At 38.3% G+C, this 53,572-nt stretch overlaps 3 protein-coding genes and 1 long non-coding RNA gene across 4 annotated transcripts; 1 reads left to right on the top strand and 3 right to left on the bottom strand.

Moving 5' to 3' along the window:
- Positions 1-12,738: 12,738 nt before the first annotated feature.
- Positions 12,739-14,894, bottom strand: LOC107042006. The gene is made up of 3 exons (XM_015262855.2): positions 14,804-14,894; positions 14,588-14,733; positions 12,739-13,485 (listed from the first exon to the last, which is right to left on the bottom strand). The coding sequence occupies exons 1-3, from the start codon at positions 14,856-14,858 to the stop codon at positions 13,138-13,140; spliced, it is 549 nt and encodes a 182-aa protein (XP_015118341.1). The 5' UTR covers positions 14,859-14,894; the 3' UTR covers positions 12,739-13,137.
- A 4,397-nt stretch (positions 14,895-19,291) lies between these two features.
- Positions 19,292-41,784, top strand: LOC114841416. The gene is made up of 9 exons (XM_029126396.1): positions 19,292-19,444; positions 20,280-20,399; positions 20,461-20,578; positions 26,787-27,057; positions 27,135-27,227; positions 40,809-40,899; positions 41,340-41,485; positions 41,583-41,676; positions 41,734-41,784. The coding sequence occupies exons 1-9, from the start codon at positions 19,292-19,294 to the stop codon at positions 41,782-41,784; spliced, it is 1,137 nt and encodes a 378-aa protein (XP_028982229.1).
- Positions 30,523-30,943, bottom strand: LOC107042022. The gene is made up of 2 exons (XR_001461121.1): positions 30,864-30,943; positions 30,523-30,777 (listed from the first exon to the last, which is right to left on the bottom strand). It is a non-coding gene; the product is annotated as an uncharacterized LOC107042022 (long non-coding RNA).
- On the bottom strand, positions 31,592-37,219 carry LOC107042021. Its single transcript, XM_015262887.2, has 8 exons — positions 37,103-37,219; positions 36,666-36,707; positions 36,407-36,591; positions 36,100-36,332; positions 35,249-35,424; positions 35,017-35,173; positions 34,678-34,811; positions 31,592-34,619 (listed from the first exon to the last, which is right to left on the bottom strand). The coding sequence occupies exons 4-8, from the start codon at positions 36,239-36,241 to the stop codon at positions 34,233-34,235; spliced, it is 996 nt and encodes a 331-aa protein (XP_015118373.1). The 5' UTR covers positions 36,242-36,332; positions 36,407-36,591; positions 36,666-36,707; positions 37,103-37,219; the 3' UTR covers positions 31,592-34,232.
- Positions 41,785-53,572: the final 11,788 nt, after the last annotated feature.

The following is a 53,572-nucleotide window of genomic DNA, read 5'->3' as shown; positions in this document are numbered from 1 at the left end:
GGTCTAGGGGCGGAATTACAGTTAGCTTCCCCTGATACACCTGAACACAATGGTGTCGCTAAGAGATTTAATCAATCTATCCAGAAAAAGGTGAGGTGTTATATGTTGTAACGTGTTATTTTCGTTACAATTCATTTCATGGTTTTGTAGACCTTCGCGTGGTTTTTGGGGTTTTAGATGGGTTGCCACCAGACTTGAAGTCAAACCTACCATTCAACGAGAGTCATTTTTTTTTAGAGTTAATTTTGTATGACTGATTATTTTGTTTGTATTTGAATTTTGTACGAAATCATACGCTCAACGATTGGAGGACTTGTTGGACTACGAGGGACATCGAGGGATGATTGGCATGAATGTCAATTCCCATTTGAATTCGATAGAACCTGGAGTATCTACCGAGTCACGTAAAGCTTCGAACGTTGACCGTGAGAGTATGGCGCTGAGGGGACCTTCGTTGCAGAACAGATGAACGAGTGGCGAGTCTACATTAGAGAGGGACTGCTACATCATCGAGGCCTGGACGTGCCGATGAAATACTATGATTTATTGATTCAAGATCACTTAAATGATTGGAGGTCGCCGGAAGGGCTTAAAGACTATTTATGATTTGATGACATTATTTGAATTGTAATTGGAATTATGGTCTAGTTGGAATAGTTAATTTATGCAACTAATTTGGTCATGCGCAGGCGTAAAGTTAGTACTGCGCAGGCGTGAGATTTCGGGTCGAATCATAATTGAGAGTAATGGTCGTATTGCGGGGGCCAATGAAATTAATTGCCGCGCAATTGATGATCGCGTCGACACCTGTCATTGTCGAGCGATCACTTCTGTTCTGGTGGTGACGGCGTGCACGTGTTTCGCACGCCTGTTGAAATTTTTTGTGTCCGACGCCATTTCATGAAGCCATGTTGGGCTTTGGCGTCCTTTGGGTATTTCTCCGGGTTTCCTTGGAATTTCTGGAAGTCACTGAGACGTTTTGAGACCTGCCATGCAGCCGGGAGTTCTTTGGGATTTTCGTCTGGACATCGGTGAGCGTGGTGATTAAACATTTTGGTATTTTGTGAGGGCAAAATCGAGTCAAGATGTTCGGCGTTTCGCACGCCTTTGAACGACTCTGTTTGATAGTGACGAGATTTTGTCCGCCCAGTGAACAGTTTTCCTCTGAATCTTTTAGTTATGTTGTTTTCGTTAAAAACTCTCATTCGTTAGAAATATTAATTCGTTCGGAATTTTAGAATTTTGATTTCATTTTTTTGTTTTGTTTTGGTTCAGAATTTTGTACGTTAGATTCATCCATTCGGTGAACCATTGAGGTTTCGTAACCCTGAAGATTTTGAAGTTGTTAATTTCGGTTACGATTGGACTCTCGTTGGATGGTATTTAACTTGGATAATTTCGAAGGACATTGAACGTGGGTTATTGTGTGTCTCGTGACCTTGCTTCGTTTCGCTGGCCGTTGTCTTGAGTTTTCGTATTTGTTTCGGGCAACCAGTTTACTTGTCACATAGACAAAATCTTGGGTTTCGATCGTTCAGTGTTGTTCAATCTACATGATTATTGTTGACGATATTTTGATTCTGATTTTATTTTTTTTCTCTCCTTGACTTTGGTTGTTCGTGACTATCTCTTTTGACTAAATTGACTACTACTCTCGTTTTCTATCAGAATCTTTTATCCCTTGGACAAATGTAGAATCAGTACTATTGGAGCCTCATGATCGTTGATCGATCGAAACAACCAAAGGGGGTTTTCCAGAGAAATTGAGTCATTTTATTTGTATCGAGTCAGCTAAGTCGTATTAAACATTGTGATTTTCCCCCGCAATCTTGAGTTAATTTTATTTATTTTAGTCAGGACCTAGTCATACTTTAACCTAAGCTTCACCAGTGACCTTCACGCCGTTCTTCGGTCGGAGCTAGCAGGAGACCGTTTCGAAGCTTGGGATTATTTCGGAAATTCTGTTTTTTTGGTTATTCGTTTCATTCCAGTGGTCGTTCTGGTAATAACGACCTGGCGCTCGACTTATTTGCTGTTTCAGGGTGGTCGTACGTCGAAGGGCTACGTAGTGGACTGAGGGTTCCGTGAACCTTAGGAAATTACGTCACAATGTTTGACTCGAGACTGCCAAAGGGCATGTGGGATCTGGGCTTAACTGTTGCAGTTTATGCTTACAATAGGACTCCACATAAATCAAACAATATGATAACTCCTTTAGAAAGATTCGCGCCCGATCACAGCTTTGATATTAATCAAATCAAAAGATTCGGTAGTTTAAGCTATGTAAAAATTGCCAGAAATGCTGGCCCAAAGTTTGGACCTCGAGGTGTCGGTATGGTCTTGGTGGGATATACTCCAACAGGCTATCAACTCTTAAAGCCAGAACTAGGAAAATATTATGAAAGTAGACATGTTAAATTCAATGAAAAATTAGTATATGGGGATAAATACAAGGGAAACGGTATCAAAGATTTCCCAGACTATGGAGAAATGGAGAATAATGATGAATGGTTTGTTGAGTTCGAAAAGAATCGAGGTGAGGCCGAGGATTCTTCAAAACCGGAGGGAGAGATAAAACGCAAAAGAGGTAGACCAAGGACAGAACTTTCAGAACAAAACATTACCAAGAAAGTGAAAAAAGTTGATATAAAAGATAAAACAATAAATGATAATAGCTTTTCAGAGTTGGAAATTGAGGAGAACGTGAAAGGAAATGTTTTCTTCACTAGTGTTATCAGTAATGTAGGCGAGATAGATTTAGCACAAAAGGAAGATGAAGTGTATCATGCACTTTTATCAAACATAAATGAAGATCCCTCAAATTATCGAGAAACTATAAATAATAAAAATAAAGATTCTTGGTTAAATGCGGTTGATGAAGAATTAAACTCGTTAGAAAAAAATCAAGTATGGAAGATTGTCAAAAGACCTCTAAGTATGATGAATGGAAAAAGATTAAATGTCATTGATTCAAAATGGGTTTTTAAGTGTAAAAATGAGGCAAATGGAAAAATAAGATTCAAAGCGAGACTAGTAATCAGAGGTTTCAAGGATAAGAACATTTATGAATTAAGGGAAACTTATGCTCCAGTAGCTCGTTTACCTCTAGTGAGAATAGTTATATCGATTATAAACAAATATAATCTAGAGGTGTGTCAGTTAGATGTTAAAACTGCTTTCCTCAATGGGGTAATAGATGAGGAAATTTACATGGAAATTCCAGAAGGAACTAATCATACTGACAGAGATAGGCAAGAAAATGTGTGCAAATTGGAGAAAGCACTTTATGGTCTTCGTATCAGTCCCAAACGGTGGAATGTAAAATTCACTGAAGTAGCTTTAAGTATGGGTCTGCAGAACTCGGATTTAGAACCTTGTTTATTCACTTGGCGAGATGAAGACAAGTTCTTGCTTCTGCTACTTTATGTAGATGATATGTTATTGGCGAGTAATGATAACGATAAATTGGCTGAAGTAAAGAGTAACTTATGTAGCGAATTTGAAATGACAGTCCTGGGAGAACCCAAGGAATTCTTGAGCATGACTATGAGGCGGGACAGAAAAAATCATACTATCAAATTAAATCAGGAAAATTATATTCAAAAGATATTAAGTAGGTTTGGCNATTTTATTTTTTTTCTCTCCTTGACTTTGGTTGTTCGTGACTATCTCTTTTGACTAAATTGACTACTNACGTACACCAATGAATACTTCTCAAGTAGCTAATAATGAGAGAAAATTAAGAGAAACAGAATATGATAATGGGACTTTGGAAAGGACAGAAACAAAAGCAAACATTCCTTATAGAGAGGCTGTAGGTAATCTTTTGTATTTGGCTGGTGCTACGAGACTAGACATTGCATATGCAGTCAATGTAATAAGCAGACATCAAGTAAATCCTAATGAAAGTGATTGAGAAATGGTAACAAGAATTTTTCGGTTTCTGAGAGGTACTACGGGCTTAGGTCTGAGATATTCAGGCGAGACCAATGACATTCAGGGTTATTCTGATGCGAGTTTTTCTGATTGTAAAGATTCAATCACAACTTGTGGATTTGTGATTAGACTGTTTGGTGATTCGATCATTTGGCGAACTCACAAACAAACTACAGTAGCACTTTCTACGTGTGAAGCTGAGTATGTTGCAATGAGCGAGGCGAGTCGAGAAATGATGTCGTTGCACAACTCTTTAAAATTGATACTGGTTGATCCCCCTGTTCCAATGATCTTAAGGTGTGATAATAAATCTGCTATTGTGAGTGCAGAAACAAATGGAGGAATGAAATTGAGACACATTGTAGAGAACAAATTACATTATGTAAAGGAATGTGTTAAAAGGAATTATATAAAAATCATTTGGATTGGTTCAAGGGATCAGCTAGCTGATGTTTTCACCAAACCATTGACGTTTGAAACACACAAGCGTTTGATGGCTCTAATAATGAAAGTAAATATTTAAATTATTTTCTTTCTGTTTGTCTAGGAAATAACTGAATTGGCGAGACTCTTCTTGGAGAGATAAAACTGGCGAGATGGAAAAACTAATGAGATTAAACTGACGAAATTACCTGGTGAGAATACTCAGGCGAGATAAAGTTACCAAATAAGAAACTTTGTGATAAACGAGAACAGATTATTAGGAGAGAAAAAGACTGGAGAGGAATCAAGGATACTGTCTATGGCGGGAGGGAGTGTTGAAAGTGGCGCCCTATGCCAGTCTCCTTTTACCGACAGTGTGGCTGACTGTGTCGCCACGGCGTCGTTGCGCCTCTCGTAGATATACTCGTACTATGCATCACTTGTGCCTCGACCGTTGTCGCATTACGTTGCTGAATAAAGCTTAATTACTTTTACGATAATAAAACTGTGTTTAATCGTTATTTCAATCCTAAATAACCCTTCAAGAACTTTTCATCAGACTTATTGCAGTTACATAAGAGCGGCCACCTTCCTGATGATAGATCGATATCATTTCAATTTTTTAGATGAATACAACCAGGGATCCCCATCAATATTAAATTTCTGTAATATTACACAGATTTGACCCTTACATTATTGAAGGTTTAAAATATGTTGATTCAATTTTTCCAATAATATAATATTAATAATCTGATTTTTTACAAATAATGAAATATTTAAAATTTATTAATATGCAACTGTAAATTTACTACTAAGTGAATAATTCAAATTTTTTGAAAGGGGATTTTCGATTACACAAGTCATCGTCAATCTTCCTACCTCAAATTTTCGATTGATAAAATAGTTAAAAANTTTTTACGATTGATGAAATATTTAAAATTTGTTAATATGCAACTGTAAATTTACTACTAAGTGAATAATTCAAATTTTTTGAAAGGGGATTTTCGATTACACAAGTCATCGTCAATCTTCCTACCTCAAATTTTCGATTGATAAAATAGTTAAAAATTTGAATATTTGAATTGAAGATCTTTACTCAAAAAATTACAAGGTTGATGTTTTTCAATTTAAGGGCTCCAAAAGTAATCGTAATGAAATATTACAAATTTGGCTATCCCTGAATACAACGGACGTAATATTGGGCGTCAGCGAGAATGAGGATTTGAATCTGGCCCCAAAATATAGCCAATAAATTATAATATATGTTACGTTTGAAGATTTCGTAATGGCTAATAAAGAGCCCTGAACAACAATCGATGCAAAACCTCGGGTCGCCAAGTTGATCCTCTCCTCCAGCTAACAAGTCGGGTTGAGCTCACGGGGAGTTCGCTCACGAATGGGATTTTACGGGAGAGTCTGTAAATTATCACTCCGATTAAAATGTTAAATTGGTAATTTAATGCAAACTCTTCGAAAGTTACACAACACGGAGTTAATTCGAGTTCAGTGTACACGTGATTAAAGATTAAAGATTTTAACTCGGACCAATTGTCCTGGTTGACTTCTAATCGTGCGAACTGCCTTGACTTTGGGGCTGCAAGTCGGTGCTAACCTAAAAACGCAAATTAAGCATTCTCACCGTTTTCGGAGACTAGGACTGCCATGTTGCTGTCTTTGACAGTCTTTTTACACAGTAACACAGTTTCTTCACGGAAACTGGACTCATGTGATATTGTGAGTCTGCTTAGCCAAGGCAGATCCCAGACTGAATAAATCCCTGAATGTGGATTTATTCAGATTTCAGCTGATATTAATGATGATTCTGATTTCAGCTGAAAAGTGTGTAATGATATTTTCTCGTTACGGGTTGAAATGCCCTTAAAAAGAGATGTGAAATTATTGAAGAGAGACAGTAAGCGACATTTAGAGGCGGCTGAAGAAGCCGGGACTAGATGAGAAGAATCACAGACCTATGATAGACCGAAGGCATAGCGGTTATGGATGAAACCGCGACCGTTGGAGGTCTGGAGGGCGTTACTAGACTATCGCTATATTAGAATTTGCCCAGCATGTGCTAGGGGAAAAGGGGCCGACGTACAGGCTGTCCAACTGGGCGATTCTATAGGCTATGTCAGAGTAGACTAGGAACCAACAGCTAGGTGAAAGGACTGGTACCTCCGTGATCCCGTCGAGTTAATTGGTGGGGATCGGTTAACGGAATGACGTGTCGTCGTCGAGAAATCCAGACTAAGAGGCAAGGCCTTAGTAAGATTCCGAGTTAGTCGAACGCGAGCGCTTGAACCGAGAGGCTGAAAAAATCTCTCGGTGTGCTGGATTGAGGAATGGTTGAAGAAGCCATGATAAGGAGTTTCGGACTCCACGTAGCCTCGGTGAATAACCGTTGGCGGCGAGCGTAGGGGGACGCTCCTGCATCCCCCGCTAGTAAAAAGGAGTTATTTCGGCACGCGAAGTGACGAGTTTGTTGTTTCCGGCGTTATCCGGCTCGGCGAAACAAATGACGAGCACATGGGCTCGTAGGTCTGGAGTAGAGATCGTCCTCCTGTCGATCCGACCATGTGCCGACATTCGAGTACCCGGAGACGGTGACGTACGATGACCGAAACGGCAACTGGTGGCCGAGAGTGTGGGTGGTGGTGAAGTGGGTAACAGTGTTCCACTTTGGTCGGATCAGCCTCTCGGCGTCCCAGGCTCTGAGAAGTCCTGGCTGATTCGCACTTGACTCTGAACACTCCCCCGAGTCGAAATACTCGGGAGGAGAATGAACGCAGGCAGAGTCGACAGACTCTCCAGAAAGTCATGAATTTAATTCACTATGGGAGGTTATAACGTAAGGTATAATACACCGCTTGCAAAGGCTCGTGAGGATGTGATGGTAATACTCCTGGTGGATCTCGCCCACTCCACCGTATCACGCTGATGTTAGCTAGGCAATTCATTGTCCAGCCAAAAAGTCTTCTGGGTAGACGAGTGTGCCTCGGAGGCCAGTGTTCGTTAAATCTCCCGTGAAGGTTTGGCTGGCGCCCAACAAATGAGCGATAGATAAGGCTTAAAAAGTAGTTTGGATTTTTCCTGGGTGAACAACCCTGGAAAATATCCTTATAAATGTCTTTTTTCTTCCCGCCTGAAAATTGCCTGTCACCAAAATACCAGCTCAATAACATTGCGAGATGTTCAATGCCATAGGCAACTACAAGTGGTCAACTCCAGTAAGGGGATGATATTGAAAGGTTACAATGCTGTCGCACGTAAATGTTCAAAATGGCAAACAATGCAGCGAAAATATAATTTAGTGCATGATCACAATGCCCAATCGGGCTCAGATCGCATGGATTGGTTTTTTTTTTGAGGTGTGCATGGCTTCCAATAATTTGAACAATGATTAGTTATTGTGAAATTACCGTATCTTATCATTCTCCAGGATATGCGTGATCTATTGGGAAAGACACCGTATATGGATCCATTGTCCACTGCGTCACCAGTGGGTAAATCCGAGGAACGAAACATGGAATATCAGACAGATGCTCAGAGGGATAAAAAAGGTAACTGACCGTCGTTCTTAATCTCCCCACTCGTACAATCCACTAAATAGTATTATATGTGCTAGTTCTGTCCTTCATTTCAGACTTGAAGAGGACGACTGTGACTCAATGTTTGACTGAGATGATGAATGAACAAACTAAGGCACGAGCCGCCCGAGATGAAAAAAGAAATGAATATCATAAACTAAAATTACAAAGGTTTGATCTGAAAAAGACTGATCTTTCAATTGAATCGAAGATGGCTGCATGATTAGAATAATTTTGAGATACTCAGTGTTCAAGTTAAAAAAGTGATATAACTGTATAAACCGACAGGTTTTGTGCTGAATAATAATAAAAAACAAAAAAAGTGATAACAGTATTACTTCTTTCGTCTTTATCAACTCTTTGAGCAGCTCAAAACGTTCATTTACCAAGTACTTTCTGACACCTTTTCCCATGTTCTTCTGCTGGACCATTAGTGTGACGATACCTTGAAAGTCTCCAAAACGTTTGATCAACGTACTCTAGAATCAAGGCTGTACAGTTGCTTATCGTGAGAACACCTACAAGAGCACGACGTGGGATAAAAAATAAGGTATAACTCGAAGGCATTTTTTCTCATCCACAATCGATCACACCACCAATGAAAAATATATTGTACAACAGACCAAAGGACAAGTCTGCTCAAGAATCACTACAATGGAAGAGCCAAATGGAGAGCTTTTGATCATTTTTCTTCTGCAACAAGAAAAATCATCAAAAACATTCGAAGTTTAAAAAGAAAAAGAATGGTCACGTGGACAAACTAGGTAATGTGGCAGATGGAACAGGTTCTACTAGTTGACAGGTTCAAGTCAAATCTACTAGACGTATACAAAAGGTCTCTCCCTCTAAGAGCTGGACGCAGTAGCTCTCAACTGGATTCGCCACACTCCATCAATCTTCTCACAGATGATCATCAGCAGCATCAATCATCTCCTGGAGTCGATCCCAGAGACTTTGGATCCATCCTCTCTCTTGCCCTGGCTTCGCCACTTCGATTCTTCAGCTACTGTGCTAACCCTCACTAGTCTCCCGGCTATTCCCCAGTGGTCTTTAAAGAAAACTAAATCCCTGGAGATTTATAATCGAGAGTCCTGGCCCAGCATCGGCTTGGACTTTGCCAGTGCCCTCGTCTCGATACTCCAGTTCGAAGAGTATAATATTTGCTTTCAATTTCATCAGCAATTCACTACGAAGAACTCTCGCCTGCAGAAATTGCAGCCGTTCAGCCAGGCGATGTCTGATCTGCTGAGCCTCAGGACTAAATATAAGATTGTCATCTCCTTGAGGGTTTACCTGGGAGATCCCACACAAGTTATTCATCGTCTTCTGAATAAGATTCATATCGAGAAGATTTCCTCACCGATGAATCACTTTCTCCAACAATACATGTTGAATCATTCCTTGAAGAACGATCAGGTCCTCTCGTTGTACGTCACCAAGATCCTGAAGATGTCCAAGGGCTTGTGGATGTTGGAGATGGCCCCCCCGCGGCAAACGACTATCAATCATCATTGGGCACATTCATAAAGTTCAGAATAGACTTCAGCAGACTCTTGAAGTTCTCAAGAAGGCGCCTGTATCCTGGTCTCCAGCAGTTTCGTCCCTCGTTGAAGAAAGCTATGGGTGTGATTATTCTCTGGTGGGACAAATCAGGATTCAGAGCAGTTATGTTGCTGTTAAATTAATCATGAAGAAGTATGGATTTGCTCATATGGAGCTGTCCTCCAATCTTTATCATAGGATTATCAGAGGATCGGGGAGCATGATAGAGGATCTTTTAGAATCAACGAAAAATAAACAGAAGATCAAACAGAAGAAAATCCTGGGTGTTGTGTGTCAGTCATCACCTAAGGGCCCTAGAACTCGACAAAGGCATGAAGATCCCGGAGATGCTAGAGGATGGTGTCGTTGATTTCTGCTGCAAACAGATCGTCAATGATCTCCAGGGGAGGCTGAACATCTTGAGAGACTTCAAAAATGATTCCCTGGGATCCTAAGTCGAGATCCTACGGCTCATCGCACGAGGATTAACGAAGGATGATGACATCCTGAGGATAATGTCACATCTTCAGTCTATCTCCTCAGAACTGAATTCAACATCTCCATCAATGTTCGTGATTATTTTGAGAATAAAAAACAGATCCTTCCGGAGTATATCCTGAATTTGATTGAGAATGACGCCCCGAGCGGGGACATCCTCAGGAACTTCGAGCGAGTGTCGAACTTCTTGAATTTCTCAAAATTATCAAGGATTTACGAGTATTTCGAGGCGAGGCAGGACGTCGAAGTCCTCCAGGAGTTTCTGATTGATGGTCTGAGCACCTAGGAAGTTCTTACGATTGAAGAGTGTCACTTTTCTCTGAAGATGATCTCTCAGTTGATCCTGGAGGGGCAGGACGATTGCATCCTAGCGATGTCTCTGAAGAATCTAGTCTCTAGAATTGTCATGAATTCTCTAAGCGAGGCATTACCGCAAGTCCTCGAGTGCTCGATCGAGATCGATGCTCATAACAAAGCTGTGAGTCACACCTTGGAGTATCAGGAGTCGCCCCACGACCCGATTTACAAAGATACATCGATATTCTCCGGGGACGTCCTCGTTCCCTACCTCAACTACCTCTTCACCCTGTCTCTCGTAAAATCACCCGTTATTAAGATAATAGCAATATTACTCAAGTTTTCCTATTTTATTGGCACATTTTTGTCATTTAATTGTGAAATTATCTTGGTTTTAACGAGAAATATCAGGACATCTAATATTTTTTCTCACCAATATAGGAAATTCTCTATAGAAAATGTATTATTGACATTCTTTTGTTAATAAGATAATTCAACGATTGATATACAATAATGAAAAGTTCAGATGAAATAGAACTTCTTGTTGATTGTTGAATTCTGTCGTGAATGACTGACTTTGAGAAAGAATGTTGAAATAGTACATTACATGCCCGAGCTTTGGAAAACCGATCACCACGTGCAAGATTGCCTTCCGAGCCGGAGGCGAGGATGGCAAGCACGTGGGGGAGGGTGATATGTTTTCCATAGCGAGGTCTGTATATTAATTTTCGTGTCGAGGGACCTGAAAAATGACAATTTCATGAAAATGGGGTTTTTCAGGTCCCGTGACACGAAAAATTAATTTTCGTAAGAAATCAATCCTCCACAAAGGAGAACATATCCTCCTTCACACAGCCCAGTGGAGAGCCCTGAAACTCTACCATCAAACTCACGTTGAAAATCAAACAGAAAAGTATTAGAAAACTACAAAAAATTATTTTTTTCACAAATTAAAAAGATTTAAGTTGATAGAACATGAATTATTGACGTTGAAATAGCATATGTCGAGACTTTCCGCCACAATACCTTGACGCGGATTTGCTCATATGGGTGATTATCTACAAATTGTTATTTTCTTGTCCTTCAACTTTTCCAACCTGAAAATGATGAAATAATAATCGAATTTCTCTGGATGTCGGGAGACAGTATAACATTTCACCGTTTCCATAAAATAGATGCCATTCCCTGACCGTTTATTTAGCTTTAGAGAGCTGAAACCAGCCTAAATGTCATTACCGTGGCATGTCCTTTTTATCAAATTCGAGATTTGGTCAATGAAACCGAGTAAATAAGCAGCTCAAAAAAAATTTGCTGAACATAGATAATGGGGGATGCGACTAAGTATACTTTCATGAGCAATTTTCAGAGGAATAACAGTTTTACTCACACCAGGACGATCAAAAATTTTGTCCCACAATTATAGCACTATTTTAAAAAATTTGAATTCAACTGTGGTCACGCTATTTCCGATGTTTGCGCATGACGCACGCACCAAAAGTCTGTAATGAAGGGGTAAAGCCCAATATTTACACCAGTAAAAATTAACTAAACACATGTGCACATCGAAGAAAGAGTATTCGAGAGATGAAAAACATAAGTCACAAATTATTCTGTCACTACCGTGGTCTCATGTTTGTTACATGTCGAGTAATTTCTTAGATAATTTTTTTCACTAAAAAAGTAACATTCCATTGCCTGAAACTCATCGTCTTCAGAGAGCTTTGAATTCACAGCTGGCACGAAGTGCGATTAGGCTTTAACACAGAATGTCACAACCGTGGTAGTCACAACCGTGTTATATCATACATAAACGTGTGGGAGTGAATTTGTATCATCACAAAGGTATTTAGAAAAATCTTTTAGGAGTGTAAATGGTGCAAACTCAGAGTAACAGCCAGGTGGGTCATCAACAACTGCTGAATACAAAGGTACAGTACCGTAATTGATTGTTGAAAAAAAAACCAAAGTGATCTCCGCAAATGAATATATAATACTCGAAAGATGTCAAATAAATCAATAAACTTATTCTATTATCTAAAAATTAAATTTCTTGATTGAAATATGAAGACTTGTCAAGTTTGATCACCAACGTGGCAGTAAAAAATCGGTAACACTCTATTATTCTAAATCTTTTGAAGTTGTAGTAGAGTGGTGCTAGGACTATACTTCTGGACCATGATGACATATAGAAATGTAAAAAAAATTACTCTGCAGACATGTTCAGATTTTGGAAAATGTGCAAGGTGAAAAATTACAATTTGTAGAGAATCATCCATATACTGTTTGAACAATACAACAGTACTTAGAATTTCCGTACGCGATTGTTTCATACTTTAACAATTCATTTCGACAAAGTTTGTACAATACATTCCAGATTGCTTTGTAGATGCTCAATCGAATTGAAAGAACTCCGACAATATTGTTGAAAGAGTAATAAAAATTGGTCAATATGCGGATGTAGCAATATAAATAATATTTGTATATTGACAAGATTTATTGACTTACAATTTTTTTTAAATGAGTAAGGTGGATTCACCTGCAATATTACATCTACATAACTCGTAAAAAATTAGTGGCAATTTAGGAGGTACAGTAGAGTCTCCTCAATTCAGTCGTTCCTCCATCGGTGATGTGTCGTCCTCCCTTCTTAGCCATCATGCCATGTCACTGCCCTTCCATTCGCTTTTTAGTATTTGTGAGGGAACGATCCGCCATTAATTTTGACCGAATTAGGAGTCCACTAGCTATATAGATCACGGAGATTCGGAAGCATCTTGTATCGCATTGATATTATTGAGTGATTTAGAAATCTGGTTTTACTCTTAGTAAACATTCTCTCTAAGTCGGGAAGACATTAGTATCTGTGGATGTGAAGAGGAAGCAAAGGACGTAGTGGCCGACGACGAAAACGAGGAGGTAGAAGAGGTTTTCGGATGGGAAGGAGAGGTCGGTGGTGAAGATGGACCGCATGAGGCACATGACGAGTCGGAAATCTTGGGCGAGTATATCGTCTTCTATGAATTGGAAGGTAACTAGGAAGTGGGCGTTTGACACCTAGCCAACGTCGAATTCGCCGATTTTCCACTGACGGGTCAACTTGCTGATTACTACCATCCAATTGGGGCGCACTTCTTCGAAGACGGTTCCATACGGATCGATTTTCTATGAAATGTGGCACACTTTTATGCGTCACAGCAGCGTCCTAAAATTCAAACATCAGCTCATGAAATGGAATGAATAACCGGCATACTTCACTACTTATACTGCATTTTCTCGACAAAATGACATATTACACATAATGGAGTTCCTCGATTTTTGGACACATGTCTCGCATTAAGACCTTGTCTACAGAAATTGTCATCCCATATGTTAATTTCATGATTTGTATATTGAATTCGATTCAATCGTAAAGGAAAATCCTCAATTACACAATATACAACACAGAAGCCTCGTGATTCGAAAAGAGTGCTGCTGAGAGTTTCAGCATAAGAATCTGATTACTCAATTTTAAGGATTTTCCTTTTGAAATTGAATAATCAGGGTGAGTCTTAAGACTTTCGCGCTCAATATTATTATTCATTGTTATGAGTTCTGGATGGATGCCGCGTCTAGATTCAGCTTTTTGCCGACGTTTCGCAAACATTTCAGTCTGTATCATCAGAGCTAGATTGTTCCGATACTGTATGGGAGCAACCTAGCCCGGAGGAAAATCTTATTCTGAACCTACTCTGAGGTGAAAAATCTGGTTCGAACCACGGGAAGTAAAATAGAGAACCCTTACCCATGCTTACCACCCACGCTTTCGACTTAAGTGGTAATTCCGTATGTGGGCACGACTCGTTTATTTTACTTACTTAGGTTAGAAATCTACTTTTTTCTGTGAATATGAATCTCCCATGGTAAAATTAAAACTTGTAAATGCGTGTAAATGCTTAATTTATTATCAGCAATTCGGATGTGTATAATTCAAGTATGTGCATTTCAAGAAAAGAAGAGAATTCATAAAACTCGACCCGCAATTTGTGGATTTTGTTTTTGTTGAATTCCACATCCTTAAATTATCCTAGTCGATTACTCACTTCAAATTGAATATTTCCACGTTTGAATTACGCAATGTAAAAATAAGATTCTGTTGGTGTATTTCAACTTATAATATTTAATTTTGTCTTCATACAAAAAAAAAAGTGTCAAAAAAGCTCCCTTGCACGTAATAAATAAGTGATTTTGTTTAGGAAATGCTGTGTCGGTACTGAACTATGACACAAAATTCTGTAGATTGTAAAAAATGCAAATAACTCTGTTACCTTTGGCCTCTGTGACCCACGCAGATTTAAATGTGAATAATCACCGCTTTTCCTACTAGGTGTGTTTGGACTCTGAATGGGATGATTTTCAAAATGATGGAAATCAGTAGAAACTCGGGCATCTAAGATCATGCCATCCTCTTGTGCTAAATCCGAAAAAAAATCGATTGAAGCCAGCGTTATTCCGCTACTTTATGGTCAATTCTAAGAACTTACTATTTACACAGTAGACACAAATCCCCAATAAGACAACGAGCCTGGATCGCAACATGATTGGCGTTTTCGAGCGCCTTATACTCTACTTGTGACTGAAACTCTGGCCGGAATATTTATATGATTCGTATGAAATAGTTTGTAAGGTAGAACGTGACTTTTAATGAAACTCGGTTATCACTGATGGGTGGACGGACGCGGCCAAATTCGCTTTGTTATAAAAATATCAACACGTGTGCAGTGACGTAAATATCACATTCGATGAGGAACAATAGAATTTAGGTAAATAAATGCCATTGTCTTCATTATCGTCACAACTTGTTTAAATTGATTCATTCAGATAAAATTGTTCTTGTTGAATTATCAGACAATATGAATTGCATACGTGCAAAATTCTTGATTCGTTTGATGGATGATACCAAGGAAATTTTCGATGGCTAATAAAATTTGGAATTGGAATTGAACTCTGAATTTCTTCGAATAAATAGTTTTAAAATCAAAAGTACACGATTAATTCATATTCACGCTTTGCGATTGTTAGGAGGGAGTATTAGAATATCTCACGGACCCAAAAATTTAATAGAAACACCTACTGCATCCGCAGGTAAATTCTATTGAATTCCTATTCGAATGCTATTGTTTTTCGCCGATCCTATTGGAAACTTCCACAGTTTTTCCGTATATGTTCTTTTGTAGGGAAAAATGGATTGAAAGATCGAAGTTATTATCATTTCTGCCTACATTTACTTCTGCTCTTAATTCTGACCCTCATGCCAAAACCCTGTGATCGTTTGTTTTCACCCGTATTTTGGACCCTCACACCTGACCCTCATTATTTACTGTCCCACTCGACCCTCATGACCTTCAGTTTGACCCTTATATATTATTTATTTTATATTCCCCCTCTTCTTCTTAACAATAGAACCGCCTAGTGATAGAACCCCCATTTTACACCCCCGTATGAAAACCTCTCGCCAGTAATGTGTATAGAAAATTTTCTAACCATTCTTTCATTGTGTTAACAACTATTGCATGACACTAACTTGTATGACACTCTACTTTACACTAAAAAAAGTTACAGCCACATCCCAGGTAAGAATTGACGATAGAAACAGGGCTCATCAAGCCCTGGACCAAGGCTCGGAAATGCTCAATCAGGGCTGGGGCTCAGCCTTGGATCAATCCTCCTTCAGCCCTAAAATGATAACCTCGTTTCAGGCTTAGTCCGCAAGGCTTGAACGAGGCTTGGTGCCATGATTGATTCAAGCCTTGAATTACCAAATTTTAAAGGCTCAATCGAGCTTCGGCTAAATAACCCGAGTGGAAATTCTGGTCAAGTCTTGATCAAGTTTGGGTCAGGTTAGACCTGACCACTGATCAGGTATTAATCAAGTTGACGGATCCGGTCCTGATCAGACATGTTACGCCTCCGACCAATCCGGATTTGATCAGGATGAATGGATCCGAACTTGATCAAGTCAACTGTATGAAAACCGGATGACTTGTCTGTCAGTATCAATAACAATTATCAATGATAATTAATTCAAAACAAAAAATAATTCATTTCTTTCACCGTAGGCCGCCTCTCTTAATGAATCTCTACTGTTATTACCTCTGAAAAAGCTTATTATTTTTTTACCGATGCTGGGGACCGAACCAGGGACCCTATGATTGCTAATCCTATGCCCTAACCACTACGCTATCGCGCTATTACTATTGAGTAAACTGTACATTACGATTATTCCTGATCTCGCGGATGTGCGTGTGTATTCTCAGAGATAAAATAGGTTTAATTCAATTTTTATTTATTTCATTAATGAATAATAATAATGATAATAACAATAACTCTAATAAATAAATAGACATTTAGTGATTTTTTTTCTCAAGATCATTTGCCTGTAAGTTTGATACTCCTCTAATACGTATTTACGGCATCATCATCCCTCCCTTCTGTACATTTGAAAAGGGCTGGCTGTTAATTAAATTAAATTCATTAAATTAAATTAATTTAATTTAATTTATTTTAATTATAGTATCATGATCCTTTTTAAAGATTGAACAATTATTGATAATGGTTGATAAAATTTAATTTCACTAGTATAATAATAGTATAATAATAGTTAATTAAATTATCCGAAAAACTTATTAAAATTAATGTCAGGTGGAGCCGATCTGAATCTGATCATTTTCTCTTCAATTGACTCCGTTCAAATGCTGATCAAGGACATCGAATCCGAATTTGATCAAATTGGGGTCAGGCAGTAGCCGACCGCAGGGTGAGATCGTGCCTACCTGATCAGAACTTGATCTGAACCCGCTTGTAGTTTTTCGGATCCGATCTGCTGGATCAGAACTCGGTCAGGTTCTCATCAGGAATCACCGGATCAGTCGAACCTTACGAAAATCTGATCAAGTTCTGATCGTTCTTCAGATGGGCCTGAAGCAATTTCCACTCGGGAAACTGGAGTATTGTTTACAGATATTTGTATAAACAATTTCTTATTGCTTCATAACGCTTTTTATGAATTTAGAGTAACCTATGAAAGAGAGTGCGGTCGGACCGTACGTCACTGTTGCTAAGCGTTATGGTGATTGTGATTGTTAGTTAATTAACAATGGATGGGAAAAAAATTATTATCATCATTAGTTTCTACTAATTATTTGTCCTGGATTATTACCGCGCAACTGGAAATTGAAATACAATAGAATCAAACATTTAAAAATTTGCTCCTCTGCTGGGGTTCGATCCGGGGTCCTTCTGTTCCGTAGACAAGCGCGCTATCCACTGAGCTACCTGTGACTTCTTGGGATGATACATTTTTTTCGGGTATAAAAATTCAACTTGTGTTAGTGTTATTTTGTTATTTTGTTGATATCCTAATTAAACTTCCTAAACTTGAATGAATGATGGGTCCGATGGATTTATGAGTTCAGAATCGCTTGATTAATTAATTATAGATAAAGATAATAATAATTATGTACCCACATGCACAAAGAGCTGCTCTAGGCCTGGCCTGGGGTTAGCTTAGATAACTTGGCGGAAAATTATAGCTATGTTCGTAGATGATGATAATGTTTTCACCACCATTAGCTGATGGGTATTGATATACAAATTGAGGAAATTAATCAGAAGTAACTTTAATTTTCGAGGCCTTGCTGAGCCCTGAATAAGCCTTGACGTGGTGAGCCTAAATACTGAAAGCCTGGACTAGGCCTAAATTGAGCCTCGCCAATGGCCCCTTTAATCATCCTCATTTGAAGCTCAAGTGAACGGTGAAACCAAGCCTATCTCAGGCCTGAATAACTAAGCCTCACCAACCCTGGGCTCATACAGGCTTGTTCTGATCGTCAGCCTATGTAATTCTTACCTGGGATACCATTGTAATATATACACAATATGCGCATTTCTCATAAAAAAGGTGAAATCGATATAGTCATTTCAATTACCCGAAAATTGTCTCCTGAAATTTTTTGTCACAGTGAGGCCCGGTTGCACCGAGCCGTGTTAGCTATTTTTACCCCAGCATAAATTTATCCATGTGTAATCCTTATGGACTAACAGACCGTTATCTGGCGGTTTAGTTAACAGACGATGGTGCAACCGGGCCTGAATAGAGCATTACCGTTCATAGTAAGTACAATCATAACTGTCATAGTCATCCTCACAGAACGGGAGAAGTTGAGGTTTTTTTCTACTATATTTATAGCAAATTTCACCATTTTTTTCTCCCAGTGTGGAAAAACAGATAGTTTAATAGTGGATAATTCTCAGGAGTGCGACATTGAATCCCATTCAAGGGGGGGAAATTATGAAATTTCGAATTGTTCAGAAAATTCAACAAAATTTCAAGTTTTCAAGGAGTAGGAAGACGAGGGTTTTCCAACTTATTCGAGTTTCAATCAAAATATGAATATTCAATATAAAATTACGATAAATTCTCAATCAATTGAAAGTTCAACAATATATTTGTCTGAATTGCCCGGATGTTTATCAATTCTGAAGGCATAATTAAACTGGAATTCAAAGTTCCTATTGATTCTCCAGTAAATTGTCAATTTTTAACGACAGAAATACTTCAAATTCCAGGAGAATTGTCACTCGCTAAAAATTTTGAACTGTGTAGTAAAATTAAATCTTACACATTCTACTTACTCCTTTCCTTCTTCTTGGACCCATATGACTCGCGAGCATAACTAAGCAACGGTTACGTAAACTACATATGGTACTGAAAACTCTACAGAATATGGGTGTAAAGTTTGTTATAGTTAATAACTTTTGCAGAAGCAATCATCGATCCCATCTAGAGACCCCGCAACACCAGGAGTTAGGCATGACAACTTGACACACGGATATTAAAGATAATTCTCTGCGGAATAATAAATGTAGTGGAAAACACGGCTGAGAAAATAGCATTTTAGTACCACACAGAGAGGCAAGCAAAGAGGTCTCTGAGCAGAGCGGTAAAATTTCACTATCGATTTGATATCAGGATGAAAACAGGGGATATTTTCAGCGATGGATATTACAAACGAAACCGAATTTTCATGGTTCTCATTGGATTGTGGCCGGAATATCCGAAACGGCCGAGGATTTTTGTACAGTGTCTTGCTTTGCTCTCGTTGGTCTCCGCGATGATACCACAGGTATTGTAAATTGCTGTTCTGATAAATGCACTGACATAGTATTGCCTTGTCCACCAACGAAAAGGAAGTACATTTTTATATCACCTTGGTGGACCTGTCGATTAATAGAACCGACTGGTTCAGTAGGTCGATAACCGACCGGTCGACCAACAATCGAATGGTATCAGCATACTGAACTGGTCGGTTCTATGAATCGACAGGCCCACCAGGGCAATTAGGCGATATTTCAATTACGATCTGTGAACTACAAATTTCCAACTACCTTATTTTCTTTTGCTGTTGTCCAATGTCAAGAATTTGACTCAATTCTCAATGAATGTTGCAGTTTTTTAATAAAAATGTTGTAATATCAAAGGTAAACTCAAGTCAACCTAATTCGTATCAATGTACATTTCAAAAAGTAATAAAATACAATGAATGCAATTGTTGCTTCAATCAATAACTTTGAATATTGAGATGTCAGCATCCTAGTTAAATATTTTTCGCGTTTAGTTGAAATGTTACCTAGTTAAAGAGACTTGTATTGAATCAAAATACAATCGAAATGTTGTTAGTTGATGTCATTTAATTTCTACAGTTCTAGGGCCAAAATATTATTGCTAAAACTTCTTTTTTGATTATATTTCTCTCTCAGTGACCAATACCACCAACTGAAAAGATTCAATATTTTGAAAATTATTCATTCTCATTTGAAACATCTTTCAATAGCCTTCAATCTCCTAAATCTTCACCGCATTAATCAAGAAAAAATTTATGACATATTCTACACATGTACCAGTACACAGATTTATTCGCGAGTTAATCAAAGAACTTTGCAATTTTATGGCCCTTTCAGTATGCATTTCTGATCAAAGTATGCGATAATATGGATGATGTGATATTCGCATTCGTAGACCAGATGACTGTTTCTGTAGCGCTTGTCTATTATTACGTCTTCATAAAAAATATGGAATGGGTTTGTACGTCGCGGCAACAAAGTTGACATTTATATAAATTGCTATCATTTGTTGTTACAGATTCATTTAACTATAAATCAAATACGAGAGGATTGGCGTATTTTGGAGAAGTCATCAGCTTTGGAAACTCTACAAACGTATGCTAAGAGAGGATACTTGGCAACTACATTCTATACATGTATGTTTGTTAATAATTCGTGTAATGATCAATTTTTTTAAATCTAATCGTTTTTTATCAAATATTTTATTCTGAATATTTTTATATAAAATGAGCTGCGGAATTTTTCAATAAAAGCGGTAGAAAACCTGGCGCATTCCTTAAGAATTCCTGTTGAATTTCTACAGGAATTCTCAAAGAATTTGTTGCAGTTTCATAAAAATTCTATTGAGTAATTCTACAGGTTTTTTGGGATAAATCTAGCGAAGATTATGCAACTTATTTCCGGTGCCAATTTCTAAGAGATATTTTCTATAATGAAAAGAAGATGGGCAAAATGTGTCATGCGTTCATTTTGTCGAATTTTGTTCGCGTTTTCGCAGTAGTGAATTGTCAAAGCATCAGGACTATAACTCATGATCATGCGGATATGTCTGTTATCTCTATAATAAAAAGGAGATGGCTAAAATGTGCAACTCATTTATTTTCTTCTCTCTTCTCAATAATAAACAAGTGATTTATTAGAGAATTTTCCGGGACTGGATTTTAGCCAATCACAGCACAGTATTCGAGGCCACGATACTCTTTTATTATCAATTTTTTTCGGAAATTGCACACTAGCTTCTGGAAATTGCATCTGATAATTGCATAGTAGCTATTCATTTATTTCTAACCAATTGAATGTTTTGCTGGAAGAAGCCCTCGAATACTGCGCTCCGCTTAACCAAAATCCAGTCCCGAAAAATTCTCCGCCGAATACCCCTCAAGCTTCCCTGCAAACAAACAAAAGTGTCAAGTTTTCCAGAAAAATCCCTCGTGCTGCGCACTCGCGATTTTCAGCCTGCACGGCTTGACACTTTCCTTTGTTTTCAACCAAGCTATCGAGAAATATTCCGATAATTTTGAAGATCTCGGGGTATTATAACTGAATATTTCTTAGTGTTCATTGAAATTGTTTGATATTCAGTTCGAAATATTTCGCAAAAAATGGTTTCAATTATTGACTGTCCATTCTCTTGATTAATGTGAATTTTATTAGAAGGGGAAATTCTATTATATTGGCAATGAGAACGATGAATCATGTGATTGAGCAGTCGTGTTGATATGCGATAGATAGATTATGATTTTTCTATGGAAATTCGTGGGGATAAATTGTTCAACTGTTTTTCACTGTTTTTTATTTGTTGCTCATGATAAAATTCAAGAAAAAATAATTGGAAAATCCCTGCCCAAAAGTTCTTGCAGAAGGAAGATTTTTCGATAAAAAATATCTGTTAAGAAACGCACGCCAAAGATGCAGAAATTGTAATAGAATTAGCACAACAAAATAGATAGAATCTCAATAGAATTCTAATAGAATTTCATTGCAATTCTTAAAGAGTTCCAATAAAAATCCAACGGGAAACGCCAGTTTTTTCTAAAATTGGAATTATACAAAAAATAGTATATTATATCATCAGGCGATAAAAGCATTATCTGACGAATGTGGGTTTATAATCCGAGCCTTCGGCCTTCGGCTCGGGTTTATAATCCGAGCCTTCGGCCTTCGGCTCGGATTATAAACCCACATTCGCCAGATAATACTTTTATCGCCATGTGACATACGATATTTTATGTCGTTGGGCCTGAAAACCGCGATCTAATCGAGCAAAGCGAGGTTAGAATCGCGGTTTATCGGACCTAATGACATAAATATCATTTTTAAGGTGTGACAAGCAAAGGGAACGCGTTTGGCGGGCGCATGAATTGACTAATGGTTTATGCATATTATTCATGATCGTTATGTATGTATTTATTGATAGTTTTCTTTCTAATTCATTTAGTTACGTTTTTATCTCATTCCAAATATTTTGTACTTGAATAATAAAAATTTTCTATTTATTACGTTAATGGCTGAGAAATGAGGAGTTTTTAATGATGAACAGAAACGATTGGAATACACGGAGAGAAAAGTCGGAGAAAAATTCTAGTGCTCGACACCAGAAACGAGGCGTAAATTATCAATCTCCCATCATTCGCAATAAAAATTAAAATTAAAAACTTGCATTTATTGTAATAAACATTATAATAATTGTAAGTTCATTAATTTTTCCAAGGATCCAATTATTTTTTGTTCTCCTTCCGAAGAGTGCTTCTAAAGAGGAATGCTTTGTGCATTCGAAACCTAATGCAATTAAACTAATTACATTTTTTCGTGTTGATTATTGCTGCTGACCGAAACATGGCCCAAAGGAACTTAAATGTTTCAATCACTCATGTCATATTTATGTAATTAAGTGATGTTTAATTGAGCCTGATTAACGCTTGGCGACTAACGCTGGGTCGCGATCCGCGCCGAGACCTGGCCCCATATTATCATCCCAGTTTTCCACAAAGTCTGGCGCGCTTCCGTCTGTGGAGCGGGCCCGATTTTGGTAGCCCGGCGGGTGTGCTTAGACCGAGCCCGGCCCGTTGGTTTTTTCCTACCGGGGCCTTCACTTCTCTCTTCTATTTCATCTTCAAGAACATGTCACACTTCGGACTATTTTGTCTATCTCTCTTGTTTGACCCTTATGACTACCACCTTTTTTGCTGGCTTCCCTCACTCTGTTGATCCCACTTTTTTGAGAAACCTAGTGAGAGAAAGAATCGCACAATCGATTTTTCATGAATCAATTCTTGGAGGCTCGATTCAATGCGGAATCAATCCTATAGGTATTATTGGTCACCTCTTTTGCTTTGGTTAGACTCGTCGACTTTGAAGTTTGTTGCAGGAATTAGATTAGGTTAGTTTGGCTACACTCGGAAATACTGGAGTCTGTCCCGTTTCGTGTTTCCTCCTTTTCTTTATTATCTTCCCCCTTTTTTGTTGCGAATCAGGGGTCTTTTAATGAGTGGTTTGAGAGTAAGAGGTTGACTTCTCATTGTCAGAGGGGTGTGCGCATATGAGTTTATTGTGATCATTCGTCAGAAGGCCTGAGGGCCTATTCTCGAGTTTGAGGTGAACGGATTTGTGAATGGAAGTGGCTCCGTTCATGTATTTCGGTGGGGAACGAAAATTTTCGTGAACAAATACTAGATTCACATGTGAATTAATTTCCTTCACGGAGGTCATTTTCAATTCGCACACTGATTCCCAAGTCACGAATTTCACACGTCGTGATACTCTGCATTTGGAGTACATCGTAATAGATGTATCTCCGCAAATTATCCATTTTTCAACTTATTGTAAAACAAAGAATGGAACTATAATAATTAAATTTAAACAATTAATGTTTAATGTTTCGTTCCCCAGAAGAGGTTAACTGGATCCTCATACGAGTATCCTCATGTGTGAATCGAAAACGACATCCGTCAACGAAATTGATTCATATATGGATCTAGGATTCGTTTACAAAAACTTTCTGAGTATAGATATGTTCTTATTTATTTGCATTAAGAAGTTGCTCAGAAAAAGAAGAAGAAGTTGAAAATGCTCCTCTGTGTAAACGGTACCCCTTTCCAGTGCAGGTATGTACCAAAGAAATTGCTTATGATCCCTACCTTCAACAACTCGTACCTGATTTTTAGTACAGCTCTTTTGACACCACGCTCTTGGATAAGTTATTGTCGAAGTTGATGTTCAGTTCTTCAAGAGTTTCTGCATTCGAAAAAAACAATGTCTTCCATTCAGTAGTGATAGCGATGCCGCGAAACGCGGGAGAAACGAGTCGAACTGAGACAAACGAGACGGAAAACATGACGAAACGAGACGAGAAGAGTCATTCGAGACAATGACAGAAACGAGACGAGACGAGAAAAGCCGGTCGGGAACGAGAGAAATGAGAGGCAAGACGAGAGTCGAGGGAGGTCCCCTTCTCTGCCCCATCTGTGTATTTTTTTCCGTTCAAATTGGATTATAGAGATGAGATGAAGCGAGACGAGACGAGACGAGAGAGTCTCTCAACTCTCGACGAGACGAGAGAAGAAATTGCTCTCGTATTTCGATACGAGACGAGACAAGAGAATGGTTTTCTAATAACGAGACGAGACAAAAAGATGCAGTTTCTCGTCTCGTCTCGCGGTATGCCTGAGTAATGACAAATTTGTTGAGTATTGGTCTGTTTTTATGTGGGGCGTGTTTTCCGATTCGATAAGCGAGTTTAGTACAACCATCGGAGATTTGAAGGCCTGCCTTGTTTATGACTGTCGACGATGGTTTTAATTAAGTTTTCTCTGTCAACTGATGCCTCAGGAATTTTGTACAGAATCAGTGTTTCGCTGCCCTCTTGGTGCGCTTTTTCGTCTAATTCTCATTTCAGCTACTTGATTTTTTTTTTTTTTTTGTGACTTGAGCAATGAATTTTGTGTGGCAGTTATATATGTACCAGGTCGTTAACAACTTGCTACTGAGTAAGCTTGATCGATGATACCCTTGCTAATTTACTATAATTAGAAGATTGAACTGTTCGTCCCAGATAGAAATTTCGATTTGTATTTGGCTGGCTGTTAGGTTGCTACGTCAGTCACAATTCAATAGTTAGGTAGCCTAACGCTGTGCAAATTGATTACACTGGACAGCACTTCAACCGAAATTTCCTCAGGATTCATCAGAGATTTCATCAAGGTTTGGTCAGAATTTATCCAAGGCTGAGTTTAATTAAACTTTTTAGTTTGATTGAAAAGGCATCGGAACGACTTTTTCAAGTTCCGATTTAATTAATATTACTGCTGATTTATTCACTAATCATGAAAAAACATTTTCTCTTGAAATTACATAAATAATACGTTCTAACGACGCTGATTTATTGTTATGAATTAGGATCGGCGAAATGGCAATTGCCCATGTATGGTGTGCCATGAAGATGGTAGTGGGGGGGGATTGAGTTTCGTGTTTCTATAACGGAGTAAAATTTACGAAATTCAAAATTCATTGATTCCCGATTTATTGCGAATAAAGTAAAACAGCTGCTTAACTTTATTCTTACCGACGTCGGTGGCCGAGTGGATTAGACGCAAGTCTAGTGTGCGAAAAGTTGTGAGTTCGATTCCCCATGGAACCGAATTTTTCAACGGAAGGCTCCGGCGAGCGGGAGGTTGCTAATAGAGGAACCGCCTGTACCGGCATGGGTTTTCTGTGGTTTTCCCATGCTACTTCTATGTTCTATAGAAGTGCGAATGCGGTACAGTGCAGAATCCACAGCCGCATGCATAGGGTTGGATAGAGTGCCGAATGGGACCCGAAAAAGGGACTCCGAGGCCGTAAAAAAAAAAAAAAAACTTTATTCTTTGAAGAATAATGAACACTAAAAAAAATTAAAATCGTATGAAAACTATGGCGCAAGGACCATTTTAAAAACAAAAACAGGAAAAAATGAAGTTTTTCGGGAACGATACCCACCATACATCTTCCGTTGGCCCTGCAACGAATGGTGCAATTCCCATCATATTCTTGATAGAATCAAGAGAGTATTGATATCAATTTTTTTCAGCCAAGATTGATTCAGTTTTGATAATAATTTTTCGGCGATCGCTGAAAAATAGATTTTTGAAAAAGTATAAATTTTTTCAAAACTTTAAAAAAATTTTAATTGGTGTCAATGGATAGAGCTTATTGAAATTTATATTCATGAAAAAAATTAATGACATTCGATAAATTCCCTATAAGAAAGTTGCAAAAACTAACTTTTCAAAGACCACATACATATCGACGTCGGTTTCGATCTCAAGTGGAAGCGAATTTTTCAATATCAGGCTCCGACTATAGCGGGAGATTGCTAATAGAGTAACCGCCTGTACTTGCATGGGTTCCCTGTGGTTTCCTATGCTACTCGTATGTTCTACAGGAGTGTGAATGAGGTACAGTGTAGAATCCACAGCCGCATGTATAGGGTTAGATAGAGTGCCGAATGGGACCTTCCAAGGGACTCGAAGGCCATAAAAAAGATCACATACATACAAACACCAAGTAGAAATCATATACTTGAACTTTTTAGACCATATTTAGATACCTTTATACAAACATTGGAAAATTCAGTTTGAACGAGTACAAAGCTTCCATTCGGAAGTAAAAGCCAAATCAGTGCACTTTGAGTGGGTGTTTGTGGAGTCAGAATCAGATTGCTGTAAGAAGGATAGTTCTAAATTTATAAATTGAAAGATGGAAAAAAGAATCTTTATAAAATAAAAATAAGTAAAAGCAGGGCAACAACATCCTTGGGTCGGTGTCTATGAGATGTTTGTCTGATATCAATTTAATTATCAATTTCAGGGGTGATCTTCACGACAGGAATATGTTTCAGTCTACTCCCGTTGAAGCCAGTGGCTCTGGATATAATACTTCCTCTTAATGAATCAAGGCCGAGAACAAATGTATTGAAAGTCGATCATTCGATCTATGGCATCGATAAGGATAAATACTATTTTACTATCTCATTTCATGGCATAATGAATGTCGTGCTGTTGCTGAATTTTATAGTAGCGGTTGATACATTTATTATAATCTTAATCGAACATTGCTGTGGCTTATTTGAAGCTGTTGGGTGATTCTCTTTTAGATGTGTCTTCGAGCGATGGACTTTTCCATCAGTTGATTTCTTCATTTTTTTCAATATTGCAGCGATATATTACGACAAATGCAGGCCGATATTTCTCCAGAGCATCAACATGAAATACTTTGTGACGCTATAGGAGTACATCATCGGGCCTTGACGTACGTCTCCATTTTACTTTTTTCCAGTTAACGCGCATGAATAAATTTGACGGGAAAAATCCGTGCGAATTTGCGAGAAAAATTTGTTGCATTCTTATTGAAATTTCAATCAATTTTTGACCGATTCTTTTGAAAAAGTTCGTAGGTTATCTTCACGTTTTTTCATCAGAAATGTTCAATGGAAAATGTTCTGAAAAAAATTAATAGAATTTGATTTCTCTTGTGACGAGGTGACTTGAGCCTCTCTATGACATTTCCACCTAAATATTTCCCGCCACCGTTGATCACATCAAATTCCCCCGCTACTCCCCTCCCTCACCCTAATCCGAAGCAGACACAGAGGATGGACGAACGTGTGGAGATGAACTGCCCCGAAGAAAGAGCCCGAACGTAAATACACCCATTGGAACAATAAGCTTATGCCACAAGTTGTCTGACGTTTTGGCCTGCAGATTGCCCGTAACCAAATAAGGAGCAAAGGCTTCAGTACTAATTAATTATTCCCGTGGAAGACCTGATCATAGCGTCAGTGTTCTTCGCTGTATTTTGGCAGTTGCCGTGAGTACAAGTTACCCAATTATATTTTCCCCAAATATTATTTTCCTAACAGTGAGCCTACACTTTTTTTCGTCTTTTTAATCTATTCTTGTAATTCATTGTAAAGTAATTCGTGTTAGCCCCTATAGATGCAAGTGCCTATTGTTATTATTCTAGACTCAATCCCTATCGGGTGTGCCAAATTAGCTTAGCCTTATCCATTCCCCTAGTAAAAGGCAACAGAGAATTGTGAAAAGTTTTTGTATAAATCAAATCTAGTCTAGGAAATGTAGGAATACTAATCAATTCATTCCCCATTGTCATTATTCTATTAAATACACTAATCCTCTTTTCAGATTCAAATTATCAATAAAATGAAATAATCCCCGGTTTCACTCTATATAACTTATCCTATTGAGATATTTTCTAGAGAAATTCCTTGGTTCAAATTTTCCAAGTCCTTTTGTTTGATTTTTTAATGAAAGGAGGAGAAAAAGAGAGCTCTAAGAACTTAGAGAATTCTTGTCGAAATATTCCTACGGAAAATGTCTCAATTGAAAAAGTTGTACAAAAAGGTTGAATTGTACTGATTTTTTCTATAAAATCGTTTCAATTGTACATTTTTTACTGAAAACCCGCCCAAAAAAGCTACGGAATTCGTGAAAAGAGTCGGCCAAAAATCAATGAAATTTTAATAGAAGTTCAAAAGAAATACAATCGAATTTTCTATTGAATTCGCGAGTTTTTTTCTATGAAATTATTTTGTGCGTGGAGGTTATCTGCACCCACTGAGTGGTCTGTGAGTAATTAAAAGTGCGACTGGTTCAACGTTGAGTCGAATTGAGTTTTCACTAGGCAAGTATGAGACAAGTACTCGATCCTATCCTTTCATATCAATTATACTAAAGGAGAACACCATATCTCGAAATTGTGAGGTATCGATTTTTTTAATCGAAAATGAAAATATCGATTATCAATGGAAACAATTGTCGAGTATCGATTAGAAAAAAAATGACAGTTTGTGTTGATGAAGATTGAGCAATTGATAAGGTTGAAAAACCTTGCCGGGCGCGCGAAGCGCGCTTTACAATGCTAGTCATATCGTAAAAAGGAGAAAGGAAATCGATCTCGATATATCTCGAAAATCTCGAAAAAGCGTAAGCGCAAGACTGAAACCGAATACCGAAGCGCTACTACGCGAGGGAATGAGAAGACGCATGCGTAGCACGCGCGGCCGATTGTCTCAAAAAATTGACGAATTCGAGTTACTTGAAATTGATGTATAAACATTGATTGTGTGTGAAAACTGATCGAAAGTTCGGGTTATTCGTGATTTTTCCTGCTCTCGATGATTTCAGTCTCTTAACCCTCGATCACTGGCTTAACCATGAAGAATAGAGACCAGGAGGCCGAACTGTAATGGCCAATTCCTCAGAATGCGCGACCAAACATGGTTCCTTGCAATAGTTGCGTCGGAGTGAAAGAGGGCGCTTCATCTCCGTTACTCGGGATTCACATATATTGGGGACGCTACATAAATCGCTGCGATGTCTGGTGGGTATCGCCTACACTAAGAAAAATGGCCGTCCGATGGTTTATCGTTGGTACTTCAATCAATTACTTTGCAAATCCTCAAGTTTTTCTAAAATATGACACCATCGGAACTTCGAGTACAACAATAAAAAACAATACAGAAATGAATGAGTCGAAGAGGAACTACTACTGTCAGCTCCAATGTGAGGGTTTGAACAAGTTTGAACGGGTAAACCATCGGTCGTCCATGTTATGGGGGCGATCACCACGCCGCCATCAGTAAATAGCGGTCCCAATAGTACTCCGCACAATTGTAGAAATAGTAGAAAAGTTTATCTCTGAATTTTATTTGTTATTAAATGTTGTTTGAAATTCAAAATAATTTTTCGGGAAGATAATTAATGTGCAGGAGTAAAAATGAGAACGGTGTGTTCATTTCCGAACTGCAAGACCAGTACAAATGCAGAGAAAGTTCGGAATAAGGCACATGGTCTCTTGTTTTTATTATCAAATAACACCAAAGGTTATGATATTATCATAATAATATTATATTGTTATCATTAAAGAAACGACCATTAACAGAATTTTCGGTTTTCATGTTTTTTTTTATTACACACATTGCATGTCACAAATTATACAATTACGGAACAAAAAATGATTCATAAAAAAAAGCAATTTATTCAGTAATTCTATGACCGTTGCCAGATGATCAAGAAATTTTATTCTGTCACATGTTAGCCATGGTATGACTTCGTTGTTGGACAAAATTGTAGCATTTAGAGAATCGTCTATGACAATTTTCTTCCTCTCTTCTCCATTTTCCAAAATTTCCACAAATAAGACATATTCGTCATGTTTGACTGCTGCTCAATTGGAGGGTCTCTTGACCATTTTCAAATTCTTATGTAAATCATTAAAATTAAATATCACACTAGTTACATTCTCCATAAGTTGAGAAAATATAAAATTGATAATTACAATTAATCCTCAACATATAATGGTTTGTAAAATTTTAATATACAATTAAATCTCAGATATTATATACAATTAATCANAATTTCCACAAATAGGACATATTCGTCATGTTTGACTGCTGCTCAATTGGAGGGTCTCTTGACCATTTTCAAATTCTTATGTAAATCATTAAAATTAAATATCACACTAGTTACATTCTCCATAAGTTGAGAAAATATAAAATTGATAATTACAATTAATCCTCAACATATAATGGTTTGTAAAATTTTAATATACAATTAAATCTCAGATATTATATACAATTAATCATCAAATTCACTATTTGCAATTAATTTATCATTCATAAAAAATTTTATGTACAATTGTAGAAATCACCCGAAATCCTAGGCGATTGATGTCGATTCAATTATGTTCCTGGTCATGATGGATCTCTTTTTGATTGATATCATTAGACTGACTGACTGATATCACTGACTGACATTCTAGTGGGCTCTCCAGAATCCAACTAAGGAAATAACAGACAAACATCATGATTACATTGTTTTCAACTTATGAGCATTCAACATTTTATTTACGATAATCAACACTAACCTAGAAATACGTCAGACATCTCAGTTTTTATAGTTGACTTGTACAGAAAATGCTTCCCCCTTCCGTGGAAGTCATTGCCTANAGACATCTCAGTTTTTATAGTTGACTTGTACAGAAAATGCTTACCCCTTCCGTGGAAGTCATTGCCTACATGTAATCAATTTTTTGCGATATTCAATCACTCAACAAAGTAGTTCGTATAAAAATGAATAAACATTTAAAGGCCAGGAATTATTCAGTACGTTATTTTCATACACCTACACACTTCACAGGCAGCATTCTCCCACTACTGCCATACAGAAAAGCGATTGAAGCACCACCTACACGGAGAAAAAAATCTGGTAAAAATTATAGAGAGATTCGGGATAAAAATTACCATGTGGCCGAGTAATTGTGTAGCATTTCGTCGATGGGTTAAAAAGTATTAAGTGTCAAATAAAAATTGCAATTGCAGAAATAAAAACAGTTAGGCCAGCAGGAATAAAAATTACCATGCCAGCATAGTAAAATTTTTCACCCGGGAATTCAATTTTCATTAGGCGTAGAAATAAAAATTACCATGCCAGCATAGTAAAATTTCTTACCCGGGAATTCAATTTTCATTAGGCGCTGGATCATTTTTGACCTTGAACGCCTAATATTTTTTCCTGGATTAATTTCTTTTTTTTTTGGTCCGTTGACTTCTTTTCTCAAATTACAATCAATTTTAAATAATGGAAGAGTACATATCGAAGATTGTTTATGAAACATTTATTTTTATTGAATTGTCCAAGTCCCATACATTGAAAAATAACTTATTATTATTCTTATTAAAAGTCAAAACCAATTTTTTACAAAAAATTTACCTTGGAGCGTCTTAACTAAATTCGTCACTCTACATCCATTTAAATCGATAGAGCGAAGAATATCCATAATATATTGTTCACTGCAGAGTGCAAACGATTTGTTGTGTTCATCAAGAAACACATAAATGAATTTTTTTACAATGAAGAAAAACTCATTATCCTTGACAATGATGTGTTGTATATCGTAAAAATCAGGCCCATCTTCTCCAGGAACTACGCAGATATGCCCAATTTGAATGTGGGTGCCACGGAAAATTATTTTTTTGATCAATTGGACTTTTGAATTGAGCGACTTATTACAGAAAGGTTCAAGATTTAGTAGCTCACTGATGCCATCGAATCCTCCTACTTCTCTCTCTTCGACTTTGTCTGCGTCATGAATCAGTTCAGGGGGTGTTTCTTTTTTCAAAAATCTATAATTAAGTTGGAGCTGATGCTTAATGGCTATGGTCCTGCAAATATTTACCCGACAGATTGCGGTCCGAGACGTAATCTTTCCGTCTCTGTGCTTCGCTTCACACCTGATCGTGCTAATTTTCCACAGAGGGCCGCATAAGCGAAGTACTCGTGGGTAATGCAAAAGGAAGTGGTGTTTGGGTTTCATAGAATTGGGGAATATCGAAGTTAACAATGTCAAATATTGAGTTATTTTTACCCCGAGGATTTGGTCAGAACCGTAAGGAAGATCATAGCTCGTTACGATGTCAATTAGGTCTTTCATTTCTAGAAGCAATTGCCAGACCGGTTCATCATCAGTAATCAGATGACCAATGATTAGGGGTAAGGAACGGACTAGAGTGAGCATCTCAGATGCAGACAATGTAATACTTTGTTTTTTTAAGTGGGCAGGCGTGATTTCTGGGGGTTTGTTCGTGATTATACCGTAATCAAATGCGCGTATGAGATTGTTTAATTGAATTAAAGTGAATTTTTTATCTTTTATAAAGTAATGGACAATGAGAGCGATGTCATAACGACATATTCCTTCCAACAGATCATGTACGACGTCCACATATAGATTGACGAGAGGGTGAAAACCGCCTACACCATACAAAACGGATTCTCCCTCGATACCGGTAGTTTTCTTATCGTTTTTTGCAACATCAAAATCATAGGTTTGTTTCGAGCGCAGTTCACAGTCATTTTCATTGAAAATTTGATTTATATCCCTCTTGTTGGTCAGACAAAATCGACAGAATTTAGCTTGACTGAATGCTTCTGTAAAGCCCAGCATATAGTGCACACCTAAATTATCGCCACTAACTAAAGCTAGCCTGAAATAAATCGTGTATTGATTGGTTCCTGAAGACACATTAATCCCTACAGTCTCTAAAAATGCTAATTCTGTTTTAATTTTGGAAAAAATTATTTTATCCTGGAAATATTTCCGATCTAGCGAGTTGAATAAAACCATTAGGAAAATATTTTCGACTTTTGATGCGAAACGAGGTGGTAAGCACGGTATCAAAGCATAAATGGCACCGCATTTCGAAATCCCTCGATGAGAACCTAAGGGATTGTTGTTCTCATAATCATCAAAATAAATTATGAGAGGAAAAACTATTTTGTTCCCATCATTGGCACTCAATTTTTTCCAAAGTTCTCCCTGAATGAAATTGGAGAAAATCGATGTCTGATGTTTTAGTCTTTCCATATAATCCATTGTCTCCTGTAAAACGTTAGGCAGCTCGAAGAAGAGTTTTAACACGGAACTTAAGGGTATGAATTGCGCTGTTGTCGGGTGCATCACCAATTTGTGACGATTTCTTCTTCGGAAAAATTCATCTCTTTGACCTAATGAGTACGCTATGGGAGGGATGAATGTATTTTGATTCTCAAAATTTTGGAAGCACATGTGCTCTGATGTGAGGTTAATGAAAGGGTCCTCGCGCTTTTGAAAAACCTCCTCGATTTTCTGCCTAATAGTTACATCTTCATTCGAAATAGAATTTAACAAATCAGTCTTCAATTTGTTAACTTCACACTCCACGAAAGTTGCCGTTTCATTTATTACTTCAAGTGACCTATTTCTGCTAACATCGGGGTAATGGAAAAATTTAGCGGCGAGCATCACAGCAGAATTTGAATTATTAGGCAATTGTCCTGATCTGACTGTTTCGATCACATTTTCTGGGTCTGAACTAATGGGTTGAACTACAGTTACTTCTACCTCGTGAAGCACAGCTTCATTTTGAATTAACAAATTTTCCCCCTGCCCTCTTAATCGTGTTTTTTTCCTGATTTTAATCACGCCAGGATTTGAATGTTTATTGTAAATATGACATCGGAGTGACCCTATAGTCGTGAACGTCCTGAGACAGTTTGCGGAGCCACATCTAAATTTCATCAACGCAGGATGAATTAATTTCAAGTGATGTAAATATTTTTTACATTCGAAACCGCTCAACTTACATATATCACAGTAAAATCTCTCGTGCGTATCCATGTTCTTATCGTATGATACACGAGGAGACAAATAAAAACGAGAATCAAGAGAAACAAACTTCAGACACTAAGTTTAGGATTACAAGTTATTCGGTGCTTCGTTTTCGTTATTTCTGGTAAGCCAACTTGAAATTTTACCTATCAGTACCAGTGTTTCTCTGCTGAATTTGTCTTTGGGGCGATGAATGTCGTAAAAAGCCTTCTGAAGAAACATCCAGACGCAAGATGAACGGACTGGATATGAGCATTTCAGGGCGAAGAAGATTTTCAGAGTAACATCAATCGCGTGCAAAATTGAATCCACAGTGTAGATCGTTGGATTGCCCACTGTGTCATTAATGTACACATAAATACTTTCTACATTGGCTAGGGGACCCACGATGACTGGCAATGGCTGAAGAGTCAAGTTTGCAGCGCGGAGAATTCCCAACTGTCGTTCTATAGCTGGCTGAATATTGTCTGGCGTCTGAAAAGAATAACGTTTCAACAGACTCGCACAAAACAATTATGAAGTCGATAGTTACCTCAACGTGGAGTATAAAAGAGTCTTGTTTTTCTCTAAATGAAATTTTAGGTACTGCCTGATCTCGTCGACGTTTTGCAGGTGGATTGGAGAGTAGGGCAGGGAGGAGATAGAGAATGAGAGTGTCTAGGTTATCTAAAAGCAGAATTCAATTCTATATTATCAATTAAACTCAATCGGATCAATTGAGAGAGACTGATCGAAAAAAAACGAGAGCAAAACATGAAAAAATAAGGAAACGAAAGAGATAGTGAGGGAATTTTGCTGCTAAGCAAAGAAGGCAGATACAGAGAAGAGGGGGGGGGGTAAAGAAAGGAGACAGAGAGTTGAACCAACGTACGCTGTAATAAGTCCTCTGCACTCAACAACACTCTGTCAGCTTCGGGAATACTCTTGCACTTCTTTAACTCCTCCAACACACGATTCCTCACAGTCTCCCATTTGTCGAAGAACTCGTTTTGTCGATTGGGGTATAAATGATCAAAGTCTGACAGAAGCTACAGAGGAAGAAAATAATTTAATTCATATTTCTGATCAACTTTTGATTATTTAATTGTTATGAAAGCACTTACCAATTCAACCCCTAACTGGATCTTTAAGCACGGCAAGTCTTGGTAATAGTCGTGCACAGAGCAACCGGTTTCCAATAACTCGTGACGTGCTGGACGAGATATTTCCCAGTTAAATTTCACCCTGTCTTCTGGAGACGTATGTGCATTCAGCCATTCCTTGCCTTCAGTGGCACCAACTATAGAAACACGATTTGAGGTTTAATTATCAAAAATTCTTCATAGTTTATCCAGGTGATAATTAAACAGAAAAAAAAACTCAAAATTTCCTCAGAATTAAATCCGAAATATGTTAATTAAGGCCCGGGTGTATTATCTTTCATACGTTATCTACAATCTGTCATCCAGCATTATGAGGGGAAATCATGCACTCAGCAAAAATCCTCTGGTGTACTGCACATAGACAATAAGTAACCAAAAACTCTCTTTAGCAAGATTCGCAATATTTTTAGGAATTTTTCCATTACACTTTTACTACAAAACAGCGATAATTAACGACGTAAAATGGAAAATACACTTTAAGGCATCAAACTGTCATTCGAGGTGTAATCTGTGCAAAGATAATCGTACAACTTCACACACATCAATTCCCCATAGAAATGACAGCTGGATGTCTCATGTGTATTTCCAATTTTACGTTGCAAATTATGGCCAGTTGATGATAAAAGTGGAATTGAAAAATTCTAAAAAATATGACGAATCTCGCCAAAGAGAGTTTTTTGTTCATTTGTTGCCTATGTGGAGGGCAGTGAAGAATTTTTTGGAGTGTACGGTTTCCCTCAAAAAATTGAAAAAACAATGGCGATACCATGCTAAAAATAATACACCCTGGCCTTAATCCTAATAAATCTAACCTGGGACTTCAGGGGCAGCTACTGGAGCGTTTCGCCGTGGTGCAACTTGCTGAAGTAGGTTTTTCTTCCTTAACTTCTTCTTGGTGTAATGGTAGTGTTCATATAGAAGTCCTGTTGGGTCTATTTTAATTCCATTTTCCATCCGGAATGGAGTATAATAGACGAAAACGCTTTCACCAATGAACACTTCTGCAATCTGTGTGGCCCAAGTGGTGAACTTAGCAGACGTTATCCTGCAAATAAAATTAATATTTATAATTGCAACTCACAGATAGATTATAATTACCAATAATTAGTAGATACATACTTGAATTGTCTCAAGTAGGTAATTCCTTCTTGTCGAAAAACGTCCCTGAACTGTCGATCTTTCTCCTGTGCGATGACCAGGCGAGTCAGCAAACATCGAGTATTTTTCGATAGACTTCCATCGTTCCTGTATGCAGCTATGATAGTCTTCCCGTCAGTACTGTCAAGCAGTAATTGATAAATTGGCTGTAAGACAAAAAAAAATTCAGGTTAGAAACAGGACTAAAATTTGTTTTTCAATCAATTCACTTCCTACTTACATTGTTGGTAATACGTGGGTGATTGAAGTATGCAGGATCAGCCTGGAAATAATTTCAAGTCAGAAACAACTAGGATATCTACTTTTTAGATTACCAACGAGAGACTACAAAAAGCATGCGAGAAGAGGATCCAGGACTCAGTCAAAAATGAAAAGATAATTTTGTATGATTTATGTATACCATCCGTATGGAGAAAGAAAATAAATGTGTAAATAAAGCCCTTACCATATTGATAACTTTCTGTAAAAAAAAGAAACAAATACAAACGATGCACAGGACAAACAGTGTTGCGATTTATGGAGATGAAACCACGTGTTTAACCTAATTAATAACGCAATTTTTCGCCATGCCAATAACCACGTGCTTAGATCTGTTTCATGGCAAAAAAATTGAAAAAAATAATTGAAGAAAAAGAAGAAAACAATAATTATACTTACGTCGAAGTTTATTAGGATTTCACCAATTATTTTGGTAAATAAAGCAAAAATTTGCAGCGTCCACTTAATCCTCACACGGTACGCACTGCGAATAACCAACGGTTTTTATACGTGCATTTTCGGGGGTGCTCGGACATTTCCGAGGCCGAAAGGTCGTGAATAAAATCGGAGATGATCGACGGACGCTTACCCGACGGTCGGATGATTTTCTAATGTGCAGCATGGTAAAAATTGCATGCGCAGCTTAGCAAAAATCGTGTATTTTTCTGTCACATTTTAAATGGATGGAAGAGTAAAAATTCATCTGTCTCACAAGACAAAAAATGAAAGTATCAACTCAATAAAAATTATTGGAAAATTAATAAATAACATTGAAGGATCTTTTATTTTTTGTTTTCCGGGTAACTTTTTTTATTCGACAGGGGTATAAAATCGATTGACCTGGAATAAATTACCATGCTACTAAATAAAATTTGATAAGTGAGACAAGAATTTTTCTTGTTGACATTTTAGTTTTTTTTCAATTGTCTTGATAAAATAAACTAGAAAGGAAGAATGCTACACCATTATTCGGCTAGCATAGTAATTTTTACTTGAATTTTTTCTCCGTGTATAACACTTCATTACCCCGAGTATGGTCTCGGATCGGAAAACGCTAGTTCGGCCTCCTGGTCTTTATTCTTCATGATCATACCTTAACGATATGGAGTCTGCTTTGAGTTTCTATGGAGAAAGGAGGTTGGCAAGGTAGAGGTTGAAGAGTATGGGGCTAAATGCAGAGCTCCGACCTGTACCTATATTCATTGGATAAGAACCTTCGAGGTTTCCTTATATCACAAAGTAAGATTGTCAGTAGGCAAGGAGGAAATAGATGAAATTAGCTATTTTTGGGGGAATACCTAACCAAGCTAGGTCTTCATAGAGTTTGAAGGGATCCACATGATCAAATGCTCCATTTATGTCAACAAACATGCAAGCAGTGAATTGATTGGATGCGAATACTGTGAGAACTTCAGTGGAGAGAATCGCTAAGTTATCTGCACAAGAGCGCATTTTTTAAAATCCAAATTGAGTATTAGTGAGAATATTTTGAAATTCAAGCCACTAAGTGAGTCTATTTGAGACGTTTTTTTCGTATAGTTTGAAGAAACAAGAAGCGAGAGCTATCCGGCGGAATTTATTAGATGATTTTGGGAGAAGAAAAATGAGGAATTGTCTCCATGAGTCTGGAAATTAGCCGGAGTTGAGGAGTTCATTAAATATGTTAAGGAGGAAGTTTTTGTATTCTGGGGGTAGCTTGCTAATTATTACATAATCAATTTTGTCCAGGCCTGGGGAAGACTGCTTTTTCATTGAAGCTAAAACTTGCGAAAATTCTTTGGGGGAAAATTCTTTCTGTAGGAAGGGATTGGGTTCATAGGGGTTGGTAGGAGGGAAGAGGGGCAGTGGAGGAATGGTGTAGTAAACAGCACTAATTCATTGAAATCTCCTGCCCCCTACCCATTGCTAAATATAATGAAAATATGGGAGGAGTGGATCTGGCAGATCAGAAAATAAAATATTACAATGTGTCTCGTCAATCGCATAAATGGTGGAAATATTATTTATATTTTGTTCTGGAAGTGTGCGTTGTAAATAGTCATATACTTCGTAATGGCAGTGGAGATAATCAGATAAGTCAATTGGAATTCAGAAAACGATTGGTTCCTCAATTAATCGGTAATTTTAGTAGTCAAATTAGGAATGATAAGACTAAAATTGATGATTCATTTGCTAAAAATCCTGCATCACATTCAATAGTGAAATTTGATGGTCACCAGAAATGTTGTACATTATGTGCAAAGGAGAAGAAGAGGACAATGAAAGGACACTATGTTCACACTTCCTTCCAATGCCTCCAATGCCATATCCCGGTTTGCCGGGTCACGTGCTTCGAAAAATATCACGGATTTGGACCTGAATGATCGAGATAAAATTATTTAGAAGATCGCTTTGCATGGATAATTTTTCTGCAATAATTGTGTTGACAGCGAGAAACGTTTGAATAAAAAATATAGATGTTATCGTGAAGAAATATTATTTATTACTGTACCTTGAAATATCGATAATAATATTTGAATACGAATGAATATATAATTTGATGTTATGCTAAATAAAATCAGAATCGTTGTGGCGAAATTTGAATTGGAATGAAGCCCCCCCAATTACGGCACTGACTGTTGCGAAGAATCGTAACCCCACGAGCGCTTGTACGCCCGGTCTACCCGAGTGACTGCGGAGTGGGGGAAACGCCCATTCCCACAAGAGGTGGGAATGGGCGTTTCCCCATTGAAGCCGAGTGCCCTGTTGCCACCTTGGCAATTACCGCTATGTGTGCATTTCTAGTGTGGCAGTGACTGTAGCAACACTGTCGCTCGAGGAGTCGGCAGGGAGTCACTCGCACCGGGCGGCGTGCAGCTTTTTCATCCGTTCGACGTTTTTTTTTCTTTTTTTAGCTGAATAAATTTGCCTTGAAAGAACGGACGACGCCAACGCTTAATAGAAGAATTGAACTAAGAACTCCAATTTTCAAATTTTTTAAAAGTCGAGAAATATGCTAAAATATTTGAAAAAAACGAAAACGGGTGGCGCCGCGCTCATGGAGCCAGTGATCGAGGATTAGCTCACACACAAAAAAACTTAAACGTAAATTATGTTTTGATAAACATAATTTACACTTAATGTCAATATGATGTCTGGTGGCTTTTTCCCGTTATGAAAATCGGAATTTAGGCTTTTAAAAAGCGTATTCTACGGTCAAAACAAAAACATAAATTACGCCTAAACAAAGCGTATTTTACGTTTATTAAAACGTAATTTACGTTTATAATTGCCGTAAATTACGATTTATAATTGCCGTAAATTACGATTTATAATCGTCGTAATTTACGATTTCGCCATCGAAAATTACGCTCATAATCGTCGCGAATTATGTTTATGTAATCGTAATTTACGGCGATTTTGATCGTAACTTACGCTTCAACTTCAAGCGTAAAAGACGACTTCTTAAACGTAATTTACGTTTAGGTTTTTTGTGTGCACGTATGGACTCTATATCCTATACCGACCTCACCTCTCGTCCTAGCGGCCGGGGTCCATATGTCATACCGATTTAATACAAGCTATGTCCATCTACCGCCCGGCCGTTGGAAGAATCTGACTGCTGATCGTCCCGTACGTGAGAGGTTGATGAATATTTCTGCTCTAAGGTATGAAACAGTAGCTGTGAAATAAATTCTCTGAGCACTCACAAAGTATTCTGCAGGAAGACAATTTTATTTAATTCATCCAAATTATCATAATAGAGTAAAAATATAGTAAATTTGTTGTTGATGAGTACACGATTGTTTTAGAATTTTATGTTGGTGTCGGGAATTCAAAAACTCAATAAGCAATAAGTTTTTCATGTCTGTCGAGTTCCCGCACAAGTGCGAGAATTCAATTCAACCTCGTTATGAGAACCCGACTCGAATCCCATTTTCGACTTACTCGCAGACCCCTAGCAGACCTCATGTTTCTCGGCCCATTTTGGGGCACGAGTCCTGTGTAATAAGATAGGGGCCTCGAATCGTGAATCATAAACGTCACTAGTGAGTGCGAATAACCTCAACATTTTTCTTCATAGAACCCAGCGAAAATGATTCTTATAACGATTGTTATTGTATAGATTGGCAGATTCTATTGAATCAACATTCACAATGATGTATGGCTTCATAGTTTTAGTTAGCATGATATTAGTCAGTTTGACAGGCATCGAAGTATGTAGTCAGTCGCAGAGCTGGGCACAATTTCATGGAAATTGAGTGGAAATTTATTGTAAATAGTTCAACTCACAGAAATACTATTTGGAATTGCATTGGGTGTGAAGTAGAAAAAATTGTTTTTCACAATAAAAACCTCAATCAACACATATTGAGTGTGAATATTAAACAGGAGGAATACACTCGGACAATAGTTGAATAAAATTAATTTATCTAATTTCCAATAGTAAAATACAAACCATTTCAAGAATTAATTTCAACTATTTCAAATAGCCTTTCTCTAATTCCAAATATCCAATACTATATTACTTGTTATTTTTGATGACTCTGAAATGCTAATCAGTTGCAAATATTTTAAATAGTATTTTACCCAGCTCTGGTCAACTGTGACGAGCCACTGTTATCACGTCTAGACATTTGAAATCCGATAATTCCAGATAATTTTGAAATTGGGCGACCCAGCTGAACTAATAAGATTTGCCTTGTACGGTGGTGCACAAATAATGCATTTGCTCTTCGTCAGTATTCCAGGTCAAGAAATATATGACCACAGTAGTCGAGTATTAGAGGAAACGTATATATCGTCCAATGTGAAGAAGTAGAAATATGTATGAAGTTATTTTCATCAAACTTTCTTCTAGTTACAATTGCAATTGGTTTGAGCTATCTCTCGAAACAAGAAAATTGATATACATCATGTTAATGCGTAGCATAAAGCCAATGCATTTGACAGCTGGAGGATTCTACATCCTGTGCTTGCAGAGTTTTGGAAACGTAAAGTAGATGTGGTGCGTGCAAAAGATATATTGACCATTTCTTGACATTTTCCAGGTATTGAAAACATCATTTTCTTTTTTTACGGTACTGCTATCGTCTCGTTAACTCCTTGTACGCCACCTTTCGATCTGTGGTTTGGATAAATTGTAGCACTTCATTAGAAAATTAATTTAACTCAGAACTTAATGGGCAGAATCTGAGCAGTACCCAGGCACTAACTCCTACCAGAAGTAGGTATCAACTAGCGATATTAGTGACATAAATGACCGTCAATGACCACCATCCTGACTGGTAATTACTGCGCCGAGAATCTAACTATATGGTCGGAAAAAGAAATGACGATTGGCTGTAAGCAGGAAATGACCGCATAAATTTTGACCGTCAATTTCCATCTATATAGGTGACCCTCAATTTTCGAGTACTAGTTGAGAACGGGGCCATTGGTCTTGGGTCTCTGTCATCACTAGATTGAGTCACTAGTTCACGGAGATAAAATTCTAGTAAAAATTAGTGTGCACCCGAATTTTTAAGGAAATCGCACGTAAAAGTACCGTAAGATATTCGAAGATTAGCGTGCTACATGCCAATTTTTGGATGGACCATCTAAATTTTTTGATGATCCCTATTTAGTTCCGCTGCTAGTGTAGCACGCTAATTTTTGAAGGGCCTTGCACGGGATTGTCATATATTTTTCTCTCCATGTATTATCGCTAGGCTTATTTCTGACTATCCCCTAGTAAAAATTGTGAGGCTGTGCCACATTGTCTGTTGGAGCGACATTCACGCACGGAGTGCATTACACTGATAGAACGATTCATTTATTCCAAACGAGATTCGTTAACTATTAACGAATGGACATTTGGTAGGACCGAATAGACCCTAACCTCCAACCAAAATCCATTCGTTAACAAAAAACTAATCCGTTCTATCAGTGTGCCGTACTGCGCGGCTAGGTCGCTGCTGGAACCCTAGGCGACACTGACGCGGTGCGCTCTCATTTTTTTATGCCTCTAGGGACGGAAAACCGCGATTCTAACCTCCCTTCGCTCGGTTAAATCGCGGTTTTCAGTCCTCGAGGCATAAAATATCGTGTGCCACACGGCAGTAAAAGTATTTTCTGACGAATGTGACGTTATAACCCGAGCCGAAGGCGAGGGTTATAACCACATTCGTCAGAAAATACTTTTACTCCCTAGGGGCACAATATACTATTTCATTTTATCGATAATAATAATTATCAATTAGTTGCGAGAGATTATGATTCACTAACAAATCGTTAATCCTTCAATAATTGATTGGAATTAATACGCATTTTCTGAAGAATGTGAATTCTTAATTGACGGGACTTGAGGTTAGGGCGGACACAGATAAGCCCATCCCGCATAAACCCCGCGCAGCCCTGTCTCAACGACCCTGCTGCGTACCTTTCTGAGGTACATCGCTGCGAAAGGCAATGTCGCGCGCCAACTTACGCCAACTTACGTTTCTGCGCAATGAAATTTCCACTAGAGTCTGATTAGTCAGATTCGTGGCGTAAGCTTTTACGTCCCAATCTCGACTAACTCCGGTTTTTGCAGTTAGTTCGTCCACCACCGGTCAGCTCAACAACTCGTGTTCGCAGCATTGAAACATTTTCTTCCATGTCTATTTTATTCATTTCGTAAGTTGTATCGGTACACTAAATGAGATATATGAATAAATACACTTAATTCTCAGTCATTGATTGGCTGAATTTATGATAAATGTATTATTAACAGCATTGCTTTGATATTTGAGTTTATTGTTAATGAACATTTACCTTAAATGATAATAATTCAATGCTATTAAAATTTTTTCCGATGGAACCCTTGAAAAATGTCAAAAAATGACCGAAATAAAAATGCCAGTGAATTTACAACTGTAGACACAATTTTTGGTCATTTTGACTCGTCTCTGACGTAGTTCAACTGTGACGGTCATTTTACATACAAAATCCGGCCAGGGTCAGAACACGGTTGAAAACCGGTCATTTACGTCAAACTTGACCGTTTACGGGAACATGACGGTCCTTTTAACATCTCTAGTACCAACAGGGTGCTAAATCTGTGAAATATATGACGATATGAACGAACTCTTAATTAAATCATTCCATTCTTGCCCTTCACCATTTTTTTCAGGTGTCTTGAATGTCTGCAAGGTCACGACAAAACCTTTAGGAAGAATGTGTTCAGCTCATCCTCGACTCATATTGCTCCCACGAAAAATTTAATAGGAAAATCGACCGAACCCGCAAGACAATTTCGCACATTTCCTGCGATTTTTTAATGGTAGAAAAGGCTTAATAATGAAAACTATCTTATAGGAAACGTCAATAAAAATTGATCTTTCTATGCAACTTATTCTACCGACATGTTCTATAGAAATTCCTGGCAATAAATTTCGTCATTTTGTTCTCACTCTATTTTCTCTCTCCTTTGATAAAACATTATGCAAAACAGCATGAAAAGTTTAGGCGAATTCCTAAAGAAAACATCTCAATAGAATAAAAACGATTACAAAGATTGAAAATAAACTGTTTTATTATAAAAAAAAAATATTTTTTTAACGTGATTAGCTGCAAGGGGTTTGCAACTGACCATCGCCCGAAAGCCTCCAGCCTGGTATTTATAGAGATATTTAGAGATGACGATTAGACAAAAATTTTGAAGAAAAAAAAATTGAAAAGTATTGATAATTGAGGGAATTATAATTTTTAACAAATGGCTAGTTTTTGTCAAAAAAAAATTCTTTTTAATTGGCCTCAATATTTCTGCGGGGTTTCCAGCTATCAAATCGCCCCTTGGCACACTCAAAGAACATGAAAAACCCTTCAAAATGAGACATCATACATAACTTTATCTTTAGTTTGACGGGGTTAATACGAGAAAACGTTTTTTTTTCAATCGTTAATTACTAGAAAAGCTATTTTTTTTTAATTTGGAAATTTTCACCAAAAATTGTCAATAAAATGAAAAAAGTTTTGGCGCCAATTAAAGTTTGTCGTTCGCCGTAGTTCGCTGGTTATTATTTTTTTCAGTGGTACAATTATTGAAAATAACCGAAAATCGCTATTATTCATGCAATTATCCCCGAAATGAGTGAATATTCTATAGTCTAATATTTTTTTAAATATACTTTTTCTGAAATTATATTATGTTCTGGTATGGGATATTTTTTCAGTATTTCATATTCTATTTATTTGAAAAAATACCGTCATTATTCGAACAGACATATATATCTTCGTCGCAAGGCAACTGCACAATTACACCTTTTACAGGTCTGCCGACGAATAACTCTATCCAATATAAGTCTACCTGTACAGCTGCATCTTGTGATAAGCCTGCCCATGAAGTTTGCATTCGTGACATTACTATCCATACATAACCCCACCGGCAGTCATCACTACTAATTCTTATCCCCACCGGGAATACATCCCTACCGGAAATACAGTCCTATCGATATGGATAGGAAAAAAAAATGTATATTGCTACACTCATATCGGTAGGGGTGTATTTCCGGTGGGGATAAAAATAGGTAGTGATGACGGTCGGTGGGATTATGTATGGGTAGTGACGTCACGAATGTAAAATTCATGGATAGTCATGTTGCAAGTTGCAGTTATACATGTTTAAGTCGGTATGTCTGTAACGCGGTAGATCTGTGCGGTGGCGGTTATATATGTGTTGGTTCGTCAAAAGGTGCAGTTGTACAGGAATGAGTCATGACCAGATCGACTCGCTCTCTGATAGATTTGTTCCTCGGTGGGGCCGTAAATTTCTAAAACTAGCGGGTAATGATGTCCTCTCGGTAGAATTGTAAAAATTCAAATCGTTTGGCTTGGGATGTCGCTTGGTAGGCATGTAAAAGGTGCAGTTGTACAGGTAGACTTGTATTTGATAGGGTTGTTCATCGGTAGGCTTGTAAAAGGTGCAGTTGTAGAGTTACCGTTTTCACGCTAAGAAGAATAACAAATGAGTTACGAGCTCAACGGTAAGAATGGATGATGCCACTATAGAGACGGCGTGAATTCGTTTCCAGTAAGCACGAGAATACCAGGTACCAGTTGGTCATTTGTTTCGCCTACAGAGTTACACATACGGTGTTATATCAAGTATGAGAACTGTCAGTTCCATATCACGCTAGGAGGGAGACAGGTAGTGCCAAAACATTGCATGGAAAAAACTCTTATAGAACAATTTTTTTCATTTCTGTTGTAAAAAGTTTTTTAGTTAAGTTGCTTCAGCGTCATTGAGTATTCTAGTCGAAGGGGAGAAAACTGAGGATAATTGTTTCCGTATTGGGAAGCTAGCGAAACAAAATATTGCCGACGGTTTGACGCTTGAAATTAATGTTGGAAATATCAATTTTTATTATCATTTCTATTATCATTTATTATCATTCTATTATCATTTCTATCATCATTTATTATCATTCTATTATCATTTTTATTATCATTGTATTATCATGTCATGCATTTCTTCATCTTATATGTAAAACAGAAGTCCGTTTTCACGGGACTTAGGTATCAACGCATAGCCAAAACTACTAGAGCTACGACCATGAGCTTTTACCTTAGTGACATAAGTACCCACTAAGAAAGGGTTTTTGGAAATTCATCCTAAAGGAATGAATTTTTTTTTCTACGGGGGTGAAAAATGGGTGAAAAATATTTTTAGGCGATTTCGAAAACCGCTCAAGTTAGAGACTTGAAACTTCGTGTGTAGATTCCTCTTTTGAAATTAATCGAAATATGTTTTTTCTTTTTGTGAAAATCAACCCCTGAGGGGGTGAAACGTAGAAAGTTCTAGAAATTTCAACACCGTTTTGGAAGTTTCTCGAATTTTGTAGAAAAGGATGGAATGCTCTTCAGAGATGAAAAAAACTCAGTTTCCCTAACGATGTATGAAATTTCTAGATCTTTCGGGGAAACTTGAGAATGTTCAACGGTAGTTATTATGAAACAAATTATTTCCATGTCTGTTATGACACATTTTCTTGCAATTTTTAGCATTTCCTGCAAAGTCCTCGGGTTCTTAGAAAAATTCGGGTTCTTCTAAAAAATTTCGGTGTTTTTTGAAAAATTGGGAAACATTCAGCTGTGTTCTGAAAAATTCCAAGTTTTTCCAAAAAATTCGATCAAAGCCTTGGATCTTCGAGGAAATTTTAGAACATTCAAGATTTTCACATTCTTCAGCGAGCAAAATGAAAATTTCTGGACAATTCTAAATAATTTCTAGAAAATTCAGGTAGTGTATAAAAATTTCGAGAGAATTCAAGGACTTTCTAGAATTTCCGAGGGAAAGCAGGAAGTTTCTGGGAATTTCGAGGGAATTCAAGGAGCTTCTGGAAATTTTGATAGAATTCAAGAATTAAAACCCAATTTCTTAAATTCATGATTCTGTCATAGAAATACTGAAGAACGAGTTATAAAATAAATTTAATAGAAATTGTAATTTAGATGAACTTTAGGTTAATCTTGGACAATATTTCAGAAAATTTTATTTACATCTTATTTATATCATCATTATTTGATGATTCTCAGCAATAGTTCACATTGTGGACTCGTTCTGCCGTTTGAACCTTGTCTCTTCCTACTCGTCCCTCCCATGTCACCCTTGCGATCTCTCCATTCCACTTGTGGAGTAAAACCACTCGTTGCGTCCACTTGACCCTTGTCATCAATTCACTCGTCTCTTGCCGTTCATTTTTATAATCTTCCCATGCGCTTCTTCCATCTCACCCTTATGATCACTCCCTTCGCCCCTCCCATTTGATATCGACCTTTTGGCATCAGTGGTATGTGTCTCTTAACATAGTAATGATTTACAATTTGTTGACTGATTCAGTTAAACACTATTTAATCAGCGTTACTAAAAGATGTGCTTTTTTAATTTTGCCTGGGTGACACCAGTTTCTCTTGGAAAATTGAGGTAAATTAGGTCTAACGGAGATGCTGAAATCGTCTTGCATCCATAGTCCATCTGTTATAATATCTATGCTGTTGAAGAAAACAGATAGTTTAGTAGTAAATAATTCTCAGAAGTGCGACATTAAATTCGATTAAAGGGGGAAAAATCAAGAAATTTCAAATTGTTCTGAAAATTCAATGAAATTTTAATGTACCGAGCAGCAAGAACACGAGAGTTTTCCAACTTATTCGAGTGTTCAATTAAAATATGAATATTCAGTATCAAATTATGATTAATTCTCAATCAATTGAAAGTTTAGCAATATATTTGTCTGAATGTCCCGGATTTCGATCAATTCTCATGGAACAATTAAACTGAAATTCAAAGTTCTTATTGATTCTCCAATAAATTGTCAATTTTTAACGAGAGAATATTTTGAAATTCCAGGGAAACCGTCACTCTATAGAAATTTCCAGGAAATTTACCGAAAATTGCAGCCAAAAGTTTTTAACAGTGTAATACAATTGAATTTGACTTATTTTACTCACTTCTTAAGCCCTAGCGGACCAAGTTAATAGTAGAACTCTTGCATATTCCCTTGCATATTCCCCTCCTCTTTTTCCTCTTTTTTAGAAGAGTTGAATTCGTGCATATTTCCAGTAGTTCAGAGAAATTTAAGAGTTGGTTCAGAGTTGGGGTAATGTCGGATGATCCTGTGGGATTCTCTGAACTCTTAATTGTCTTCAGAGTTAAGAGTTAATTTTGGTTGGGGCTGGGAGGGGTGGAGGGGGGGTTTCATGTGCTCTCTGAACTCTTAACTGAGTTCGGGGTTAAGAGATGAGTTTTGGCGGGTGCTGGGAGGCGGGAAGGAGGAATTTTTGGATGCTCCATGAATTCTTAACTGTCTTCAGAGTTAAGAAATGAGTTATTGGTAGTGGGATATATAAATGAGTACTCAATGCAGTGGATTAAACTTGAAATCTTTTATTCTTTAAAATGGCACGAGGAAGAAACGTCTGTACTCCACGGATCTCTCCAGAAGACTAAAAGCTAGTCACAAAGACCAAAAGAAAATTCATCACCTAATGAAAGACCCCTCTGCTCTTTCTTCCTCAGAAAATATTGTTTATGTTTATGTAGACTCTCGGGTGACTCTCTGGCGCCGTCCACGTCGATTCGTTTTTGTAACCGTCATTTGAAATAAAGAATTAAACGCAATAATCCAATATGAGTTTTGGCGGGTGCAGGGAGGCGGGGAGGGGGAATTTTTGGGTGCTCTCTGAACTCTTAACTGTCTTTAGGGTTAAGAGATAAGTTTTGGTGAGTGCTCGGAGGCGGGGAGGGGGAATTTTTGGGTGCTCTCTGAACTCTTAACTGTCTTCAGAGTTAAGAGCTGAGTTTTGGTGATTGCTGGAAGGCGGGGAGGGGGAATTTTATGGTGTTCTCTGAACTCTTAACTGTCTTCAGAGTTAAGAGATGAGTTTTGGCGGATGCTGGGAGGCGGGGAGGCGGAATTTTTGGGTGCTTTCTGAACTTTTAACTGTTTTCAGAGGTAAGAGATGAGGTATGGTGGGTGCAGGGAGGCGGGGAGGGGGAATTTTTGGGTGCTCTCTGAACTCTTAACTGTCTTCAGAGTTAAGAGCTGAGTTTTGTCGGGTGCTAGGAGGCGGGGTGGGAGGGTTTCATATGCTCTCTGAACTGTTAACTGTTTTCAGAGTTAAGAGATCAGTTTTAGTGGGTGCAGCGAGGCGGGGAGGGGCAATTTTTGGGTGCTCTCTGAACTCTTAACTGTGTTCAGAGTTAAGAGATGAGTTTTGGTGGGTGCTGGGAGGCGGAGAGGGGGCATTTTTGGGTGCTCTCTGAACTCTTAACTGTGTTCAGAGTTAAGAGATGAGTTTTGGCGGGTGCAGGGAGGCGGGGAGGGGGAATTTTTGGGTTCTCTCTGAATTCTGAATTGTCTTCAGAGTTAAGAGACGAGTTTTGGCGGGTGCTGGGAGGCGGCGAGGGGAATTTTTGGGTGCTCTCTGAACTCTTAACTGCGTTCAGAGATAAGAGACGAGTTTTGGCTGGTGCAGGGAGTCGGCGAGAGGGAATTTTTGGGTGCTCTCTGAACTCTTAACTGTGTTCAGAGTTAAGAGAGTCCCGTAAAGTTAGCAGACCAGGGTCATCAGAGCAGGTCGGCAAAAATCTAAAAAATACGGGCTTTTTACGGGCTAATTTTCTGCAATAAAATATTTTCATTGTTCCGGAATATTCCCCGAATTTTTAAAAACGTCAAATAGGTGTCGAATTGCGCGCGAATTATCCCGATTCGACCCCATTGGTCTGCTAGCTCAACATCCCAAATTCAAAAAACGATTTTTTTGGCCAAAATATTTAAGCAGAAAATTTAGAATGGACGTCAAATAGGAGCATATATTCCCGCGAACATGTCTAGCGATGCTAGGGTCTGAGAAATCCGTTTTGCCCCTACCCTCATTTGACCCCCATTTGACGCCCTTGAAAATTCGGGGAAAATTCCGAAAAAATGAAACTATTTTCTTGCAGAAAATTAGCCCGTATTTAATTCTTTGCCATTGTACACGAATTATCCCGATTCGACCCCACTGGTCTGCTAGCTTAACACCCCAAACACAATAATCCATTTTTTGGCCAAAATATTTAAGCAGAAAATTTAATTTTTCTGCAGAAAAAAGCCCATAAAAATCCCATATTTTTGGGATATTTTCCGATCCGATCTGATGAACCTGGTCTGCTAACTTCACGAAGTGCTCTTAACTCTGAACACAGTTAAGAGTTGAGAGAGCACCCAAAAATTCCCCCTCGCCACCACCCTGCACCTGCCAAAACTCATCTCTTAACTCTGAACACAGTTAAGAGTTGAGAGAGCACCCAAAAATTCCCCCTCGCCACCACCCTGCACCTGCCAAAACTCATCTCTTAACTCTGAACACAGTTAAGAGTTGAGAGAGCACCCAAAAATTCCCCCTCGCCACCACCCTGCACCTGCCAAAACTCATCTCTTAACTCTGAACACAGTTAAGAGTTGAGAGAGCACCCAAAAATTCCCCCTCGCCACCACCCTGCACCTGCCAAAACTCATCTCTTAACTCTGAACACAGTTAAGAGTTGAGAGAGCACCCAAAAATTCCCCCTCGCCACCACCCTGCACCTGCCAAAACTCATCTCTTAACTCTGAACACAGTTAAGAGTTGAGAGAGCACCCAAAAATTCCCCCTCGCCACCACCCTGCACCTGCCAAAACTCATCTCTTAACTCTGAACACAGTTAAGAGTTGAGAGAGCACCCAAAAATTCCCCCTCGCCACCACCCTGCACCTGCCAAAACTCATCTCTTAACTCTGAACACAGTTAAGAGTTGAGAGAGCACCCAAAAATTCCCCCTCGCCACCACCCTGCACCTGCCAAAACTCATCTCTTAACTCTGAACACAGTTAAGAGTTGAGAGAGCACCCAAAAATTCCCCCTCGCCACCACCCTGCACCTGCCAAAACTCATCTCTTAACTCTGAACACAGTTAAGAGTTGAGAGAGCACCCAAAAATTCCCCCTCGCCACCACCCTGCACCTGCCAAAACTCATCTCTTAACTCTGAACACAGTTAAGAGTTGAGAGAGCACCCAAAAATTCCCCCTCGCCACCACCCTGCACCTGCCAAAACTCATCTCTTAACTCTGAACACAGTTAAGAGTTGAGAGAGCACCCAAAAATTCCCCCTCGCCACCACCCTGCACCTGCCAAAACTCATCTCTTAACTCTGAACACAGTTAAGAGTTGAGAGAGCACCCAAAAATTCCCCCTCGCCACCACCCTGCACCTGCCAAAACTCATCTCTTAACTCTGAACACAGTTAAGAGTTCAGAGAGCACATGAAACCCCTCCCCCTCGGCCCCTTCCAGCACCCACCAAAACTGATCTCTTAACTCTGAAAACAGTTAAGAATTCAGAGAGCACCCAAAAATTCCCGCTTCCCGCCTTCCTGCACCCGCCAAAACTCATCTCTTAACTCTGAACACAGTTAAGAGTTCAGAGAACACATGAAACGCCCCCTCCGCTCCTCCCAACCCCTACCAAAATTAACTCTTAACTCTGAAGACAGTTAAGAGTTGAGAGAGCACCCAAAAATTCCCCCTCCCCGCCTCCCAGCACCCATCAAAACTCATCTCTTAACTCTGAAGACAGTTAAGAGTTGAGAGAGCACCCAAAAATTCCCCCTCCCCGCCTCCCAGCACCCATCAAAACTCATCTCTTAACTCTGAAGACAGTTAAGAGTTCAGAGACACTCAAAAATTCCCCCTCCCCGCCACCCAGCACCCGCCAAAACTCATCTCTTATCTCTGAAGACAGTGAAGAGTTCAGAGAGCACCCAAAAACTTCCCCTCCTCACCTCCCAGCCTCCGCCAAAACTCATCTCTTAACTCTGAACACAGTTAACAGTTCAGAGAGCACCCAAAAATTCTCCCTCCCCGCCTCGCTGCACCCTCCAAAACCCATCTCTTAACTCTGAAGACAGTTATGAGTTCAGAGAGCACCCAAAAATTCCCCCTCCCCGCCTCCCAGCACCCGCCAAAACTCATCTCTTAGCTCTGAAGACAGTTAAGAGTTCAGAGAGCACCCAAAAATTCCCCCTCCCCTTCTCTCAGACTCCGCCAAAACTCATCTCTTGACTCTGAATACAGTTAAGAGTTCAAAGAGCACATGAAACCCCCCCCCCTCCGCCCCTCCCAGCTCCCTCCAAAATTATCTCTTAACTCTGAAGACAGTTAAAAGTTCAGAGAACCCCATAGGATCATCCGACGTTACCCCAACTCTGAACGAACTCTTAACTTTCTCTGAACTATTGGAAATATTCAATTCTTACCCAATTCTTACCTCACTCTAAACTTGGTCCGTTAGGGTTTTTTTCTCTTTGGATGCACATGACTCGCTAGCATAACTAAGCAAGGGTTACGTAAAACTGCATATGGCACCGAAAACTCGACAGAATATGCGTGCAAACTTTACTATAGATAATAACTTCTGCAGAAACAATCATCGACCCCATCTAGAGACCTGACAACGCCAGGGGTTAGACATGACAACTTGACACACGGATATTAAAGACGATTCCTCGCGGAATAATAAATGTGATACAAAACACGGCTGCGAAAATAGCATTTTAGTACCACGCAGAGAGCTTAGCAAGGAGGTCTCCGTGCAAAGCGGTGAAAATTCACTAACGATTGGAAATCAGAATGAAAACAGGAGATATTTTTATCGATGGATATTACAAACAAAACCGAATTTTCATGGTTATCATTGGATTGTGGCCGGAATATCTAAAATGGCCGAAAATTTTCCTGCAGTGTCTTTCTTTACTCTCGTTGTACTCCATCATGATACCAGAGATATTGTATATTGCTGTACTGATAAATGCACTGACAATAGTGCTGCTTTGTGCACCAGCGAAAAGGTGGTGCGTTTTTATTTCACCCCGGCGGACCTGTCAATTCATAGTATGAAGAATAGAGAGAAGGATGTTGAACTGTGTACGAAGGATCTGGGAGCCTATTCTCGACCCAGGATCCCGGGTAGAAAAAAAACCGTCTTCTGAAGATTTTTCGGAAGATCTTCTGGGTAAATCTTCCGAAAGTTTTTGGGAGATCTTTTTGGTGACATGAAAAGATCTTCTAAAGATGAAAATTCATCTTCAGGAGATTTTTTTTTTCAAGAAAAAATTCATGGGAAATGAAGAAAGATCTACGGGAGATGAAATTTTGTTTCCAGAATGTCTTTCAGATACAATCCACCGATATCTTTGGCAGACAAAATTTTGTCTCCTGAATATTTTTCACAGGCAACCCAGAAAAATGTTCGGGAGATGAAAATTTGCATGGGAAATGTCTCCCAGAGATGGCCTGGATTACTATTTTCGAATGGAATTGTTTGTTCCCACTTTCTGAACCTT

Source organism: Diachasma alloeum, unplaced genomic scaffold, assembly GCF_001412515.2.
Source record: "Diachasma alloeum isolate Michigan unplaced genomic scaffold, Dall2.0 Dall_scaffold_00401, whole genome shotgun sequence".
In the NCBI taxonomy this organism is placed as follows: domain Eukaryota; kingdom Metazoa; phylum Arthropoda; class Insecta; order Hymenoptera; family Braconidae; genus Diachasma; species Diachasma alloeum.
The sequence above is the reverse complement of the archived record's forward strand: the minus strand, read 5'-3'. Positions and strand labels throughout refer to the sequence as shown.

Bases quoted from the DNA above. Each gene is read 5' to 3' on its own strand.
- LOC107042006 (XM_015262855.2), bottom strand. From the start codon at position 14,858: ATGTTGCGATCCAGGCTCGTTGTCTTATTGGGGATTTGTGTCTACTGT. The intron at 14,734-14,803 runs GTAAGTTCTTAG...TTTCGGATTTAG, and splicing joins TTGTGTCTACTGTGTAAATA to CACAAGAGGATGGCATGATC. The intron at 13,486-14,587 runs GTAACAGAGTTA...TTTGAATTTTAG, and splicing joins GTGGGTCACAGAGGCCAAAG to GACGCTGCTGTGACGCATAA.
- LOC107042021 (XM_015262887.2), bottom strand. From the start codon at position 36,241: ATGGAAAATGGAATTAAAATAGACCCAACAGGACTTCTATATGAACAC. The intron at 35,425-36,099 runs GTTAGATTTATT...GTGTTTCTATAG, and splicing joins AGCTGCCCCTGAAGTCCCAG to TTGGTGCCACTGAAGGCAAG. The intron at 34,812-35,016 runs GTACGTTGGTTC...TTCTGCTTTTAG, and splicing joins TGCAGAGGACTTATTACAGC to ATAACCTAGACACTCTCATT.
- LOC114841416 (XM_029126396.1), top strand. From the start codon at position 19,292: ATGAAAACAGGGGATATTTTCAGCGATGGATATTACAAACGAAACCGA. The intron at 19,445-20,279 runs GTATTGTAAATT...TGGCCCTTTCAG, and splicing joins TCTCCGCGATGATACCACAG to TATGCATTTCTGATCAAAGT. The intron at 41,486-41,582 runs GTCCAATGTGAA...TCTCGAAACAAG, and splicing joins TTAGAGGAAACGTATATATC to AAAATTGATATACATCATGT.